This window comes from Phalacrocorax carbo, chromosome 3, assembly GCF_963921805.1.
Source record: "Phalacrocorax carbo chromosome 3, bPhaCar2.1, whole genome shotgun sequence".
NCBI lineage: Eukaryota > Metazoa > Chordata > Aves > Suliformes > Phalacrocoracidae > Phalacrocorax > Phalacrocorax carbo.
This window is the reverse complement of record NC_087515.1, coordinates 2,943,053-3,015,141: the sequence shown is the minus strand read 5'-3', so window position 1 is coordinate 3,015,141 and position 72,089 is coordinate 2,943,053. Positions and strand designations below refer to the sequence as shown.

The window sequence follows — 72,089 nt, the reverse complement described above, 5'->3', positions numbered from 1 at the left end:
AGTCTCAGGAGACCAACAATTTTCCAAACAGTCAGGGTTATATGTGAATTTTGGAGTACTTGGAACAGTCATCTTTGCAACAGTAAACCACTGTCAATCCCAACCATAACTCAGTCTTTATTCTGGCATTGTTCCCGTTTAATTCTGTGACATTTCTGAGTAAAGAATGATTAAAAACTGAGTATGGACATCAAAATTTGTTCCACAGTCTATAATGCTAAGACACTGCACACTGCCATGTCAACTCCAGAAATGCATGTTTTCCTGGCAAGGCTTCCTAGTTTGATGTATAGTTTAGTGACCTCTTCACACTTCCTTCCAAACACAGCTGTAATAAGGAATTACTTATGGCCATCTATTTAAATTGAGGAGTTCTTTTCATGCCTGTCCCTAGGATACAATTTAGCAGTTGTCATTTGAGATTCCTCAAGTTTCATGGGTGAAAGAACTTGTGGTGCAAGAAGCACCAGGCATTTCCCCAATAGATTTTAGTCTTAGCTGAGCATTGTTACATAAATTGGATACACAGAACTGACATGAAAATATGTCAGGCATGCAGAATTTTCCTGAAAAATACAAAGGATCAGCTACACTTTGTGAGAAGTTTTTTTATTAAGCATGCCACTTCTCTGGAAGATCGAAGTTTCCCCACAAGACTCCTTTCAACTTCCAAAGGTTTATAGAATAAGCATCACATTTTATCTTCATGTTGCCTGCTGGAAACATGAACGGTATATTTACCGAGGTTTTTCTTTCATCCTTTAAGTTTCATAAAACTGTACTGATGCCATTTCAGCTTGCCCATAAAGTAAGTCCAAATTAATTTTTTAATCAGTACGGAATTAAAGGATTTTTTTCTTTGTTCAACCACACTTAACTTCAACCCTTTTGATGAGTCAGAGAATTAGAGAGAAATTTCACATGAGAATAATCCCTCAACAGATCATGGTCTGACTAGAAAATTTCCTTGATCCTCCCTTCCTAAGAGCATTCCTACATGGTGAGGGTCAACTTCTATTTCCTACTGACAAAAACCTCTTCTGTTTGCTTAATATTGGGTAGTGTGGTTAACCTGATACTTGTGGATCATCCCAAGGCATCCAGTAACAACGTGTTAGGAATGTTACAGGCAGTACAGATAACAACATCTCTACGTTAAGGCTATCTGATTCTCTTTTAATTAGCTTTTAAGCTTTTCCGATGCTAATACTCTAAAATTTTCTGGGTTTGAGGCTCTCTCAGAGCTCATTTTTGGGAATTTTCAGAAAAATAGTAAGGAAGGTTGTTTCTAAGGTTGGAATGAGCCCATCTTACATCTGATATCCCCAACTCATATGTAAAAGTCATTTAGAGGAAGCTGTGTGTCCTCATTTTTGGAATAAAATTTCGAAATTCCATTAAAAGAGGAAGTAGCCTGACTTGGAAATATCAGGAATGAAGCTTGGGGGTTACTTTGAAAAGCAGATCAGGGGAGTCAGCAGTGTGGGAGAGTAGTGTTGGTTGGGAGATAGCAGACATTGGGAGACTAGACAAGAGAGGTGAAGGCAGGAGGGACATCTTGTGATTGGTGTCAAATATAGGGGACAGATAAGGGGAGAGGGTTAGATAGGAGAAAGACAGAGGAGTATAGTAGCAAAAGAAGAAGAAATGATGCCCAAGACAGAAGCTGGTTTGGTAGAGAATACTTATGATTTTAGCAGCCTCACCACAAAATGGAACTTTTAAATGTCTGAGTCTGTGGCTCCCAAGAGGTATGTGCAAAACCTGTAGGGAAGTGTAGGACCATCCTTGTCCAAAGACTGAGTCATTACTCACCCGCTGCTTTTCCCACTTTCTCTGCAATGGCTGGCAGAAGCCTGTACTGATGATCCAACCTGTTGGTAAACGTGATTTGACATGAAGGAATTTCTGAGTATTTTCAATGGGTCTTATATCACTTTGTGAACTTCTAAATAATGAGGTGCGGTACAAGAGCTGGAATAATTTCTTCTTTTTACCCTACCAGACTGACTGTCTCACAGGTTTGTCTTGCTGTTATAGAGCTCGGAAAGTCAATGAGAAATTAACTCCCCTTCAGAATCTGTTTTTTTACGAGCCCAGGATTGATTTAACATCCAGATCTATACCTGAATTTAGCACATTCTACCTTCCCTTGTTTCTGTGTGATGGGCTCAATGTTCTCATTCATTCACTCTGGGATTTTAAGTATTCATTCTTCTTTATCTTCACTGTTACTTTTCAGTATCTGCATTTTCCACATTCTTTTTTTTATTGCTACAAGTTGAATTGTGAGGCCAGGTAACAACTTGCTAGTCAAAGAACAAATTACAAACTTGTAGCAATGTCAAGCAGGAAAGGCCAAAGGGATCTTGGAAAGGTTAGATAAATGGTAACACTTAAGGAAAAAAAATCTGTTCAGGCTTTTCAGAACAATGTGTGAACTCTGGCATCTTAGTAATTTACTGTCACCATAACTGTTAAAGGCATGTTTTGTTCATTTTGGTCTTTGGAAAGCACCTCTGGATCTTGTTCATTGTAGACTTGCTTTTAGGAGGGGAAGAGTCATCCTCTGGAAGTGCCTGTGTCTCTGTGTTGACCACAGAAAGAGTCAGCCTGAGACCAGCTAAGACTTGTATAACCAGCTTCTGAGTTAAGTGAGAAAAATATACATTTTTATGGCTAGGGAAGCTTTTAATCCATCACAATTGGAATTTTCCAAAATCTCACTTTCCTACTTGACATTTTTTCTTCCTTAGCAAGCATAGTCCCCTTAGTTTTAAACTTCTCCTTATGGACCTTCTCCTTTTCCTCATGGAAGTAAGAAAAACTTTCTGTTGTTATTGTTTACCTGGGAAAGGATGTTCTTTGACATCTTTGTAAATTGTCATTAAGTGCAGAATGGACCTAAACAGGGAATGTCCGTAAGACGGCACCATTCGTGATCCTGCGCCATGCCCTGCTTACCACTTTTACAATGCACAGGCATACACCAAATCTGCTTTCTATCATGACGGCAGATGACTAAATGCAGTTGTGAAATAGGTTGTCTATAAAGCAATCCAGTAAAGATCAAAGAAGATCTTGGGCTGGCTTTGTGTTATGAAAGCTCTTAAACACATTCCCTTTTGGCTGTGTGTTCAACCTTACACAGACTTCTATGATGCAGAAGTCTGATGACTTTTTAATTATATCTGGGACTGAATTTCTAAGAAAATCATCGTTCTAACAAGGCCAAACCTCAGAAAAGAGCTTTCATTGTCTTTTTTCCAGCAATAATCTGAGATCATTTTCCTTTGCGGCACCACAGCCGTTCTTCCATAGATCTGACTTTTGGAGGCCATATGTCTAAGGCAGTTGGAAGCTACCGAATTTCCTGGCAGAACTAATCCCTGCAGATTTATATGATAAGGTCAGACTGTGTCCTACCGGGAGCAGAAGTCACTATTGGATGTGTAAAAGAAAGATGATAGACAGTCTCTTCACTGAGATAGTAGCAATGGTCAATGAACAACTTGTATACGTATGGCTACACCACTGACATCATTAGCTAGATGTTTTCAAGGTTGTTTGAACTACAACCCCTGTAAGCATAATTGTTAGTGTTTCTCTGTGATGTTTAAAGCTGTCCACCTGCTGATCGTCCCATAGCAGTCTTCTAAGCGACACACAACAACACAGAGACACATAACTCAAATTTACACTGCGTTCACGCTGGGCTGATGCGCACCTCTGAGGAGAAAGCAGCATGAAAACGCAAGCTTATGCTTCAGCATCAAAAAGCAGCTCTGTAAGAGCCACTTGGGCCATGTGGTGCAAATAACCTCATCCTCTGGTTACGTGCCACTCATCAGCTCCCTTCAGAAGGTGGTTTAAGAGACTTGGCTGAACGTATCCTACTCCATAGTCCATATAACCCTACATGGAACCCCAGGCTGGCTAAAGAGATTGCACCATTTCCAACTAGAGTGAATTCCACTATTTTATAGGCGGTGCCTAGCTTTACTTTACAATCCAAGAGGCTGAAATAGTAATTCTAAACAAAGGACAGGTGGTGAGGTTTTTATTAATTACTAAAAACCTGGTTTCCAACAAAGAACGAACCTCAATCTAATTTTGGCACAGAAAATGTACACGCAACTATTCATGCTCCAAATATTCCACTAATTTACATATACTGGAAATGAATCCGAGAAAATCATGACAACAAGAAAGCACTGAAGAATTTAATAAAGGACACAAATCAGAACTTAGTTAACTATCTGTGATGGTGCAAAAAATAATCAACTTTTAAATATCTAATAACCTTTCACTCGATTTGAAAATATAAACATTGTTTGTTATATTGAAAAAGGCTTCTCGTTACACATAAGAATGTGGCCTCAAGGAGACCTACACGGCTATTACTGAAAGCTACAGCTGTAGTTCTTAGTCAAAGAGGTTGACGCAGGGAATATACCTACTGCCTACTTTCTGTCTGAAAAGAAATGCATTACAGCTGATCAAGAACGTTTCTTCAAGATCAAGCCTGAAGAGGGCTATGGACTATCTACTAACATGTTCTTATCACAGTAATATTATGCAAGCCATATAGAAAACTGAAATTTAAAACTAAGTCTAAAAGCCTTTGAAAGGAGTTAGGCTAAACTGCCATCTCGTTTTTTCACCTAGTATCCAAAATTCAGTGACAGAAATACCACTTTCCCTCCCAAGAAAATGAAAAATAATCCCACACAGAAGTTTATTTCTAATGACTTACAGAATTACATCTCCACAGACTTATCCTCTAGGAACTAGTCCCTCTGAAGGCATGGCATATTAGTTAAAAAACAGAGACCCAATTACTATTTGCTTTTGAATGTGGGAGCCAACGGCATTTTAGTACGATTTTGGATGTCTGAAATAATTAAAGATATATAGCCAGCTTTATGTAAAAAGGTCTTCAGTTCTGCTGGCTTGCCAGGGTGGTAGTTGGGTACCTCCCTCTGCCATCCCTAAGTACATCAAACTGCCACAGTAATTCTGGGGCCCATAGGAAGGAAGAAGCTGAACAACATCTAATTTAAGAGAGCATTTGTATAACTTAACAAAAGTATTTATCAAAGTTACACTATTTACTTTGGGAGAAAAATATGGTTGACTTTTTCTTTCTCAATATTAAGAGAGCACTTAGTACGAAATTTAGTAGGAGAGCTAGTATGAATATATATTCTCTTCTTATTGTCTATATGGGTATTTCTTATGCAAGCCCATAGCTTTACTTACGCAGCAAGTTCCATTTCAGTCAGAGACTAGAATATCTATGTATACACAGAGCCATCAAGGCCTTCTCTTGAGAAGTGTGACAGGTGTTACTGTACATAATTAAAATGATTTAGATTTTCAGATCATCTTCGCCTCAGCATATAAAAACACCCTCAGGCATGACTAATCTATGAAATAAATAGTTCTGTGAGGGAAGTAAGAAATATTACAGACATGGTGGAAAGGAGTAGATCTTGTCAAATGCGAGGAAGATTTATAACAAAAAAAGGTGGTGTTTTTTTTCCTATTTTCCTTTCAGATTATAATATACAAATTTAGCAATGTTTTATGTTTCAGAATTTTTGCATTAGCTCAAGGACAGGAATTTAGTTTTCCTTGAGAGCAGAATCAAGATAATAACAAAGTGTTTTTCTGAGCTGTCACGTATATTAAGTGTCTGTCAGTTATTTTCCCTAGAACCTTTTCATCATAGATCCATCATAGATACAAAGCAGCTGTAAATAGAAATAGAGCATATAACTGTTGTAGTAATAGTTGTAAGTGAAAGAACTTCACTGTGGGTGGCTGAAGAGTTAGTAATGCAGAGAGGTCCTACAAGGGGCTCTTCTCCATACAGCTCTGCTCAGTAGTTGCATGAACCTGAAGCAATATACTAAAACTGCTGAGATTTTCAGATGACATAAAAATTTGAGGTGGTCTCCCTTAAGAACACATATGTAAATTCAATGAAATGTGAGAACATAGGAAGTACTGACTCTAATAAAGATTTGTAAAGGGTCATGATGCACTAATTAATTGAACAATGTATCCAACGCTATGTTAGGATTATGAAAAAGCACATAAACCTCACATACATAGGCAAATACCCAGTAGAACAGGGAACATATTTTATCACTCATTTGACTAGAAAGCTATATCCATTTCTGGTGTTCATATTTCAAAAATACATATTGATTTTGAACACAAGGGAAACAAAAGAAAAAAAAGAAGAAAACAAAAGAAAATTAAATGGGAAAAGGAATAAAGGCTATTGAAAAAGAATGAGAACATCTGAGGTGGAAGAAAAGCCCAGACTCCCAGATTCAGACACGCTCAAAAATTACGTCACCAAATAATCTCTGTACCGTGACTCTGAAGGAACTGGCATGGGAGGTTCCAAACCCAGTTGCAAGTAATTTGAGTGAATCTGTCCCACCTGGGACAGTCCCACAGGAAATTGGGAGAACTAATATAAATATATTTCATAAAGGAGAAGAGAGAGCAAATCAGATCTCAATAATGCACAAGGAATTCAGAGTAAAAACTGAAACAAAGATTAAGTGAAGATAGGGACAAAGACTGGATAAAAGCAAGATGGATTTACCAAAAGAAGCTCATGGTAGGTGCCTTTTATGCTAAGACAGAAAAATGTAAAGAAGAAAAGAATGTAAATGTAAAGAAGAAAAATGCAAAATATCTAATTCTGTAGTTGTCAGCAAAACCTTAAGCCCAGTGGAAAATGGAGAATTAATAGTTAAACTGCAGGAAATGAAGAGTGTTACAAGAGCTGGACTTTTGACTCTGCCATCCAGTCGGCAGATAAGTAGCTAGCAAGCTGCCTCGGACAAGGCATTGTCTGAAGGTAGTTATTGAGCTGTTTTCTAGATGGTTTTTGGATGAAGTTTGATGAATATGCAAGGGATTAGACCTATAGGTGGCCATCTAGAGGTGAATCCAGATTTTCTATATTTTTAGTGACTGTTAAACGTCAGCTTCATTAGGGCTTTGCAGACAGAAGAATGAGGAATAACAGTAAGCACAATTCAGCTGAAGTGCAGAATTGCTTGTTTGCTTTTTAGTTTTGAGAAAAACTTATTAATCAAAATGAAGGGCCATATTTGAACAAGGGATGGCTGATGACAAGATTAACATGTAGTATACGATTAACCAAAACAAACAGACGTAAAGCTACACATTTTTACCCAAGCTGGGTCTGAACTTCAGCGTCTTTAATGTAGCATAACACAGGTAGCTTCCAGGAGTACCAGAGTGAGGGACACATTTTTGAACAGCCACACACTTATGCTTACATTTGCATTAATAGAACACCGTGCCGATCCACGACTGGTGGTATGAACACGGGATCATCCCCACCTCTGCAAAAACATTCACCCAATTGCGAAAATACCACAACCATCAACTTTACTTCTTCTTTTTTCACTTAATATTGTGAACCACGCAAATTACCATGCAAATTTAAGATGCGTTATGTGGTGAGCTGACAGAAAAATGAGACAGTTTCTGGTCAGAAGAGCTTTTTCTTGAAAAAGCAGAACCAGCTTTGTTCTTGTGTGTTTTCCTAGAAGAGAATATTCTCAAAAGATAAAATAAATAGCTAAATAAATGCAAGACAACAATAAATATTAATGTCCCTCTGCATTTGATGGATATCAGTCCATTCCTGTGCCTCCTTTTCCAACACATCATTGTGAGCATTCATGGAAAGGAAAATGAAGCAATGTTAAGAAAATAATATCACTAGGGAGAAATGCAGTAAATTGCTGTAAGAAAAGTACACAAGCAAGAATACTAATATCAGTAAACCATGTATAGGCTGAATTATACCACTGTTGATGAGCTTATAGTTTTTATTGCCGGAGGACATGGATAGAAATAGGAAAAGTATCTTTTGTAGGAAGGGGAACAAATTGCAGTGTCCTTATAGTCTTTTGACTGATGTGAAGCCAATCAGTTCCTGAATAGAGTGAAACATAGAACTAATTACAACTAACTAACTAACTAAATTAAAAGCTAATAACTTGCAAGAACGGGCAAGCCTGCAACAAATCTGTGTGGAGTTACATTGTTTTGTTTCTGGTGTATGCTGTAATAGATATTTTCCCCATTGTTCTAGTTTCCCCAGCATTTCATCATATGACTATATCAGACCGAGTAGTCTATGGTTATCATCAGAGCAAATTTCTTCCTGTTCACTTTTCAAGACTACCAGAGACACCCACAGTGGAACAAGAAACGTAACAGCAAAACCAATTTCCTTCACCTTTGAACTATTTCAGAGAGGTTTTTGAAATTATTTAATTCCATGTGGATGACGGCTTTCAGAGCCATTTCAGAGCTAAATGGATGCTTATAAGCATGAGGAGTATAAGAGGCCCCACTTTCAACATGTATGCCCAAGTATTTGCTCAGGAAGTGATGGTGTCCTGACTGGGGACTGGGTTGTGGTCAACAGGGAAGAGTCTGGATTGAGGCCTGACACTAGTGGTGTTCCCCAGGGGACTGTGCTGGGACCAGTCCTGTTTAAAATATTCATCAATGACCTGGATGATGGGACAGAGCGTAACCTCAGCAAGTTCGCTGACGATACCAAGCTGGGAGGAGCGGCTGATACGCCAGAAGGCTGTGCTGGCATCCAGCGAGAGCTGGACAGGCTGGAGAGCTGGGCCCAGGGGAACCTCAGGGAATCCAACACGACCAAGTGCCAGGTCCTGCCCCTGGGGAGGAACAACCCCCCGCACCAGCACAGGCTGGGGGGGACCTGCTGGAGAGCGGCTCTGCTGAGAAGGCCCTGGGGGTGCTGGGGGGCAGCGAGGTGACCCTGAGCCAGCACCGGGCCCGTGGGGCCAAGGGGGCCAGCGGTGCCCTGGGGTGCATGGAAAGGAGCGTGGCCAGCAGGGCGAGGGAGGTTCTCCTCCCCCTCTGCTCTGCCCCAGTGAGGCCACATCTGGGGGGCTGCGGCCAGGTCTGGGCCCCCCAGGTCAAGAAGGGCAGGGAGCTGCTGGAGCAAGGCCAGGGCAGAGCTGCCAAGGGGATCAGGGGCTGGAGCATCTCCCTTGGGAGGAAAGGCTGAGAGACCTGGGTCTGTTCAGCCTGGAGAAGAGAAGGCTGAGGGGGATCTCATCAATGCCTATAAATATCTGAAGGGTGGGTGTCAGGGGGATGGGGCCGGGCTCTTTTCAGCGGTGCCCAACGCCAGGCCAAGGGGCCACGGGCACAAGCTGGAACACGGGAAGCTCCCCCTGAACATGAGGACAAACCCCTTCCCTGTGCGGGTGCCAGAGCAGGGGCACAGGCTGCCCAGAGAGGCTGTGGGGTCCCTTCCCTGGAGACATTCACCCCCCGCCTGGACGCCACCCTGTGCCCCTGCTCTGGGGGTGCCTGCTCCAGCAGGGGTGGGACGGGGTGAGCTCCAGGGGTGCCTCCCAACCCCCGCCAGTCTGGGATTCTGTGATTCTGTAAATGCTGCCATCTGACTCCTCTGACCATTCAGAGCTAAGCAAGATGTTTTGGATTTTAAATATTCATCAACAATGCAAGTAACGGCTATATAAGCACACCCAAGTAATTAATGGGCTAGGGGAAGCTGTGGTCTGTCTGTGGATGTTCTTATGAGGGGGAAAAGAGGCAAAACACTTATTAGAGTAAAAAAAAATATGGGAATTATTTGTTCAGCTTTAATCATTGTAATCATTATCAGGCCACAGTTGAATGACACTCTTTCTCCCAGTTACAGACCCACAGGCAGCTGTAGTAGTTTCATCAATTGCTTTCTTTCATCTCTTCACTTCATCCTGTGGGACCCATGACTCCATCTGTGGGAGTTTTGAACATATGGAGAGATATCAACCCCCCAGACTGTTTTCTGTGGCCCTTCACATTTTTTGCAATCAAATTCAAATCTTTTGAGTGTTTTTTTTTTTTCTTGTCCTGTTGGGGCTTTTATCCATTTGGCTTCTTGTTCCAGTTGTGCCTCCTGATCTCTTCAGACTCTGTGAACCCCATGTTTCAGGGACACACTGTACCTGGTAAGACCGTACTTCGCCGTTGGCCAGCCACCCTGATGTACCTATAGAAAAATGGAGGGCAAGGGGAAGGGTGCAGATGCCCAGGCCCTTGCCTGGAGGCAGCACCTTTGGGCATGGGGCTGCAGGTATGCCCAAGAGAGGGGCTCCCATCCGGTGTTTGCACCTGAAGACCCCTCAGGCTGGGCCCCCCCAGCAGTCAACACATGCAGGAGTGGGAATAATCCACATTTCATGGGGCAGTTGTATGGATAAGGCAAGGACCTGGCATGATTCTGGTGGAACACGTTCATGGGAGTCATTGCAATAAAAAATTCTTTTAAGACTGAGATCCCTCAAATATTTGCTATAACTTGTTAAGCCCTCAATAAGCATTTCGTATTTTATTTCACCTAAAGAAGTGAAAAGAAGCTAGGCCCAAGACTTCAAAGGGAGTTTGGCTCTACCTCCTCCTGAAATGAATGGCATCTGGTCCTCTGAACAACTTTTATAATCCAGCTGTACCACTGAGGTTATCATTTTAGTTGTATTCACTTGCTCCTCAGCTAAAACTACTATCAACTTCAGTATGTTTTACTTCTAAATAGGTATTGAATCCAAACCATCTAAAAGCTTTGAGATTTGGGCTGTCTTTGAACATACGTAAATACCACAGACAACATTCCGCTTGACATACAGAAAGCACAGTACTGCAAAGAAAACAAAAATTATAATATTGCAGCCTGGATAATAAAGATAGTCTTAGCTGTTTGAAAATCAGCACGGGAGTGATGTATTCTTTACCTGTTATAAGGGAAAATATCAATACCTTTGATTTAGAATGTGCAACTATGAAACAAAGTTGTAATAAAAGCAGGTCTTTGGGTAACAAATCTGTTCTGAATTTAGTAAAAGGGGTTTTTTGGAACCCAGAGCAACAACGTGGGATTTACTGAGCATTTTCAGTGCTCATTTGCATTGCACTTGGTAGGGGAATGTTCCTTTTTGGAGGCTGAAAATATTTGGCAGCCCAAACATGTTTAGCAGCTCACATGTGGGGAAAGAATACAAAAACTTTGTAACACGGTTAAAGACACATTTAACTGTTTGTAGAAGGATATTTGTTTTGTTGTATGTACTGTAAGGACAGGGAAAAAGCAGTTTCCAGATTAAAGTTTCCAACTGTGAGTTAGAAGCCCAGGGCTCCACTTACAGCCCTTTCCATAAGTTATTGTGTGACACCAGTTAAATCATGTAGGAACCAATTTAGCAAAACACTTAAACTGGGCTTTAGTTCTCCTCTCTTGAGGAGAGCTCAAAGTTCTCCTGCCAACACCATTGAAAAAGCCTGTATGTATGAGTACTTTGCTAAGTGAAGTCAAGGTTTGTAAATGGGCGGTAGCAAGATTTCCCTCTTTGACAAGATCATTGTAAAAGTACACCAGCTGGTACTGGTACAGCCCATCACCATTTGTCCTGACAGAATGTGTTCGTGTTTGTACCTGGATATATTTTATACCTGGAAATTATTAAAGGAAGGTTGGAAATGAACTTCTGAATCAAAGAACAAAAAGCTAAGTACCTGATTATGATGCCCATTTTTTTTCTGAGTACTTCTGCCCCAGAACTTAAACTAAAGCATACGTAAAGCTTTGCCAAAAATAAGCTTCTCCCTCATCACAGATGAATTCACTGTCCCTTGTGGACATTGTGGACTGGTATATTATTCCAGTATTCAAAATCTGCATTTAGCTGCAGTACTTACAGCATGTTGCCTGAGGAACCACCCAGGTCTCCCTCCCTATCACTACAAGCTCATTCAGAAAACTGCATGGTTGAGTCACGTGCTAATCTGAATTCATCTCTTTCAGTTTTGGAACCCCAATATGGTGAATTATAAAAATCAAACCTCACCACAGGAAGAAGAAACTGAAAAATTCTTTATGTCTGTGGGACAGCATTTCAGAACAAATGTTTATCAGCATCAGGTGAACATCCAGGACTTCAGGATAAGACCTGAAGGACTCCTCGCCGTATTAGTGCAGTTAGATCCATTTCAATTAGTGGGGATGCTTTTGTGGGAAAAGAGAAAAAAAGTCAATCAGGATTTCATCCAGCAAAACTCATGCAATTAATCTTCTGGCATCATGCCACAGTAGCTTCAATTTTATCAGAAAAGCAGTCAAAACACATTTCTGGCATGCATAGCATATTCCACTTCTTTAGTGGGACTTCTTCTAATGAAGGAGAGTTCAAGTCTTATCCCAGGCTAAGCTAAGTCCAAATGTCAGTGACAAACTCCTAGGCAAAACCAAGGATTATTTGGTGGAGATCCATCAAACCACAGCTCTTTTTAAGATAGTGCCGTACCAGAATCCTGCCATTCCCCGGTGATTTTCAGTAATGCATGTTACCTTGCACACTGCTCACATGATCCAAAATATAAGTTCCCTAGGGCTGGTGCAGAAGAGAAGAAAAAAAGCAGAAATCCAAAGTGTGGACTGGAAAAGGCAAAGGGAGGTGCGTAAAGAAATGTGAAGTTAAGGACCTGTGCCCATGCCTGTTGCATCAGTCTGAAGCAAAACACAATCAAAGGTAAAACGTTACAGAAAACCATTAGTATGAGAACTACTGTTACCTCACTAGCGTTCCTAAAAGTTAGTAAATCTGACTTTATTATCTGTCTAATTACCATTGCTCACTTTCACCTTGTACTAAAAAAGCAGGTAGACTGAGAAACGTGAACATAATTGCAATAGTTGCGTGTGTACGTTGGCCAGCTGGGGAAAGCAGAGGGTGTGTTCGCTCCTGTGAGCCTTTCTGCCACGAGCCTGGGAAAGAGGAGGATGTTCACCTCTTCCACGGTGGGGCAGGGAAAGTGAGCAGCGAGCATTTTCACACTTGTGGAAAAAACAGAACCAAACCTGTCTTCTCAAAGGTCATCATCCTGTATATAAATCACTCAGCTTGAAACAATATGCTATCAATCCTTCATTCCTGCAACGCCCACAGAGACGGAAAGAGTGTTGTTATGAGGTAGCTGGTTAAAAGCAATTGTGATCAAATTTGCCTCTTTACTTCGCGCTGTCCTTTTACTGACTTAAAAATTTCCACTGTAAAAAGCGTTCGTATATGAACGTATCAATAGTAAACTGCACTATCTCAAAGACAATCTTCTAGGTGTCTTAAACACTTTGCTGCCCTCTCTTCTCCTGCTTTACATCCAGAGCAGCTTCTTGGTGAGAGCTGTGCCAGTGCTGTTCAAAGGCTTGTGGAAAACACACATATATAGATATAAAGACTAAGTCTTAATATAGTGGGGGGAATGAGTAAACTCAGTAGAATTTGAGGTTTTCGTGAACTTCATTAGCTATTTTTTTAAATTCTTGAGGTTTCGCAAAACTGAAAACCAAATGTCTTAGGAAGACAAAAAAGCCGTCTCCCTCCTAGCTTGGCTCAGTCCCCTGGACCCTGTGAGAAAGGGGAAGGCTCCTTGGCTCCTGCTACCCTGCACGGCCAAGGCCAGCCAAGTTGGAAGAAGCTTCCATGGCAAGAGGAAAGGCAGCGATGCTTGCGTTGGCATTTTCTCCTCTAGTGACAGATTGAGACTTTCAAAGTCTTCCGAGTTCTGAAACATCAACACCTTTTTCTACTGGAATTTCAAATGGTGATGAGCAAAGTTGATTACTTCCTATGCTGTTTTTACTTTATCCTTTTATTCGCCCCCCCCACCCCAATCTGTGGTGTTTATCCACCTATTCATTTGACAGGGCTCTGTTTCTTGGATTCTGCAGGCAACTCAGCCAAATCCACACCTCTTTGCTTCAGCTGCAGGATCCTTCCACAGATATTCTGCAACTCCAGTTCGGGCCTCAGCAGCGGGGATCCCGGACTTCTCGTTTGACTTCTGAAATGTTTCCGCGTGTCAGGGCAGGTTCTGTGGACCCACCGCAGGGTTCCATTCTTCTGCTCCCCGCGGCGCTTGGTGCCTTCAGCCATGCTGGCTGCTCCTCAGCAGGGCTTCTGGAGCCCTTGCTTGTGGAGGTACTTTCTAGTCCTCCCAACGAGACCGGCAGCAGTGTGAGATTTCTTGTGTGCTGCTTTCATTAGGCCGAGGCAAGGCTCCCTCCATCAAGAGTGTGTCTAACCAAGCCCACTGTGCCTTCACTGAGACCAAAGGGGATGATTTAATACATTCATCAATGACCTGGATGATGGGACAGAGCGTAACCTCAGCAAGTTCGCTGACGATACCAAGCTGGGAGGAGCAGCTGATACGCCAGAAGGCTGTGCTGGCATCCAGCGAGAGCTGGGCAGGCTGGAGAGCTGGGCCCGGGGGAACCTCAGGGAATCCAACACGACCAAGTGCCAGGTCCTGCCCCTGGGGGGGAACAACCCCCCGCACCAGCACAGGCTGGGGGGGACCTGCTGGAGAGCGGCTCTGCTGAGAGGGTCCTGGCAGTGCTGGGGGGCAGCGAGGTGACCCTGAGCCAGCACCGGGCCCTTGGGGCCAAGGGGGCCAGCGGTGCCCTGGGGTGCATGGAAAGGAGCGTGGCCAGCAGGGCGAGGGAGGTTCTCCTCCCCCTCTGCTCTGCCCCAGTGAGGCCACACCTGGGGGGCTGCGGCCAGGTCTGGGCCCCCCAGGTCAAGAAGGGCAGGGAGCTGCTGGAGCAAGGCCAGCGCAGAGCTGCCAAGGGGATCAGGGGCTGGAGCATCTCCCTTGGGAGGAAAGGCTGAGAGACCTGGGTCTGTTCAGCCTGGAGAAGAGAAGGCTGAGGGGGAGCTCATCAATACCTATAAATATCTGAAGGGTGGGTGTCAGGGGGATGGGGCCGGGCTCTTTTCAGCGGTGCCCAACGCCAGGCCAAGGGGCCACGGGCACAAGCTGGAACACGGGAAGCTCCCCCTGAACATGAGGACAAACCCCTTTGCTGTGCGGGTGCCAGAGCAGGGGCACAGGCTGCCCAGAGAGGCTGTGGGGTCCCTTCCCTGGAGACATTCACCCCCCGCCTGGACGCGGCCCTGTGCCCCTGCTCTGGGGGTGCCTGCTCCAGCAGGGGTGGGACGGGGTGAGCTCCAGGGGTGCCTCCCAACCCCCGCCAGTCTGTGATTATGGCAGCATCCCACGAGGAAAGAGGGACCGGGGTGCGGGACCTCACTTAGGAAGCTGCTCCCGTAAGCGCTTTACAAACGGGGGGGGGGGAGATGACTGAGAGTGTCTCGTTTACAAGGAAAAAGTATAGAAATGAGAGGATTCGGTCCTCGGGAAGGCCGCGTTCTGCCGCAGCGGCGGCAGGAACACCGAGCTCTCAGCCGGCGCTGTTTCGCGAAGCCCCGGGCCGGAGGGGCCGGAGGGGCCGGAGGGGCCGGAGGGGCCGGAGGGGCCGGAGGGGCCGGAGCCGCACTGCCCGCCCGCGGGGACCGGTCCCGGCAGGCCCCGTTGGCGGGTCCGGGCCGCGCAGGGAGCCCCGCTGCTGGGGCCTGGCGCCGCCTCCCGGGGGCTCTGCCGCGCCGGGGCGGCCGCGCTCCTCCCGACGCGAAACCGCGGGCAAGTCAGGGGCGCGACGGTCGCTCCCGGCCGCCTCCCCCCGCCCCTCCTCCGCTCCTCTCCGCGCCGCTCCCTGCGGGGCGGCCCCGGCCGCCGGGCCCGCCTCCCGCCCCGCCCCGGGGAGGGCCCGCCGCCGGGATGGCCTCGCAGGTAGGCGAGCGCCGGCCGCCCGGTGGGGAGGGGGCGGCGGGGGGGGTTATGTCACCGCCGCGGAGGGGCGAGCCGGGGGCGCGCCCCGGCGCCGCTGATTGACAGCGGGGCCCGGCCCGCAGCCCATAAAGGCGGCGGCGCGGGGCGCGGGGCCGCGGAGGGACTTGCGACGGCGGCAGGGCAGCGCGCTCCGCTCCCCACCGGCATCGCCCCGGCAGAGCCTCAGCGCCCCGTCGGCTCCCCTCATGCCAGGTGAGGCGCAAGGCGGGAAGGCGCCGTGCCCCGCCGCGAAGCCCCCCTCCGGAGGCCGCCCGGCGGGGCCGGGGGGAAGCGGCGGGGACTGCTCCGTCTCGCCGCCCGGCCGGAGCTCGGCGTGCGCGGGCGGCCGGGTGGGAGCCCCGCGCTGCCGCCCCCCGCGGGGTGCTCGGGGGGTGCCCGAGGGGGAAGGGACGTGTCCCGGGGAATGCCCGCCGTGCCCGCAGCCCCGGCGGGGGCTGAGCCGGAGCCGCCCGCGCTGGGTCTGAGAGGTGACAGAGGCTCCCCGGCGTTTGCCGGTAGTTGGTGTCGGCGGTGAGACGTGGGAGTGACAGATAATAATGGAAAAAAAAAAAAATCCCATTGGCAGTAAGAGGTGGCATCCCTGCGCCTCTGCAGACACGTGCGGAGTTAGCACAGCGCTGAGGGGACGCGGCGGTGTACTGGGGCATGGATGGCTGCGCCGTCCGCTCCGTCCTTGCGGGCGCGCACGCATGTGGAGATGCAGTTATGGGCTTATAACCGCCTAGTGCTGCTGGCTTCACGTTAAAAGTCGCTTTACCCAGCTGTGGGGTTAGCTCTTGGGTACAGCGGGTCGTAAGAATGGGTAAATGCTACGTATGGGGATATATCCAAGAAAGAGAGAGGAGTTTGTGTGGTGGCGCTGAAAAAGGTACTGAAAAGTCCCCCTCGGACTCCGAACCAGCATCTACTGAGATCCCCTTATCCTACAAAGAACTTCAGCTGAATATCGCTCTCCAAAGTCAAGATGCAGTTACTGGTGTGCTGCATCTCATGTAGTGTCACGTGGGTCCCTATGCCAGCCGCTGGAAAATCACGGAGGAAATAATAGCATGTGTTTTCTGTACGTTTTTCCTCTTCGTTATTAGGGACATTTGCATAAAAAGGAGCTTTATTGTCAAGAATTCCTATTCCCTTCACTCGATCTCATGTTGTACTTCTGGCATCAGGAGTAACCCCAGAACAGGTATTACAAGAATCAGACAAGATAGAAGTTCTGATTTTATACATACAGGTGCTTATAATGAGAGTTCTGTTTATGGCGTTTCATGAGGTAAATTAAAATACTTGTAGTTGATAAATATTATTTCCCTAATACTTACTACTTTTGGATTTATTCTTAGGAGTTATGCTGCAGAGGAGTGGGCTGTTGTGGCTTGCTGTGTTGATAACCCTGTGGGTTTCCTCAGATGCTCAGGGTAAGTTCTGACACTTCTTCATTAGATATAGAGTAACACCCAAAGCTAAAAGTTGGGGTAAAACATTGGCTTACCTGAGCTACGGCAGGCAAAGTAATCACCTCTGGTTTTTTTTAGAAGTGCCTGGAATAGCAGTTCTGGGGTTTTTTTGGAAGATACATCTTACTCTTGTTAGATGAAGATGCCCCAATAAAGAGCAAAAAATTGTTTTCTTTAGAAATTGTTGATCAAAATGTGTATAATCTCAGAAATAATTGCTGTTATACTTCCCTCTGCAGTGGAAATGTATGGTGAAAGTAACATAAACAGAATCATTGAGTGGGGTGAATGTTTTAAAAAGACGGAGGTAGAGAGGTAGACCTCTACAGACCAAATATAAGTAGGCATGGTGCCAGGCCCTCTTTTACATCCGACTTCTTGGCCTGAACCTTTAAAAAGCTAACCTCTTGCTTCCTGTTGCCATGTGGCCACATGGCTTCTCATAATTTGGTTTTTATTAGCTGGAGGTCAAAGTATAGAAATTAGCTCAACTTCCTTATCCATTCATATCTATTAAAAATATTTAATGGTTACATTGTTACATGCAGCCATGCATAGGCATGTACAGGAACATACAGCATGTATATATATGTGTATTGTATATTGCTATAAAATAGCCATATGTTTAGTTATGTAATTAAACACGTTTATACCTACACACAGAGAAGGCCAGAGTTGTCACGTAAATGAAAATGGCAGGTGGAAAATACGATTCACTTGCATGCTAGCAGGGGCAGTTCTGTTTGTGGAAGTAGGAAAGTACTGGGTTTACTCTGCTGACCTTCACGTTGATCGTATCATTGCAGTTACTGAGCATAGTGTGCGGAGTTGTTGTTTCTTATAACACTTTTCGTAGACACATTGTCACACACTGTTAACTTTTTCAGATGGTGACAAGGAAGAGGAGACTACCTTTGATTTACTTCAAATCAGTAACATAAACCGAAAGACAGTTGGAGCAAAATTGTTTCGGGGTCCAGACCCCGCTATCCCAGCATATCGTTTCATTCGGTTTGACCACATACCTCCGTGTAAACCAGAGAAATTAAAAAAAATTGTCAAACTTATACGGCAAAATGAGGGCTTTATCCTTTCAGCCACCCTGAGACAGGACAGGCAATCTAGAGGCACTATCCTTGCTTTAGAGGGTCCTGGCATCAGTGAGAGGCAGTTCGAGATCATTTCCAATGGCCGGGCCAACACCCTGGACCTTATCTATTGGGTGGATGGCTTCCAGAACGTGATTTCCCTGGAGGATGTGGACCTTGCCGACTCACAGTGGAAGAACCTCACCGTGCAAATAACAGGGGAGAACTACAACCTCTATGTTGGCTGTGACCTTATTGACAGCTTCATCCTGGAGGAGCCCTTCTATGAGCAGCTGAAAGCAGAGAACAGCAGAATGTATGTGGCGAAAGGGTCCATTCGGGAGAATCATTTCAGGGTAGGTAACCTGGAGGAGCTTGGGTCACTGGTGAGGTAAGGACGTAGCTGCAGCTAGTTTGAGAAGATGCAATAGATGTAGGTTTGTTCTCCCCACGCCTCTTGGATTTGGTGGGGTCGTAGGTGTTCCCAAGCAGAATTTTAATTTTAGTTTTTATTCTGTGTGTTTTTATTCATTGCTGGATCCATATGGTGTGAATTTGGGGGTTCCTGAAAACAAAGGACTAGTAAAGCAAAGTCTAAGGCCAGGAAAAGGGAAGAAAAACGGTTTACAGGCTTTCCTGTGCAACCATCTGCCTTCTTTTCCAGGTTTAAGGCTTCTGAACATGTTGCATTTTTGTGGTGGTTTGTAGAATTCTTTGGAAATTTCTTGAAGACCTATTTTTCTGTTGAAATACATCTGTTCAAGTCATAGGAACCTGTCAATATGTGTTAAATTTTATTTGAAAAAGAAAGATGGAGGAAAGAAAGAATTTTTGATGGAGCTGAAGCATGTGGTGTTGGCCCATCCCCTACAAGAGTATCTTGGTTTGCCATTCTGAATAAACTTTTATTTAAAATTTTTTAAAAAAAGGAAATATTTGAAAAAAAAAAAAAGAACAAAATGTTATGAGTCCTGTAAATGAGATTTTTTTCTTTTTTTTTGTGGGAAACATTTATTGTTTCTCTTTTGTTTTAAAATGAAGCAATTAGAAACTTTCTGGTTGTCCTATAAAATGAAAATTTCTTCCTACCGCGTACAGTGATGTGGTCTGGCCCAAGTGCTTTAAGGGTGTCTTCTTTTCACTCACAGCTGAAATCAGGCTTGAACTCGTGGCTTCAAAAATTTGAAAAGCCCTTTCTTTCTCATCCTGTTGTGCCATCTAGTTGTCAGCCAGAGTGTGACATGCTGGAGTGCGGTTCCGTAGGGTGACCAGTTTTGGCAGGAAAGGCAGAAGCTCTTGCCTACTTCACCTCCATTCCTGCCTCCCTTCCTTGTGCTCTTAGACCTGGTTTTGGAGCTGTACTATTAAGTGGGTCACTGAAGTAATCTTTTTAAAGTCATTTTTTTCTTTTTTGAGCGTTTTTTTTGTTTTCTTTTTTTAAGCAAAACAGAAACTGGTCTGGTTTTATAGTGTTGTCTCAGTGTAGTGCCAGCACAACTGAGGAGACAGTGAAGTACAGCGCATGGGAATGACTGGCTAAGGATGGAAGTGCGATGGGGCAGGAACTTCAAAAGTTGGCTTTGACCTCATGATGAATGTCTCCCAGAACTACAGTCTAAAATGAGCTCTATGGAAATGGAGACCTGAGCTCATTGCTCATCAGTATCTGTTTTATTATGACCTATTTCAGAACATACCTGATTTTATTGTTTACAATATTGAAATTGTGTGTAGCAAAACTGTCAACAGCTTTTTTTTTTTTTCAGTGTGTGTCAGGTTGAATGCTTTGTAGATTATTTTTTACATACTTATGGCTAATCCAGCTGGTAGCGTGGGTTTGAGACAAACTAGTTATTGGTTAATCCTTAATTGATCTAACTGGTTTCTAATTTATTTTTTTTATTATTATTGCAGGGTCTTTTGCAAAATATTCAGTTAATCTTTGATACTTCAATAGAGGATGTTCTGCGTAAAAAAGGATGCCAGAGGAGCCAGTCAAGTAAGGCTTTTTTACCTCATTAATGCTATTCAGTTGACTCTGACAATGAGAAATGACAATGGCGACCTATTATCCTAAAAGTATGCAACAGATCCCTCTGAAATGGTAGAGGAATCTTATTTAAAAAAGAAAAGTAAAATTAAGTTTCTTTTTGGTGGTAATAGGAAAATATTTGTTAGCTATTATTTCTACTCTCTAGGCTGGTATTTTATTTCTTATTGCTTAGGTTTGTAACTCTGAGCCTCTGTTTTTAAGTTGGGAGAAAAGCTGTTCAAGCAAGAAATTATTAGAAATAGAAGGAAAAATGCATATGTATGAAAATATCGACATTATTCCATGAGATGTCCATGATTCTTTGAGCGCAAGACTGGGAACATTGCTTCTGAATTCGGCTCCTGACTCTCAATGGGCCCATGAGCAAGTCTGCAAGTCTTAAAAGTACTGAGTTCCTCGACAATAAGTTTGACTGAAAGAGGCTTTGGGTTTGAATCCCAAAGTGTTGTTAACCAAAAAAACCTAAGGAAAATAAGAAAAAACCCAAGAGACTTATGGAAGGCGCATATGTGACAAGCTGCCCTGTGTTCTTTCTAGTCCGGTTCATGCTGACCTCACCAGGAGGGGAGCCCTCTGTGTGTGGGAATATATTGGATTCATCATGAAAGAGTTATGAAAATTTGTCAAGTATGCACTAAGATCTTGTACTTCAGCTCATGGGAGGTGCTGGCTGTCTTACTTTCCAGTGTCTGTAACTGGCAGGAGCTCAGTCAAGAGTCAGAGACAGCTGATTCCACCAAGGAATGTAGGTACGCAAGGCAGTCAGGACTTTGGGGTTTTATTTGAAACTCCTGCCATCTAAAATGCCATTATTTCTGTCACTTCACCAAAACGTATGACATAGAGTAAATCAGTTAAGCAAACTTTTTTCCTTATTTATGCAAAACCCAATAATTAAGCAGTAGCAGGTCTTAACTTCTTCAAAGGAAGCCAGAATATTGAGATTTTGTAACAAAAACTCTCTGTAAGATATATAAATGTGTGTATATATATGTATATATAAAAATGTGTATGTATATATCTATATAGGGGTGTGTGTATATGTGTATGCACAAAACATTTAGCTGAGCTTGCTAGTCTGTTTTTAAGTCTCGATAAAGAATATTGGTTGGTTATTTCATACGTTCCAGAGGTGTGCCCTGCTGCAGGACCTCAGACACAAGTGTGATGATGTGTTAGAAATGAGTCATGCGGGCAAGAATGAAAGTGGCCTTAGATGGCATAGGCAAGAAGATACGTCTTCATTTGTTGGTTGTCATCTACCCCAGCCAAGCTGTATTCTGTACTCAGAAACTACTGAGAAACTGCTCAGAAGTACTTATTACTGGTTTTCTGGTTTTCAGCTTTGTTAGTGGGAGTAAACGCTTGAGGAGCGGAGCTGCTGTGGGAAAATAGAATGTTTATTTAGGTTTGATTGTAACCTGAATAAAAGAGAAGGATGGTTTCAGGAAGGATACAGTTCAGCTATCCTGCTTCATTTACCAGTGGAAACAAAATTCCCAGATGTCAAAGCAGAACCTTGAGGGCACATTCAGTGATCAGAGGCAGAACAGTCGCCTTCAAGAGGAAGAGGTCCCTAGGTATAGATAGACTGAACCAGCAAAACCAGCAAAAGAGGGTGTCTTCAAATGTTTTACGTTATTATTGGTTGATCACTACAAAGGGAAATGGTTTGGCCAAATGTTTAGAAATATCATCAAGTAAAAATGGGAGGTTACAGACTTCTGCTCTAAAGAGGAAGCCAATGGGAACATAAAGGGATAATTGAGTCCTGCATGCCGATACTTACCTTATACCCTTCAGCTCTTGCAGCTAATAATCAACAGATGATTTTTGTTAATGTATTTTTTATCACATCTGTCAACTACCAAATTTTCAGGTCCGATAAATTATATAGGTTTAGGGTTTTTTCGTTTTATCCTTCTTGGGAAGTAGTAGCAAATAGTTAAATTCACAGTATTTTTACTTTTACTTTGCAACACCAAGAGAACACTACAAGATGGAAACTCCTTGTGCAACAACAGAAGAGGGCTAATGGCACACTGTGGCTTGAGGCCATCAAAATGACTTGAGCGGCTTCTTAATGCATGGCTGATTTTCTGGCATTGCCTATCCAGCTTAATTACCACAGATGAAAAGCCAGGGGTGATATGTTACTGACCACAAGGTACATAAGTATGTTTCCATTTTGATGGCCCAACCCTTGAGCTGTGGTACAGACGCTAAGATGCCATATTTACATGTCAGTGTCCCACATGGCAGATGTTACCAGCAAAGTGCCCTCAGCTCTGAGGACACAAAAAGCCTGCTGCTTTTTCAGAGACAGGACTGTGTTTTCCTACTCTGTCTTTAATCCTAGTATGAGAACGTGAGGTATGGTGAAATGGTAGCTTGGGATTGCTGTTGGGTTGAGGGTAGGAAAGTATCCCTGTAGTGTGGTGGCTGCAAATACTTGAGGCAGGACTTACACACAGGGCTGGGTAGGAGAGATGACAAAAACATGCCTAAACAGGCACACCAATAAAAACCCCTTTTTCAGCTAGATCAACAGAATGACATTTGCATATGTGAAAGGATGCACATTCTGCTCTTCTGGTTTCTCGTTTTAAGGATAATCATGTGGTCCTTAGGAAATTAGCAGGAAGCCAGCAGCAGAGAACTGATTTCCCAGTGATCCCCAGGCATCTTCTTTCAGTCACTGCCAAGTATCGGTAGGAAGTGTGGATTTAGTTCTTCTAACATAGTTTTGGTTTATGTTTCCTGCTGAGATTGCAGCTTTATTAATGTCCTCAGAATGTTCCGGTCAAGGCACACTCCATGTTGGCTTGAAAAATATGAAATTAATGACCTGAGAAGTGCTATGGGGGAATCTGAGAAACCTAGTCTTTCAGTGCGGTAGGAAAATTGCATTCTTTCCAGGGAATCAAAAAGCAGCTGAAGTAAACAGTTATGACACAGAGTTCTGGTCCGCTGTGTGGTATATCAGTTTTCTCCTATCCTGTAAGTGAAGCTGGACAATTGCTTCCACTCTGGAATACTGCAGACAATTTATTGTAGACCTCGGCTAGCGGCAGATACTTCACAGCTAATTGAAAAGCACATCAAGCCAATCATTTTAAGTATGACTGAGAAGTAATTATTTACGGTCATCTTATGGGTTGGTCCTTTGTTCTTTTATTTTTAGCCCTCTAAATGAATTAAGAATACTCCTGCTCCCATATTCATTGCTTGTACATTTAAAAATTACACTTTATATTGGATAATCAAGCCCTCAAAAATTTTAAAGCGTTGCCACCTTCTGTGTCGTGTCACCACTGAATGGTATTGGGGTGTTTTGAAGCATATGTGTTATGGGTCTCATTCCTGTGCTGATTTCTTCTTTTTAAGTTGCTATATCCTTCGCTTCTCCTTTCTGTTTGGTAACCTTGAGTTATTACAACATTACTAAGTCCGATAAACAAGTCTTTATTGAGAGGCAGGGTACGATGGACTTCTGTATACCTGATACCAAAGTTGAGTGTATCATGGAGTCCTCAGAGAAAGTTTCCATGGAATCCATAAGACATTTACTATATCTGTTCTTTTTTAAATTAATTACTGCTGATGCTGTCTGTTATATTCCTCTTCAAGAATTTGCTATAGACAGGGAGGTCTTTTAAACTGATATTAGAACAAGTCCTATTCTCCATGTATAATGCATGCAAAGTTCAGTTTTAATTATGATATGCCTGATGGAGTGTTTAGAGTGACAAATCAAGTATTCAGCCTGATCTGAGATTGACCTCCATTTCACTTTAGAATTAAACTATCATTATAGCAGCTCCTCTGAGTTTAACGCCAGGCAGTGGAACATAGAGCAGTCCAGAGTTTGGTACAGATTGAATAATGGTCTGAATTTGAGCCAAGTAACCATGGAATTTATAGGCAGAACAAGGACAATGACTCGCTTCAGGGAAACCCTTTCTTCTGCCTTTTTCTCTGCATCAAGAAAATGTGATAGGTCATGAAAAAATCCGAAACTTGTCAGGGTTCTGAGTGGATAAAATGTGTTTGCTTTTTTGATACTCTGTCCTTTCACTATGTCTTCTTCATAAATTGATATGTTGCAGTGCCAACAATGTTTTAAAGTGAGGGCCATGTGAGACACAGCTTGGCCCTTAATTTTGAAAAGGGAAAGCCTATAATAGGAACCAGCTGACATCCAACCCTCTCTTTTATTCATGGGTATAATCTACCATGAAGCTCTGCCAACATAGATGTGTTTAAACCCTACCCATGGGTGCCAGTCTGTGATTTCAGCAGGAATCCATAATATGTGGAAGAACTTTGTATATACATCTCTTCTTTTTTCCTCTCTCGCTACCAGCTGAAGTGAACACCATCAACGAGAGCACTGAAATCCTTCACTTGAGCCCTGCCGTCACAACCGAGTACGTGGGCGAGAAGCCAGAGAAGAAGGCTGAGTTCTGTGACCGCTCCTGTGAAGAGCTGGGAACGATGTTCACGGAGCTCACCGGCCTGCGCATCGTGGTGAACAACTTAGCTGATAACCTTCAAAAAGTGGTAGGTACCTGTAAGTCTGAAGAACCAAAAGGTCTGTTGTGCAGTACTCTTTCCTTCTTTGTTTTATGCCACGGGCAGTTAATAGAGGTTTCTGTATGTATGCGTGCATACCTGTTGGTATATCTACATAATGTAGAGATGATCTACGTTTTCGGAGTGAGTAGGCAGGTAGCTCTTGAGTATAACACTTCAGTGAAGGCTTGGTTTTGACAGACTGGGTTTAAAAGAACACATACACATGCACTCGTACACAGAGGAAATCAATCCTCCTAAAGGTACTGCAGGTTTGGAAATCGAAAGCTAACAAACCCAGCCTTGCCTGTATTATGCTGGAGCTTGTTACCATGCTTTTACCATTTGTGAATCCGTCAGCAAGTGGCTACGCAGGGTACCTAAACTGTAAGTAAATGTATGGGGTTTTCATACTTGAAGTAAGATGGTGACATGTTACTGAAGTCTGTTGCTCTTCTTGTTCTGAGCAGGTTAATCCTTTCTGAAGGAAATTTATTACTATGCCGTGTCTCAGGACTAGAATCTTCCCATCTGAAGATGAGTTGTATTGGAGGAGAGCTAAATTGTGAAGAACAGATTTCCCTTAGTATTGTGTGACAGTGTTTGTACTATTAGCTGAGTGATTGCTATGCAGTATTGCAGTACCTGAGATCTTCTACTTTATGTACATAAATATGTAAAAAATACACTTTTTTTTTTTAATGGAAGAATGAAATCCAGTAGTGTCTCAATTTTGTCTTCTTTAAAATGGTTTGTTTACAAAGTACACAATTTTTTTTCATTTGCTTCTTCTTCTAGTCTGAAGAGAACCAAATCATGTGGGAACTGATTGGCCCTAACAAAACACTGAAGAACCAGTCAGTTTGCTGGCAGGATGGCCGTGTCTTTGCAGATAATGAAAGCTGGATTGTAGATAGCTGCACCAAATGCACCTGCCAGGTAAGGCTTTGGAAACGTTCTTCTCTGCAAAAATGGATGGTGGGTTTGCTCCGGGTCAGGTCACGCTTTACTCAGAGCTTGGCCTAGACGTACTGATATTTATAAAACGTAACCCCCATGTCCATGACATTTAGAATAAATCAAAGAACTTCCACAGATGAAACTTTCCCCGTATGCTCACCTTTATGTGCCTCTGTATGTGAGCATAAGTCAGTAAGTTGATTTCTTTGCTTGTAGGATTCTAAAATTGTGTGCCATCAAATCACCTGCCCGGCAGTCTCCTGTGCCGATCCATCTTTTGTTGAAGGCGAATGCTGTCCAGTCTGCTCTCACTGTGAGTATTTGGCCAAAGGGAAAGATACTCTTTGGCAATATTTAAAATCACTACTACTGTGCTGGAGAGGTCAAAACAAGAGGTTGACTCGGGTAAGATCATATAAAAAAATCTATATGTATACAAGGATCATGTGAAGTAACTTGGCTGCTTGAAGTTACCTTCTGGAGGAGTTCTCTCTTCAGTGACTATATTGGTTGCTTAGAAGTAAGCTGATAATTTGCCTAGCTAAGTTGGACACTAAAGGTTAGAGGCATACCCCTCCCTCACCGAGTTTTCCCAGGCTGGACACTCTGATTTTTGTTGGTTTGCAATAGCACTGTGCGCTATTATTTCTTTTCCATATTGCCTGGTTAAAACAGACTAACATAGGTTAGCATGTCTTCTTGCCTCCTTGTGGAGCATGTTGAAGCTCCAGATGAAAAGTTTCACGTGGTTTGATGCAATATTTATTAAAAGTGCAAGTTACTTTTTCTTCTCTGTTATTGTCATTCTATTACTCTGTTTTATTTCTTCTCTGTCATATATCCTCTTTTGGTATAATGCTTTATTTATGTGGAATAGATTATCAAGGCATTTAAGACATCATTGCAGGCTATGAACTAGACTTTGGAGTGACAATAGTGTTAGTAATGTCACTAATTAAGTGACTTCAGTGTGGATTCAGTACATTTCACTCCGTACTAGACAGGTCTATTACAGAAGAAAACAGTTACTTAGATGTTCTAAATAAAAATGCATTGGAATATGCTCAGAGTTTTTTGCCTATTCAAGGGCATATTTTTAAAATGTGCTCTTGAACGTGTTCACTGTTATGTTGCATTCAGAGGTGGGGCCACATCTCATTGTACTGACCTATATTCTGAAGTCAAAGGCAGTTGGAACTCAAGTTTTTGGCTCAGCCTATTCTAGAGATAAGCCCTTCTTCTTCCTCCAGTGGTCAGCGCCTAGTGCCAAAGCCCTGCATGCAAGTTCATGAAGATCCAGGATTCTTATCTGTGCTAACCTCTTGTTGCATTAAACCATCATTCCCTAACTTCAGTGGCAGCTTGGGAAAGCAAAATTAGACAAAGAAAGGATAAAGCATACGTTCTACAGACAAAGAGAAGTTAAAATCATCTGAGTAGGATAGGAGAGCAACTTTCAATGCTAAATACCTTTTTGCACCGTTTGCTCTGCAGCTGATGACAGTGAGGAAGGATGGTCACCGTGGTCAGACTGGACAAAGTGCTCAGTTACCTGTGGCTCTGGGACTCAGATGCGAGGAAGGTCGTGTGATGTCACCAGGAGCGCTTGTACAGGCCCACACATCCAGACAAGGATGTGCAGCTTTAAGAAATGTGACCATCGCAGTAAGTAATAAAATTTCTTACTTTTTTTAAAGCTTCTTCGGACTTCTCTAAGCAAAACCAAGCTTAGCTTGGATTCGCTATGAACACTCACTAAATCAGACCAGTATGTATTTGAACACTCATATATGCATAATTAAAGTAGCTATCATTAGATTCTTTGCTGTCTCCCCCTTTCAAATATTTTTCCTTTTCCTGACAATTTAATAGGTATGTGGATTCCAGGCTCAGCCTTGTTAAACAAAAGGCTAGTGAGGGATCTTTTCATAAACATTACGAACGGGGGTCTCTTGTTTAATGTCAGTTTGGAGACAACACTCAGTTCATAATCATGATACATGGGGCCATGTTTTGACCTGGAATTAATTTGTGATTATTTGCCCATTCCATTAGTATTAGTATTTTTTAGGAATACAGTGATCATAGAAGACTTTTGCAAAATATCAAACTGCTTTTATATTTAAGGCACATAGAAGTATCATAGTCTGTCTCCAGACCTGTAGTTAATACTATTGCAGGTAGCTGCTATATCTAGGCTGCTCTAGTACCTAAGGCTCTTGCTGAAGCTGCTACGTGTCCAAATGTGCATTTTAAACAAGTATTTAATTGGAACACGTTTGTTTTTAAGTAAATTATCTAGCACGCATGTTAGTCGTGTGTTGGTCACTGAGATTCTTAAGCAAGCTGCACTTGAATGTATGAGCTGGAATTCTGGGCTTTGTAAGTGACAGCGGTAGGAAAGAGATGGGACATTCGTCAGGTGTGGCGAGAGGCTTATTAGAAGGTTGACTTCACCAGTGAGTTTGTATTACTGCTGCGGGTGGGCTTCTCCTTCAGTTTTGCTCTTTTCTCTGGCAGTACGTCAAGATGGTGGCTGGAGTCACTGGTCTCCCTGGTCTTCCTGTTCGGTTACCTGCGGAGTGGGAAATATCACCCGCATCCGCCTCTGCAATTCCCCTATCCCCCAGATGGGTGGGAAAAACTGTGTGGGGAATGGGCGTGAAACAGAGAAGTGTGAGAAGGTTCCATGTCCAGGTATGTCTGTCGTCTTGAATCCAAGGTGGCACAATGATATTCCAGCTGAATTTCTTCTCTTTTCTGTGATGGAAAATATCATTTGTAGCTTTGGGGTGAAATAACACACAAGGGTGCTTTTAAAATTAAGACAAGAATGCAGTTGGAGGTTTTGTAAACCTCCCACGTTATGATTTGGCTTTAAATATTAAAAGTTTGAGATATTTTCATTTTATAACTTAGTGATTTATCTCTGTATATCAAAAATATAAGCTTTCTATCTAAAAGGAAGCTGATACCGTACGTGTTAGTAGACATACAGTCCCTGAACAGTCAGGTTCTTTGAAAGTATGCATGCATATTTTATACATATTCAACACATTTAATTGTTTCTTCCTCATCTACACTTTTTAACCTTTTAGAGACCGTTCATTCACTCACTTTCACTTCCCTTTCATATAATTTTTCTTCCCTTTTTTCCTTTGTACATCTTTCTTCATTCCCTCCTCTGTTCCACCTTTCCTTTCTACTTACAGAATAAAAGCTTAAAACTGATGTCAAGCTTCTAACCCAATAGTACTTAAATAGCTATACACACTTCATCTATTTTTTGATCTACCTGTGCATGCAAAGTTATTGAAAATGTTACTTATTTAAGGACATACAGCATTGCCCTTACAGTTTTTTTTGCAGTACCAAGGGCGGACACAGAGTTTGCTTCAAAGATGTTTGTATTTCAAGAAAATTCAGGGCTGATGGGAACAGTATCAGTAGAGTTGTACCAATGTGAAACGTGCAGGAGAATCATTGAAATGCGTTACTTACACTGGGTCAAGCAACACTATTGAAGAGTGCCATGATTTTAGCTGTGGCTGCGTGGCACCTGGTTGCTGACTAGGGCTAAGCCATGACAAAGAGACACTGATGAATGGATTACAAAGCAAGAGTAATAGCTGCAAGCTTACTAAGCATACTGTTGCCATAAAACCAGCCATAAAGCTCAGGTTTAGCTCAGCAGAAGTTTGTATCCTGTGGTCACACCCTGCTTTCCCTACAAAATGAAAGCTTAGTGGGGAGCTTTGAAGGCACTGTACTTAAATGGAAATGCACCATGCCAGTGGGCACGGCATGTTGTTTCAATTATTGGCCAAAAAATGCCTATAAAGCAGTTGGGTATTTTTTATTTGTTTGTTTGTTTCTGAAATATTGCTCTCTCAGGGTAAGGCTTTGCCAGCATCTTTCTTCCTATGTGTGTAGTAAGAAACCGTCTCCAGTCAGGGATCTGGAGAAAGGGTTGTTGTCATTGGCGTCAAATGTTGTCCCCAGTGTACTGCCTGTGATGCCCTTCTCCCCTCTTCTGCATATCCTAGTGAATGGCCAGTGGGGTCCTTGGTCTCCGTGGTCTGCCTGCACTGTTACCTGTGGAGGAGGAATTCGTGAGAGGTCTCGCCTCTGTAACAGTCCAGAGCCACAGTATGGAGGAAAGCCATGTGTGGGAGATACCAAGCAGCATGATATGTGCAATAAGAAGGATTGCCCAATTGGTTGGTATTTAGTCATTCTTTAATCAGCCTGAATAATTATTATTGCTGTCATTTCTTTAATGGATAATTACAAATCGACACTACAGAAATCTATTAATTACACCTTGGTTTCAGGGAAGCACATTTGACTGTTTTGGGTGCTGCTTAGGTCAGTGGGATTTTATATATATATTCTTAATACTGACTTTTCCTGAACAAGGATGTGTTTCTTAAACAGGGCTTCAGTATGCTGTTATGTATTCAACTGAATGTAGCAATCTGTAATATTTTCATATTAAATTAATAGTATGTTAAATACATGTAATAACGCTAATTCTAGGGGGTTTTATTAGAGTCTGTTGCATCAGATGTGATTGAAGCTGATGAACACAGAATACCTGTTTCTGAAATGAAGTGTTGCATGCCTTTTAGGCTCCCAACTTAATTTACACTCTTATGTGTCTTTGCCAGATGGGTGCTTGTCAAATCCTTGCTTTCCTGGAGCAGAATGCAACAGTTACCCAGATGGGTCTTGGTCATGTGGGCCATGCCCAGCAGGTTACCTTGGCAATGGTACTGTCTGTGAGGATCTCGATGAGGTATTGACTTTGTTTCCATAAACATCAGGAAATCAGTGTAAAATTTTCATTATTTGGGAATTACACAGCCATCTAATTGGTGTCTTTCCTTCTTTCTTTTCCTGTAGTGTATTGCTGTGTCAGATGTTTGCTTTAAGGTGAATCAGGTCCATCGCTGTGTGAACACAAATCCGGGTTTCCACTGCTTGCCATGTCCTCCACGCTATAAAGGAAGTCAGCCCTATGGGGTAGGGCTGGAAGTTGCCAAGACAGAGAAGCAAGTAAGTGATGTCGAAGAGAATTGGATTGCTTTGGAACTGAGTCATTCTCATCTGAAAATTCCTGTGAATGAAAGCAAACAAAGATAACCTGAAATAGATAACCGCTGTTCCAGGGTATACTTGGTTCGCGTAACAAAACACTGAATCTTGGGTTGTTTTTTTTAAGGGTTTTATTCTCTCTAGGCATCTGCACAGTTGCACCAAATGAATGTAAAATGGCAGAATCAAGCATTCCCAAATCTGGACAGGCCGGATGAATGGGCCGAGGTCAATTGTGTGAGGTTTAACAAGGCCCAGTGCCGGGTCCTGCCCTTGGGTCACACCAACCCCAGGCAGCGCCCCAGGCCTGGGGCAGAGGGGCTGGGAAGTGCCCGGCGGAGAAGGCCCTGGGGGTGCTGGCTGACAGCCGGCTGGGCATGAGCCAGCAGTGCCCGGGTGGCCAAGGAGGCCACCAGCCCCCGGGCTTGTGTCAGCACTGGGGTGGCCAGCAGGGGCCGGGCAGGGATGGGGCCCCTGTGCTCGGCCCTGGGGAGGCCCCACCTCGAATGCTGGGCTCAGGTTTGGGCCCCTCGGGACAAGAAGGGCCTTGAGGGGCTGGAGCGTGTCCAGAGAAGGGCAGCGGGGCTGGGGCAGGGTCTGGAGCACAAGTGTGCTGGGGGGCGGCTGAGGGAGCTGGGGGGGTTTAGCCTGGAGAAGGGGAGGCTGAGGGGAGCCCTTCTCGCTCTCTGCAGCTGCCTGAGAGGGGCTGGAGTGAGGGGGGGTTTGGTCTCTTCTCCCAAGGAACAAGTGACAGGATGAGAGGAACCGGCCCCAGGCTGCGTCAGGGGAGGTTTAGGTTGGATATGAGGGAAAATGTCTTCAGTGCAAGAGTGGTCAGGCATTGGCACAGGCTGCCCAGAGAGGTGGGGGAGTCACCATCCCTGGAGGTGTCCAAAAACTGTGTAGATGCAACACTTCAGGGCATGGTTTAGGAGACGTGGTGTTGGATTGACGGTTGGACTTGATGATCCTGGAGGTCTTTTTCAACCTTAATGATTCTATAATTTGCACTCATTTCTCTCTGGTGTATATACCTACTCTGGGGATTGGAAACCAAAGAATCAGGAACATTCTATCCATAAATATAATGCTGTTAATTTGGGTGTCTTCAGACATATGTCTGAAGTTCTCACTCCCTAAATTCCATTGGGCCAACACCTATCAGTGGTGAAGGACAGGAAGAAGTGGAAGTGATATTGAAGACCATGGTTTGATAGACAAGACAAAATTGTTAAAATGGATGTCATGGGATGCCTTCTCTTCGTTGCTGTTGAATCGATCTGTAGTTAGTTCAACGTGTGAAGGCTAAATGTAAAACATCTGTGTAAGATTCTCAGATACTGTCAGTGAAAATAAGCAAAGCGATAACAAAGAGGTAACAAAAACGTACTTGAGTGGAACATGAGAATTCATTAGGGTCTCTGATTTAAGAAAATAAGATAGTCCTTGCATACTGGCAGGCAGAATGCTAAAGGAAAGAGGTGAGTACAGTCTGCTTTCTGTTGCAGTTAATTTCTGGGGATGAATGACATCTGGAAGAAAGCAGATAAGAGTTCCGAAAATGTTAATCACTTTAATTGCTTTTTGAATAATGTCCAGTTTTTTCCGTGGTTTGTTTTAATTATTTCCATTGTACACATTGTCTGGAGTTGTGGACTGTCTGAGCAGTATGACTTACTGACCACAGTTCAAAGTTCCTATCTTTAGGCATCTAAATAACTGGCCTGATTTTGACAAAGCTGAGGTACACACAGCTGGCTGCGAACACCATCAGGTTTCAGTGAGTATGTTCTATCTGTTACAGGTCTGTGAACCTGAGAATCCATGCAAGGACAAGACACACAGCTGCCATAAGTCTGCAGAGTGCATCTATCTGGGCCATTTCAGTGATCCTATGTACAAATGTGAGTGTAGGACAGGTTATGCTGGTGATGGACGCATCTGTGGTGAGGATTCGGATTTGGATGGCTGGCCTAATAATAACTTGGTCTGTGCTGCTAATGCAACATACCATTGTGTGAAGGTAAGTAAAAAAGGTTGATAAAAATGCCACACCACAACCAAACTTTCTTTTTTTTTCCTAAATAGTTGTGAATAACACTTTTCAGCATCAGGCTGGTGGTCGCTGTGACTTTTACAGCATGCTCATTTTCTAGGAGGTGCTGTGAAATGTGTATTCACTTAACACTAGATCCAGCAAGGGATTCTCAAACTGAAATCCAGAGTTGGGGTGTTTGTGAATAGAGTTAGCACACTGAGCAGGGGCTGCCTAGAGCACGGGTGTGGAGCACGCAGCTAGTGAGAACTGAAGAGGAATGTCAGGGCGCAGGTGAGTATGAAATCCTGCCCGAAAGGCTTCTAACAAGACACTGACAGCCACATAAGGTCTACAGTTCTAAATGCTTTCTTGAACTACCCTTTCTTTTTAAAGGGTTAAGCAGGTCACACTCTCTGTGAAAACTGGATTCAGAGCCTGACATAATTTTTGGCAATAGGAACGCAAGAGAGGAATGAGTGAGTAATTACACAGAATTGTTCTGCTTACTGCAAAAGCTCAGTGGGAGAGGGTGGGAGATTCAGCCTATCTTACCCTTCAGAGACGTGGGGTCCCAGCTCTCACCCTCCCGAGAGCAATGATCTGCCTGCCACTGTTGGTTTTACACCTGGCAAGGGGAACTGTTCTCCACCCTTGCTGCTGCAGCTGTGCCCTTGCAGTGAAAAATGAAACATTACTACACCAAGGAGAAAATAAGCATCAGGGAGCCTAAAAATAGTGCGATGTATGTTTAGGAGTTGGTGTCCACCGTGATATATTCCCTGGGATTTGGGCCTGTGCTCATCTGAAGCACGTTACAAGTCCTCTTGTAACCTACAAGAACCTCTATAATCTGAGGTTCCTTCTTGTGGAAATTGCTCAGTAACCGTGAGCGTGCTTGGATGTCTCATCCTGAAGGAGTTACACTGCTGTGCAGAACCAGGCTGAAAGTTGTTCCAGGTCCACCAGGTTAACAACGGCCCAAATAGCTGGGGGGCGAAGGCACCCCCTGGACAGGTAATTCCCTGGATCAGTTCTGAGTGGTGGCCCCACTGATGGTTGAAGGACAGGCACAATACAGAGACGCACACACTGCAGCAGCAAATTAAGCAACTGGGGTGAAGTGAGCTTTACATGAGTAGAAGGCATAGACAAGTGCTCAGATTTAAACACACACCAGTGGGACCACTGGCCACACTGGGTTACCTACTTGCTTTCCCTAGGGCATGTGCTCACGTATTTTGCTGAATCAGTCGTGGCTGCAAGGTCGATGCTTTCTCCTCTGAGGTTTTGGGATTTTTTTCCCCCAGACCTGAAACACTGTAGTTTCTCCTTCTCCATGTTAGTGATCTACCTCTAAACTGTCATGAAGTTCTAGCACAATAATTTCAGATTAAATAATGCGGAAAGAAATGCAAAAATGGCTGAGTTCTACACCACTACAGTGGTTAGAAAACCAAATGTGGATCAAGAGACTAGGAAAGTTTGAAATCAGGCTGTTGGGGAGAATCAGAAGTCACTCAGGTGTAATCCAGTTGAAGTTGCAACTCTGGCCTTTATCAGCAGAAGAGTTTCAGATGTGGAGAGAAATTTGAGCCTCAAATGTTGAACTCCCACACTGTAGCTGATGTCTGTTTATTGCGGATCCAGCCAATTCAACAATTGCGGTTCATATATTCTTTTTCAGTTCCTGTCATCAGAATTTGCACATGTTGACTCAAGATGTAATGCAAATGTTCAGTTTTTAATGAAAACTAACCATGCTGAACCCATTCAGAAAAAAACTGTTTTCAAAGGTTGATTCATGGTTTCTATAATACATGTGTTGATCTAATAGACACAAGTGTTTCATTTAAGGGGAGAAAAAACCCCACAAAACTCCTCAAAAATACCATGTATTTTCAGATCCTTATAGTCATTATGAGATACCCTACTTGAGTAACTTGATTTAAAAAAAGCAGACCAAAGCTTCTTTCCTTGACCTGATAATGGTTGAAAGTTAACTTACTGTCTAAGCAAAGCTATATAAATTAAGCAAGTAGTAATAATAAAAAAAATAGCATCTTAGCAATAGCTTTTAGTGTAAATTTCTTTTTCATTCACATTAAAGTAACCTTTTTTCCCTATAAGAATTATCATACCAGTAGGTGAACTAAAGAAGCCTAGCTTCCAGTGGGTTGTGCCTCAAGGTTCAGTTCCTAGGTGGAGGGTGTGATATCTAATAAGTCCTCTTTCTAATATTTAATATGAGAATTTTCGAGTGCACTGGTAGGATCTCTCTCCTCTACACCACTACCTCTTTGTAAAAAGTTTATAGGAACTTGCTACCCATGAGATCTCCACCCTACTGCAAGATTTGTATGCAATTGGACTCAAATCTATAGAGAATACAGACAGACGGACAAACATACAAAGTCATTGAACAAGCTTCGGCTGATTTCTTTCATTGTTTCAAAAAATTTTATTTGTATAAATACAACTAAACTGATAAGCAGTGTTGAGTTGGACAGTCAAGGCTGTTCACAGGTGTTTGGTAAAAAAGTGCCACAAAAAATTTGGAGTTTCATTGGGGTTTTGATATTTATCACAAATTTGCCGATTTTCTTTTTCTTAAAATATCTATACTGTTAGAACCACTGAGATTGAAAACAGGGCTAGGAATGTTACTGTAGTATTAATTTTCTTGGGGTACAAAAAGGTATTTCTGCACTCTGGCAGCTGTAATTTTAGCCTAAGGTAGATACGGAATGTGAGAATAATTGAGCGGGGTTTTATAGATGTATTTATTCTTAGCCAGTGGTAGAATTGCAATCCATTTTTAGCTGATTTTAGTATTTTAAAAAGGAATACATGCTAAAAGTTTGGCAGACTATTCCCCTTTTTTTCAGTGTAATCTGAGACTTGCTCATTTAAACTAATAATTCTTAACAAAGCTGTGATACAAAATAGATGCATTTGCCTTCTATTTTCAAAGCCATGGGGGCACAGGAGAGCAAAGGTACTGTTTTGCAGAACAGCATAAAGGCATGTTTTTCAACACTGCTTCGTACAGTGTTCCCCTTCGTTGCAATGTACTACTTCATTCCAGTAATTTTCCATATGAACCACCATTTCTGAATACCGTCTCCTGGCTCGTATCTTTATTTTTCTGGCAACCAAACCCGGTCGGTTTATGTGTAATCTTCAAACATACTTCATGAGTTGTCTGTAAAAAGTCGATGTAAGAGTGCATGTGTGTGCGTGTGGTGTGTTTGTTCTCTGCTGGATAGTTTCATCCAAAACTTACTGGAAATGTCCCTTTAACAGAAGGAGAGCTGGGAAATGGAACGATTCGCAGATGCACTTAACTCACTTTACAATCTGAAAGCAGCAAATGAACTACTATCTTTGGCAGCAAACAAACAGGCACTTTTAAAAGTATTTGTGATCGATTGTTCTTGTTTTATAGCCTCTGGTGTACTGTATCTCCTATTCTGCCCAGGGAAGTCGTTCTGACATAATGTGAACATAAAGTATTGACTATTTCTTTTGGCCAGGATAACTGCCCTCTTCTGCCTAACTCTGGCCAAGAAGACTTTGATAAAGATGGTAAAGGAGATGCCTGCGATGAGGATGATGACAACGACGGTGTCGAAGATGACAAAGTAAGATGCATTTCTGTATCTTCGGTACATTTGACCTAAACATCTGGTTTTAAGGAAAACCATTACAATAGATGAGAGCTTTATTGTTCAGAGCTTCAGCTGAGTTTTTCTGCACTGCCTTCCCTGAATGATGGTCGGTGCAGAGCAAAGCTGTGTTCGGTCAGAGAGTAGCACGGTGCAGACAAAAGCAGCCTGCGGAGCCTGGGGCTGAGTGATGTTCTTCCTATCAGTTCTGGGTTCAGTTGCGTGCATGAAAACAGTTTAATGGAAGGTGGTATTGGGTTTTCTTATTTTGCAATGGAAGAATGATGGGTCCATTGTATTTGAAAAGCTGGTAGATATTATATCTGAGGTATGTTGGAAACAAGTTATGATGAATAATAATAACTATAAACACAGCCAGCATCAAGGGAAAATGATGGGAGGAAAGTTATAGCCTGGTTCGTGCTTTCATCCTTTAGATCACAAGACTGAAATTCATTTACCTCCAGAGCCTGAAAGGCAGGCAGTGAGTCTAAACCTGTTCTCCCTGTACATTCAGCAAAAGGACAGAGGCACCTCCGGAGTGGGATTCACCCTGCCTTTTCTGAACAGGTTGAGGACGAGTGAATTGGTTTTAGGAATTTACTGTTCATCTTTGTTCCCTTCAGAGGGAGCCTAGATGCTCTAGAACTTCAGATGGTTAAAGTTGGGTCAGAACGGTGTTCATAGAGCCTCTGCTTAGACTATTTAAAAAACCAAAGAATCATTTGATAAAATAGTACGATTTAGTACATATAGCTGAAAAATTGTAGCCAGAAGTTCAGTTTTATGAGCAGCATGAAATTTTGACTTGCCTCTATATCTTGTCCTTGAGTGTATAAAACGTATCTCTGAGGAATTTAAAATGTTGGGCTACAGAAATTATTATTTCCTTATGAATGGTTTTTGCTTTAGCAGAGAAAAAGTAATTTAAAGATTTTTTTTCCCAAATGATCTCCCCTCAGATTCCATGATGCTTTTGTCGCCATCACTCCCACTGCTTTGGTTTGGTTTGTTCTTTGCTTTCAACACTCAGTGCTTCCTCGTGCCTGTGCAAGAGTCCATGTGTAATTTGGGGATGTGTGAAACATAAGAATTCTTGTTCTGGCAGACCTTCAAATTAGGGACTAAACTGAAATGAAATTTTCAAAATTCCATTGAAAGGAATGGTCTCAGGGAAAAAGTATTTCAAGTCAATAAGAGTATTTCATTTTAACTTTGCTTTTTGAAACTTTTAACATTTTATTATCATATGCAACATAACACAACCCACAAGAAAGTCAATCCTTGTTTAAATTGAAAAATCAAAATATGTGGTTTAGAAGTGAGAACATCGATTCTAGTTTGTTACAAAAAAGTCAGAGTAACAATCCTATTTTTTTCAAAAAAATAGAGTATGCAGCTGAAGTTGGCCTGATTTTACAACACCTTCTGATTATATTTTTTTAAAAGCACATGTGCCAGTGATACACTTCCATTGAACTATCTGAGTACAGATCCAATTTTAAAAGTCTGTTGCTCTGCTAGTGAGATATGGAACACGTTTTGCATGCCATGTACAAAAACAGACAGTGAGCCAGGCCGTGCAGATACCATCCTGTTACCACCAAGATCTTCAGTGTAGGTACAACTTGTCCACTGAAAAAATAATGCATTAATATTTTGATTTTTTTGCCCCTGTCCAAGATGAATGGGAAGAGTTACCACTTCATAGTATGCTCTCATGAGTTGTGATTTATATTCTGAAATCTTCTATTTCTTCTCACTAGGACAATTGCCCTCTTCTGTTCAACCCTCGTCAGTTTGATTATGACAAGGATGAAGTTGGTGACCGCTGTGATAATTGCCCTTATGTGCACAACCCTGCCCAGATTGACACAGATAATAACGGGGAGGGTGACTCCTGTGCTGTGGATATTGATGGAGACGGTACGCTTTCGGTTTTGAGATTTAAGTGCTGTTCCACAAGTACACTTTGTTCTATGTCCAGTAAGACAGGCTACCTCCTTTTACGCATGGAATAAAATTGGGTCTAGCTGCTCAAAAATGCAGAAGAAAGAGAAGGCTGCGGTTCATCTGTCCTGTGTAGTTTAGTTGTCCGCAAAGTCCCTAAAGGACTACAATGGATATTATTGAAGAATGAATCACAGCAAGTCTTTTATCAGTGTAATCCTAACAAAAATTCTTTCCTTCATCTGTGTTCCAGAGTAATCACGGTCTAATATAACACTTCTGTTGACTTTTTTTATTCCTTTTTAAGGAGGGAAAAGAACATCAGAACATCCGTGCGGTTAAGACAATATCTGTAGGAAATTAATCTGCTTTTCTATGAACATACTGCAAAGCCCACAGTAATCCAAATACACATTTTTTAATGTGTCTTAAAATATTATTAAAGGTCTTTATTTCATCTACAGTACATGCCTATATGACCCAGAGTTGGTCAGAATTCCAGAGGGGGAAAAGGCACTTAAATGCCATTCAAAAATCATATCCCTGCAGCATTTCAAATTTATGAGAACCCAGAAGTACTAGAAGTTGAAGGATTCTAGTTTTGGATTTCCTTCAGTAACGTCTTAAACTTCTGGATGCTTGTCTGACTTGAACTTCTCAACGTTTTAAAGTCCTCTCATCCTGATCATGAAGTTCTTAGTAGTGCTCATGGGAGTTTTGCATTTGAAGAAAAATGTAATCATACGTTATTGGCTGAAAGATTATGCAAATACCCAGGGACCAGATAATGTGGGAGAGGGTCCTTGTACCTTTTCCAGACGGCTATGCCAACGTATCTTATTTTTGTTTCTTTTCACCGTAGTATAATTTTGAAGGAGATTGTCAGTTGTATAATAAAGTTTCCTGAGGGGGAACAGTTTCTTCTGAAAATTTGTCATGTTGTCCAATAAAGGATGCACATGTTCTGGTGAAATGAAATTATTTAGTGCTGAGGCAGCTGAACGTTAATGCAGTTGTTCCTATAAAAAACTCTTCAGAAATTCCACCATGTTATAGCTGTGCATTCTATCCCATTCCTTAAAGTGTCTGGGAAGAAAATCCAAGTCAAATTATTTAAAAAGAAAAAATACCCCACCCTTTTATCTGTTATTCTGTGAAAAAGGGCTAAATTCTTAAGACCCTTAAGACCCCCACCCTTACGCTGGGGAAATCCCTTAGTAAAATACATATGGAAGTCTATCATAGCAAGAAAAGTGGAATTGATACCATAATTTTTTCCAATTGATACCAATTGATACCATAATTTTTTCTAATATTAGTCTTCACTGTTTCACGTGGTAGCAATCAGGAAGCCTGTGAGCCCCCTAAGAGCCTTGCTTCTTTACTGGTGACTTCTGTGGTCAGAGGCTGTTGGTGCTGGATGCTGTATCATTCTGTTTTCTTCAATCTTTTGTTGGTTTTTTTTCCCCTCATAGACATTTTTAATGAACGAGATAACTGTCCTTACGTCTATAACACAGACCAGAGTGATACAGATGGTGATGGAGTTGGTGATCAGTGTGACAACTGTCCATTGATGCATAATCCAGACCAGGTAAATGTTAGAGGCTGTTAACTCAATGGTAATGTCAGAACGAGGGCAGAGAAAAGAACACAGGAATTGCTGTCAGTCCCCGTGTGCTGTAGAGCTAAAGAGGTGGAGCTGTATTGCTCATTTTCACACCTCAGGTTCTCAGATCTCTTTGTATCAGATGAAAGGGAAGTAGGGTGATGGTATCTTTAATCCATCTTCAGGGCTTTGGTGAACTGCTTTCTTCCCCCGTGGCAAGTGAGAACAGCCACAGGGCTGCGTTTGGGATGCCTCAGTTTGTTGGTCCATGCACAGATAGGTGACATCAAGCATACAGAAGCAATCAGAAAATGTGCTTCCCAGACTGCAACTCCCCTATGATCTCTAGAATGAGAGCAATGAAGATCATGGCTAAAAACCTGCCCTGGAAATGTCTTGGGGACCAGATCTTATGCACTGATGGCAGAATAAGTAGTTATACTAGTTTGAAGTTATGTTTCTGCTTTAAGCACAGTTGTCATCATGATATTACTTGTTTCCAGAGTAGTCTTTGAAGAGAAATGTTGAGAAATTAAATACCAAGCTATCCATACTTTTGTGTTTAGTAACAATATTAAATTTATAGAATCATAGAATCGTTAAGGTTGGAAAAGACCCTTCAGATCATCGAGTCCAACCGCTAACCCATCACTGCCAAGCCCGCCACTAAACCATATCCTCAAGCACCACGTCTGCCCTTCTTTTGAATACCTCCAGGGATGGAGACTCCACCACCTCTCTGGGCAGCCTGTGCCAGGGCCTGACAGCCCTTTTGGTGAAGAAGTTTTTCCTAATATCCAACCTAAACTTCATCTGTCTCCTCATCCTGGTTGGGTGGTCTATAACAGACTCCCACCAGGATGTCCCCCTTATTGGCCTTCCCCCTGACCCTTACCCATAAGCCCTCAACTTTATCATTACCGTCATTGAGTTCCAGACAGTCAAAACACTCTCTAACATACAAGGCTACCCCTCCACCTCTCCTTCCTTGCCTGTCCCTTCTAAAGAGCTTGTAGCCATCCATTGCAGTGCTCCAGTTGTGTGAGTCATCCCATAATGTTTCCGTGATGGCGACCACGTCATAGCTTCCCTGGCACGCAATGGCTTCCAGCTCCTCCTGTTTACTTCTTCCTTTTTTTTTTTTTTTGGTAGACTGATGCAGATAATGACCTTGTTGGTGACCAGTGTGACAACAATGAGGACATAGATGAAGATGGCCACCAGAACAACCAAGATAACTGCCCTTACATCCCCAATGCTAACCAGGCTGACCATGATAAAGATGGTAAAGGAGATGCCTGTGATCCTGATGATGACAACGACGGTGTCCCAGATGACAGGGACAATTGTCGTCTCAGATACAACCCTGACCAGGAGGACTCTGACGGTAAGAATGTCATATGAATTTCGTTTAGTTCTTAGGATCCAATTCTGATCTTGGAATGTTAGTATCTGATGACGATAAACACTTCTGATCAAACTGAGCTGCTTTTGACACTTGAGACACCATGGACTTCAGTGGAACTGCACTGGCCAGTTTGGTCCCGAGTTAGAGCATTAGGAAATCTCTTCGACAGGATCTCAGACATGCACATACTTATTTCTAGAAGAACAACTGTAAGAAATTTAAAAAAAAATCCCACACCAGATTACTTTTTTTTTAATATATATTTTTCTGATTTTCACTTTGAATTTTTGAATTGGGAATTCGAAGTGAAAAAAAACTTTGGGAAGATATTCCAGAAAACTTGAGTTTTAGATGTCTTAAAAATAAAAAATTAGTTGCTTTGTTTTCAAAACAAGTTGCCTTCTGAAAACTGAAATGGAAAAAAACCATGGTTTAGTGCTGTTTTATTTTGAAAAACAGACTATTTCTCCAAGTTTTTTAAGCTTAAAATTATTGTTATTTTAAAATTATTTTTGAAAAAAAAATAAGTCTTCTGAGCAGCTTCTCTCTAATTTGCTTTATAGGTAGCTTTAACTATGTCTTGATTATGTTCATATCACAGTTTAAGAAATGGATTGCTCTTTTCTACAGTTCAGTGATAAAACGTTGCTGGTCACTCTCAAACAGTCCTCTATGTTTGGCCGTATTTCAATAATGACATAGTGATAGTTTCACAATGATAAGTTTAATTTAGTAAAAATACATATGATCTTTCAAAAACCACTGTAATATGTCTACGAGTAATGGCCCTTGCAATAAATACAGGCGAGCAATTTCTGTTGTGAGTTACACAGCTTGCTGGAGTCGTTCCATGGCTATGCTGGTGAAATTGAAGGCAGAATTTAGTACCTCCACAATATGGTTTTATGAACATTTAGAAAAATAAAATCCTGAGCCCTGACTGATTTCCTGGTAAGACCGCTGCTTGCAGAAGGAAGTTTCTGGCTGGTAGTCACTCGTAGTTCTTAAATTACTTAACCTTTCAGTCCAGTGATAGAATGGGAATATCCCTGTACTTGCCAATGTCTGGAATAGCCCTTTAATTTCAGAAATATTCCAGAATAAAGGTGCCCCCAAATTGGGGTAGTTTTTTATAGTCAGCTGTCACCTGGATCTCGTGAGAGAGGCTACATTTATGTATGGAGTATATATTCACGGTATGGAATGTATATTCCTAAAAAGAGTCAATTTAAATGGTTTAGCCAGCTCATCTCTGCAATGACAGTGGCAGGTCCAACAGAAATCTTGGAAAAGCAATAAATAAAGCCGAAAGATGCTCCTACGGTCGTGAAGATGGGATCTATAGCATAAAAATATGAGTCCCTGGAGAGAGCTGTTGGACATGGCTGGGTAAACAAATGCTTTCTAACTTTCCTTGACAGGGACCCAGCGTTGTCAGCAGCAGCTCACTCCCAAAACGTCAGCAGGACTTTCAGTGAATAATTAGATTCTCCTGTTACTCAAGAATTACCTCTTTGATACTGGCAAAGGGAATAAAATTGGAAATTCATTCTCTTTTTTTCAAATAAGTACTAAGACAGACAGGTGCAGGAACGCACAGCTGGTCAGGATTTGGAGTTCTCCTTGGCTGATTGCCACGGTGGAAAATGGGACCATTTTACCACATATCTGAACTGCAGAAAGTCTTAGAGATATTAGATGATTCATCTTTCTCTACATTATTATTGGCTCTTGCCTAAAATTCGTTCTGCTTTCTCTCTGAAAGCTTCATACTTGGATAATGCTGTGCTGGTTAGGCACAGTAACGTAGGTTTCCATTTGTCTGTGAGGCATCTAGTAGCAGGTCAATAATGAATGAGCTGGATCACTGCTATTTCCCATTGTGATAATTCCCATGTTCTTAGACCAGTCACAAACACTTAAATTAAAAGAAAGCAACCGCTCAGCTATATGAGGATAGAAACAAATTAGCTGCCAGTTCTGGTTTTACGTTACTAGTCAGTGTAATATCCAGTGGTTTTTGTCGTAAAAGTCAGAGCCATTTGCTAATTTGTTTCTGTACTTGTCTAGCCAAGTTTTTCGACTTTATTTTCAAGTGTTTGTCCTACTGTGTGCCACTGAACAACAGTGGCATTGGCAACGAGATATTTTTTTATTTACATGCCTCCTTTCACCACCTGCTATTCAAGGCACGTCACATCTACTGGTTTCCACCAATATCATGGGTAAATGAAGAAAGGAAATATATTTTTTAAAAAATATTGAGCATAGTAAAAGTGTTGAGCAGCAGCAGCACAACTGTAGCTGAGCTCTATGGATGTATTTTTAGGCTCTCTAAAACACTTCTTGCAATTCATATAACAAAATCTAATATTTCCATTCCTCCAGGGCTAGTCCTGTTGGATACAGTACTTCTCTTTTTTTTTTTCTTACATTTTTCTGAAGCACTACATTTTTATAAGACAAATTGTTCTACCCACAAGTGAAAGAGTGACTGTGCACGTATGCATGTTTTACCGCAATACTGTCCTCACTTTCTTTTACATAGATGTGACATTTCTGCAATCTGAAGCACTTTAGGTGGATTGTTGCCGAAGGAATCTTGAGGCAGAGATTAAAAAGTGTGAAAAAAAGTTTAATATCTTCAATTATATGTAAAGATTTAGTAATGTGCAGGAAGATTAAGATTTTAACACTATTGCTTAAATAGATTTGAACTGCACGTATTAAAATGTGGCGTTGTATCCACATCTGGGACAAATCAAACTGAAAATATAACACAAACACTAGTGAATTACGTTGACATAGCGAATTTCCAACTTTTCCCACCCCAATTCTAAAGCAGCATATAGACTGGGCCCAGACTGATCACTGTCATAAACCACTGGCAGGGCAGTTTTCTTAACAACGATTCTGGCCTGGGTCTAAGTTGATGAGTTCTTCCAGTCATTACCAGCAACATTTCAAATGGACTTTCAGAGAATGAAGCTTTCTTTGGAGTCATTTGGAGCAGTCTTTGAGAAACAAGAGAATAGCATACTTACATCTACCATCAATTTCTTGAGAATAGCTTACTCGTATATATCACAAATTTCTTCCGTCAGTGGGAGAGCTGTTAGGAAGGCTGGACAAATTGCTAACAATTGCATTTGCTTATTCACGTTGCTTATAGGTGACGGCAGAGGTGATATTTGCAAAGATGACTTCGACAATGACAATGTCCCAGATATTTATGATGTATGCCCTGAAAACAATGCCATCAGTGAAACTGATTTCAGAAAGTTCCAGATGGTCCCCCTGGACCCCAAGGGAACAGCTCAGATTGATCCCAACTGGGTTATTCGCCACCAAGGCAAGGAACTGGTGCAGACTGCCAACTCTGATCCTGGAATAGCTGTAGGTGAGTATCAGATGTCGGCCGTTGTCTTTGGAAAAATAACCAGTGATCTGGTGATGGGGGGGGGTGGGGGAGGAGTAGGTAAACACACCCTTTTGGTGCTGCAAGCTTTGGACAGACACACAGGGACTGTGTATATGCCCAAATTAAAAACAGCTCAATGCTGTTTGCCTTTGTTGACCATTCATCTCATCGCTGACTGTAACACACACAAAATACCCCGTTGAAGAACTTGACATAAGTATAGTGCCTGCTCTCCTCAACACCCCTTATAAACAACTTATTTCTCTCCAGAAGCCTCCATGCAATAGGTGGGCAAGTGTAATTACCTCCTCTCCTACAGGTAAGGAAACAGAAAGAGATAGTTCACAACTCCTGGCAAAACTCAGGGTAGAGCTGGGACTTTTGGGCATGCGCAGCTGGACCTGGCATTGGAACTCAAAGGTTTGTCTCTTTTGTCCTCTTCTAGGCTATGACGAGTTCAGCTCCGTTGACTTCAGTGGGACGTTCTATGTTAACACAGACCGAGATGATGACTATGCCGGATTTGTGTTTGGCTACCAGTCCAGCAGTCGGTTTTATGTTCTGATGTGGAAGCAGGTCACTCAGACCTACTGGGAAGACAAACCCACCAGGGCTTATGGCTATTCTGGTGTGTCGCTCAAAGTTGTGAATTCAACAACTGGTACCGGTGAACACTTGAGAAATGCTCTCTGGCACACAGGAAACACCCCTGGACAGGTGAGAGACTTAAAACTTCAGGCCAACGATGTATGACTAATATTTTAAAAAGAAGGGAGGTGTCTTAAAAAGAATTTCCTTTCACACCTCCATTTTTGCAGATGTTTATCAGCTTTTCTTCAATTCCCACGTTACTGGTGTCAATAATAAGATTTGCATTGTGTTTCAAAGAAAACATTACACGTATAAAAAATTATGAATGGAAAAAATTACATGTATAAAAGGGAAGATGTGGTGTGGTCCAAAGAGAAAGGAGTGAGAGGTCTCAGTTATCCACAAACCCTTTGTGACCTCTGTATTGGCACTTGCTTCTTCAGCGTTCCAGCTTGTTCAAATTATACGTGGTTTAGAGTTCAGTAACCAGTGACAGCCAAAGAGAAAAGAAATGAAAACAAAGAGAAAAAAACTGGTGCTGTTCCAAATAGGGCCCAGCCATGGAAGAAACTTGTGCCTTTGGAAATGAAGTCAGTGGGGCTTCACACGTGGATAGGAATTTTGCACTTCAGAGCTCCTTACGGGAACAAGACCTTGACTGAGTGCGAGAGGCTTCAAAGAGCAGACCACAGGCAGTAACATCAGCGCTTGTCAGGTCACACCTGGAGCGCTGTGTCCAGTTCTGGTCCCCTCTATACAAAAAGGATGTGGACAGGCTGGAAGGGGTCCAGAGAAGGGCCACCAGGATGATCCAAGGGCTGGGCAGCTGCCATATGAGGGTAGGCTGGGAGAGCTGGGTTTGTTCAGCCTTGAGAAAAGGAGGCTCAGAGGGGATCTCATCCCCATGTACCAGTACTTAAGGGGCAGCTACAGAGCAGATGGAGACTCCCTTTTCACAAGGAGTCCCATGGAGAGGACAAGGGGGATGGACACAAGCTGCTCTTGGGGAGATTCCGATTGGACACGAGGGGGACATTTTTCACAGTGAGGACAGTCACCACTGGAATAATCTCCCCAGGGAAGGGGTTGGCTCGGCCACGTTGGGCACCTTCAAGAGTCGGCTGGACAGGGTGCTGGGCCGTCTTGTGTAGGCTGGGCTCTTCCCAGAAAGGTTGGACTAGATGGTCCCTGAGGTCCCTTCCAGCCTGGGATTCTGGGATTCTGTGTGATTCTGTGATCTGTGCAAGCTGCAGGCCCGCTCCTTCGGTGGAGCCACTCATACAGATAGGAAAAGTAGCACTGACTGGCAGCATGGGTGTGTATGGGCGAAGAGGGGCAGGACTTCCGAAGGGGAGTTGGGTTCAGTGCTGTAACAGTCTTCAGTGCCTCCAGCTATGAACCTACAGATGAGTAACTCGTTAATAATTCAAGGCAGGAATTTTCATTACTCTCACCCTGTAAAAGAGGCCTGCTGATCATACCATCAAATGTTAAACACTGTTCTCAGTTTCATGTCCTGCAGCAAATAAGCTTCGGCTGCCTGTACCGCTACTCTAGGGGATGTACAGTTGCTGGAGCACGGTGTGTTTCTAATACGGCATTTGTATTCCGACTGTAGGTGCGCACTTTGTGGCACGATCCCAAGAACATTGGCTGGAAAGATTATACTGCTTACAGGTGGCATTTGATTCATAGGCCTAAAACGGGATTGATAAAGTAAGAAATATTTCTGCACCTCTATGTTTTCTGGTAGCAAAACTTTTGTCTCTGTTGATACAAGAGCTATGTTATTAGTTTCTTTGTTAGTTCTGCTAATAATGATACTTGTGTGACAGTTTGTTTCAATATTTTGGGGGGCATTTTGTTGTCTTTAGAATAAGTTATTTTCCTTTCCAGGTGTATTTAATTTAGTATGTATGGTTCAATATCTACATCAGCTAAATATTCTTAAATTAAAGAAAAAATTCTTTCTCAATAGCTCTTCTGTAAAGGGACCAAAAATTCCTGAGGAAAACTCAAAGCAAGATTAGAACACGGGATTCCTCCCCAGTCTCTGGAATCTGAATGAATGAAATTAATTAGAAACACCAGAATTGCCACAGGGAAGTAGGCCTGTCTGCTTCAGCATCCTGTCTCCCATCGTGGCGTATACAAATACTGCAGGAGTAGCCATGAGCACATCTGTAATGCACACGAGCTATGGCATATGACTTTCCTTAGAGCCCAGCTGTTTATCTGACCTTCCAAGGAAGGAGCATTAACCGTCCTTGTCAATTTTATCTTCTACTGGCTACTGTAACTGTAGGGGACATTTTTCATGGGGCACACTCTGGCCTTACCTCTTAAAGTCTCGTTTGTGCTTATGAGCCAGGGAGTTTCATTTGGCTGTGGAAGGCAAAAGGTAGAAAAATTTGGATAGTCTAAGTTATCTGTTTCTTCGAAAGAAAAGAGTTTCTTTGTGCATCAAAGTATTGCAGTGCAAAGCATTGACTGAAACAGGTCAAGAGGAAACTTGAGTTTTTCATTCATGTTGCTGTTACCTGTATCTTCCTTTGAGAATCTACTTAGTGTCAGACAAAGCATATTTCAACTTGTATCCCATTACATTAATCTAACATGACAAATTCTATGGTCCAGGGCATTAAATTCTTTCATTCTTTAAGGTGTTTTTATGAAACTAACTAACTAAATTTTTTCACTAATACACTCATTAAACCATTAATTTCTACAGAAACAGCAATTCAGTATTAACATGATTAGAGCTGTGCGAGTTGTGGTTTTTTGGTGGGATGAATAATTTATTAAACTCTTCCCATGAGTTTTGGGTTTTTGACATTTTGATAATTCAGTTAAATAGGGTTACATGAACATGAAAATCTGTCATTCTTTTTGCTGGCTCTTCTTTTTACCATCCATTAAATACCGTTGTCAGGGAGCAGTTTGATACTTGTCTTTGGGCACCTTTCAGAAAATGAAACGCCTCAAGGTAGAGCAAGTTCTGGACATGCCTTTCTGCCTAAGTAGGAAACCGCCCCTAACCCTTGAGTTACAGGAAGATGCTCAAGTGTGTTCATCCTCACGTGAAGCCACCCTGCTTTGTATAACTAATGTATTGTCAACTGAAGCATAATCTCTTCCTGCAGAGACTGCTCTAACAGACTGTAGAATCACTTCTCATTTGGCCCAAAGGTTATTTTAAGAGACTGAGAGCCTAAGAACCTTGACTATCTCAAGGTCTCCCACGAGAAATGGAGAATCCAAGTTCAAGGCACTGCAGTCTATCTGACAGAGAAGGAAAATTAAAACACATCTGTGGAAGTCTTTCGGCTCCAGGATGGATGCCTGAAACACTAAAAAGAACCCAAACCAAACAAAAACAAAACAAAAAAACCCCAACCCCCCAAAACCCGCAGGACCTCCTTCTTTTCCAATTTATTATCAGTCTAGCTGTTTGCATCCAAATCGTTCCAGCTTTCATTTAGCTGTTAAAATGTCTGCCATTGAGATTCATCATGTCTGCAATTAATATTTTGTTTGACTCTAAAGGGGTGCTTCTTCCAATTTCTGATGTTGGCACTCGCACCCAAAGATAAATAAATCAGCCGTTCGCACAGCTGTGAGGGCGACTTTGCGAAGTGATGTGGCAACGTCTTGTGCTAACCCCTGAGTTCACAGGATGGGGCTTATCAATGAATGCTAGTACACGACATAGTTCATTCCAGGAGACATGACTGTTCTAAATAAAGAATTGGGAAATCTTTTGCAGATGGTGTGCTTAAAATTACTGATGGAACAGCTCCACTGCTTCTGATTAATGTGTTATGGCCGCCAGCCAGGTGGGCGTGAGATAGAGATGAGAAGCGATCCTTACAGTGAAGTTGGGTTGTCTGGTGCCTTGTTAAAATTAATCGTTTCTGTTCTTGGGAATTGTTACCAGCCCTTAGCCCTGGACACTGCATTATCGTCCTTGTCTAATTCCAATTATGTTCTGCTTCACAGAGTTTTAGTGTATGAAGGGAAACAAGTCATGGTGGATTCTGGACCGATCTATGACACGACGTTTGCTGGTGGACGATTAGGTCTTTTTGTCTTCTCGCAAGAGATGGTCTATTTCTCTGACCTCAAATATGAATGCAGAGGTTAGTTACAGAAAATGTCTGGAAAACGCTGAGGTCTGTGATAACCTGTGGAGCAAGCACGAAATATGGAAATGAAAAATATCCTCTAGTTACTGAAAGCAGTCCGTAGCATCATAGCATGGAGTAAACCTTGTTGTGTTGAAATACCACGAATGCCTTTTGCCCCTATAGCAGTCTCAATCTGAATAACAAAACACAGATGTTTAATACTACCCACCTGGAAAAAATGAGATAGAAATCTCTGGGCGAGATACGCGCTTAGAATTCTCTCTGTGTATCCCCTTTTCTTTGTGGGCTATGTCTGTGTGTCCTGCAGGCAAAGAGCTACTTCTGGATCACCCCTCTTTCAAGAGGCATGAAGGAGAGAGCAGATACTTTTAACAAGCGTGTCTGTCTATAGTGCCTTGTCCAGAATGTTCTGACATACAGAAAAAGCTTTCCCAGGTTTTCTTATATATGATTTTTGTATTTGCATTTAGATGCACAGGTGCACAATCACATACGTGTGTCTCTAGGTATCAGCAGATACCTATTTTTGTATAAACGTCCTCACACTTGTAGGAAAATGCAGAACAGCAAACACTGGGCTGCGTCCTGATGCTGTATCACGAGGAAGCTCTGTTCTTGCATGATTGACTTCCTAACCGAATAAAGCAACCATAATTAATATATTTTTTCCCAATTTCTTTCAGATGCTTGAGCAATGGTTGCTGCATTACCAGCAAAGTACTGTAAATGCTATGCAACCTAGACACCTCAGTACATCCTGGTACTCCCGGTTTCTATTTCTGTGTACCTCCTGTCCTCTGTCCTCCTGCTCCGCTCGCCAGGTGCTCCCCTGCTGCCCGGAGTGCCTCAGCCATCCCTCCAGCCAAGTGCCTTCTCACAGCCAGGACTAACGAAACCGAAACGTGAGCATCCGACCCACCACTGAAGCAAAAGCAGATTGATACGTTAGAACACTTTTGTAGAGTGAAAACTTAGCAAAACATGTTTATTTGTTTATTTGTCTTTTTTAAGGAATGACGTTTACATATAAAAATGTAATTACTTAATGTATTTATATATATATATGGAGAAAAAGAGGGGGGGTGATGATTATTAGTCATTATCTTTAAGTGAGGAAAAATGTGTTTGAGTAACTTCTTAGGTGCGTGGTTGACACTTCCTTGCTCTGATCAGGACTGGACTTCAGTAACGCAAAGCCTCTGGGTCTAATTTTAGCGAAGTAATGGAGGGCCGTACCAACAGTATTTACAGGAACAATGAAAATGCCTTTGGATAATAAAGTAAAGGTCAATTGTGAACATTTCTTGATCCAAAAAGATGTTCTTTAGCTGGCAAGGATGGCCTTAATAGCACCCATTAAAATTACAGGTGGTAGAAACGTCAAATTTGCAACGTAGAGCGTTGTCTAGTGGAGGCTTAATTCAGGCCAAACAGAATTGAACTAGAAACTCCCCTGTGAAAGGGAAGAACGATTCATTTGAACATCGACAGCTATCGCTATTGTCTGACTTTCAAAAAAATATTCCCCGTTGTTCCATTTCCGTCATATTTTGCATTCCCTTGAAATAAAGAATATACCGTGACCATGTGGAGCAAAATGGACCCGAACCACTTTCCTGCCTCTGCTGCAAGAAGCACTTTGACATCCTGAATCCTGACGTGGGCTTTTGAACAGGTGGCGACGCCACTCTTACTTAATTTGGTAACGTATGAATTTAAGGTTCCATTTATAAATATTTTGTTAGTATTTATTATGATTATCACACCGAGCTACCTTCTCTGATAATTTATTTTAAAGCATGTCATATAATGCATCAGTAATACACTCACAAATAACGATATTTTAAAGCTCTTTTTAAAAGCATATCACAGTATGTAGATATTGTCAAAGCATGGTATACACTTAAGTATAGGTTCATGGGTTATATTCATGTATGCTTTAAAGTTAAATGAATAATAATAAGGAATTTATAAATGGAACCTTAATATATATCCAGTTACCCTAATTTTAATATCTTGTATTGTTACCTATGTCTGCTGTATATAGAACTTCTTAAATAATGCTGAAGGGATACCAGTGTTTATTCTAAACAGATACAACAGTTATTCAGATATACAATAGTATAAACATGTTTAACTTTTTTTTTTTTAGTTTGTTTAAGTTGTATGAGCTTTGTTCACAAACAACACACGCTGGTGTAATTCTATTCATAGGTGGGTTAACTAACGGAGTAATACAGTACCTCTGCCTTCCTACTGGGCACAGTGAGCTAGATGTTGCATCAAGTTTTTCTCCCGTGAAATAGATTTTATTGCCATTTTCATTAGAAAGGAATCTACAGTTGCTGGCTTTATTGCACATTTTATAGTGTTTATATTATCAAATCTTTTTGTTTGTTTGTTTCTGGGGGTTTTTTTTCAAATTTTTTTTTTCCAAGTCTTCTTCATGAGGTTTCTAAATGTTTCAGTTTCTTTCTTTTGGTGGCTCAAATTGTATCCCCAAGTCCCAAGCAGAAGGGAGGGTGACTTCATTAAATGTAATGATTGTAATGGCTGTGTAGGGTTTTTTGTTTTGTCAGAGAGAGACATCAGTGTGGGGATGAAGATGTTAATATTTGGACTGTATCATAATTTTCCTATTCTATGTAAATTATTTATGATGGTTTTTTAAATTTCCTTTTCTTTTTTTTTTCCTTGCAAGTGTGTGTGAGAGAGTGAGATCAATGAAATTTCATTTTGTTTTGCCAAAGATTGTAAATAGTTATTTATTTGTTTACCTGGACGGAACTTTATCATTTAACGTCCCGACTCATTTAGTCAGATCCTCATTTATATATATATATATATATTTTAAGAAATTAATGATAGGAAATAAACTGTAAAAAGGTTTTTATAAACAAAATTCTCCTTACCTTTTTTATAGTTAAAATGTTTCTTGAAAGAAAATATTCCATTCCCTAAAGCCCCCAGTTAAATAAGCCTCTTGCCTTGCTATAAACCAGTTCATTTCAAGCAAACCAGCAAACCTGTTGCTTGGTTACAGATCGCTGACTGTCTTCTAAGGTTGTGAACAGCAGGTTTCCTAGTCTCTCTGACAAGAGGACATTCCCCATGAAGTCCGCCTGGCGAACTGTCCCAAGTTTTATTTATGACATTGCAACTGAGAAATTTTGGTGGCTTTTTTTTTTTTGTGTGCTGGGCTCATAGACACCCTCTGTATTGTGTCTTGGCCGAAGCGTTTGAACAAACCTGCGATCCTGTTCTGTAAGTGCTTCTGCTGCGAGTCCCATCTGCGTCCCTGGGGTGCGCCGGTGCGAGCGAGGATTGCCTTCCCGCTGGAGAACATCAGGAGCCAGGGAACCGTCACTCACCAGACAGAATAAAATAGAGAAAAAAATCCTTAGCCTGAGAGGTCTTTGCCATGAGTATGAACTGCTCCCAGGGAGGGGAATTTCAATTGGGTTAGGAAAAGTAAGAATGCCCGGCCTACGAAAATGCCAGTTTTGAGGTGTCAACTCAAGTCATAGTCTCTTAGGAATATCCCAACTATTCACTTTCCTTTGCCTTACGAATATCCCAGCTCTTCCCTTTCCATGGCTTTTGGTTCCAGTGCGAGTACTCAGAACATGCCACAAGAAAGCTATATTCTCTTCAGCACAATCTTTTGAAGACTCCTTTAAACTAATACAAACATTGAGTCTCGTAGAAAGGTGGGTTTCTCCTATTTATGCTGCCGGGATGGCAATGCTCGACACTGTTCAGGTAATAGAGCGATCAAGATCTTGTTACCCGTGTTCTCAAGAGTCCCATTTAAATCTCTGGTGTGGATCTGCAAGAGGGTTTTGAGCATGAACACTTAGTGATGATTTGAAGAAAAAAAAAAAAAATCCCTTCATGGCAACCAACCAAAACCCCGCAAAATGGACCCAGGGAAATAAAATGACCGGAAACCTGTGAAACCGTAACTGCAGCACTTCACCACTAGCACAGGGTGCCTGAGAAAAACAGAGAGGGAAGGACTGAAAAAGCAACTATTATGCTGTGAATGAGCAGGTTCACATAAAGCAATGACATCCTCTGACCCCTCTCTGTCCTAACTCCAGGCTTTTGAAGATATTCAGGAATATTTAGGCAATTTAGGGAAAATACATATTTAAAGATTTTGCAGCCTCTGCACTTCTGGTTCCCAGAGAGATACGGGTATGGAAGAAAAGGGCCTGAAGTCCTTGCAGAAAGGCTGTTCTTCTCACAAGGGAAAGCAGAATAGAGCAGGCGCTGATTCCCCCACTGACCCCTGTGTGGTATCAGGCAGGATTTGTTTCATTTCCCTGAGCATCAGGCTCCCATCTACTAGAAGTCAAAGATAAAATTCCTCCCCTTTAAAATCCTTTTGATAAGTTTTACGTGTCTTACTGGTTTTGCGCCAGCCAAAAAAAGGGGAGATACTGAAATCCTGAAACCTCCCTGAAATTAAGTTCTGATGAGGCTTCCTGACCACTTTTAAAGAGATGTGTTTTTCAGATAAACTTCGGATAAGCCTCTGAATTCTGAAAAGTCAGGCTGAAATCACAGCATTTATAGATTCGTCCGTTGTAAGAGTAACACGTTAACCATTGTTTCTTCCAGAAAGGAAGGAAAAAAAAATCTACCCAGGGGTTGTACCTGTGGTTTTGCACATCAGGCAGCCCAACGTTAGCATCACGAATGCTGACGTCTGTGTCTCTCCTTGCTAGCTACACCATGGGGGCAGAAGCTGAACAGGCTGTCGTAGTCAGCGGGGCAAATCCCCACCTCGGTCAGCTCAGTGGGAGTTTTGCTGTGGACTTGAGTGATATCTGGATGACATTCAGGGCTCGGCTTGTGCTGCAAACCTCCATGGAGGAAGAGCTCTAAGGCTCTCATGGGAACATCTGCTCTCTAAAGCCATATGAAAAATAAATAACGATGTAATAACTTGGCAAGGCCTTGTTCCCAGTGTGGAGAAGACCACCCTTGTAGATCAGGAGGGGGGACTCTGAAGCCAAAGAAACCTGGGACTGATTAGACCAATGGTCCTTCTAATCCATTATCCTGCTTCTTGAAAGCTGCCTGCACCAAATGCACCAGAAGGCGTGAAATCTTTATCTTTAAAAACCATATATCCACATGCCTAGAAGGGGAACACCATTCCTAGCCCCAGGCAGTTAATGGGTGGTTTCTGCCTTCATGCCTGCACGGCTTACGTTGCACCGATATAACTGCAAATTTTCTTGTCATTCATACAAATATCTCAGGTTTTTAATCGCACTTCTTGACCTATTGAGGGTTCTGGAGGTTGATTATACATGATACACCGTATAAATTTCCTTTTACCAATTTCAGGTCTGTTACTGCTTAAGTTCATGGACAGGCTTTATTTCTCACGGACTTTGGGAAGGAGTGAACAGTATATATTTCATTGTGAAACTGCACGTTAAGAACAAATTTTCTGCTCTGCTTTTACTGCTTGTGTGCATGTATCTGTTACGGGTTCATGCAGAACATCAAAGGTAGAAGAATTTCCTCTGCCTACTGAAAAGACCAGCTGGCGTGTTGCAGTTCTGATCGGGTGCAGGATGCTACCCATGGTTATGGCCTTCTCCAAGTCTCTCTGTCTAGCTCTTGAGTAGACATGTCATATACACGCACGTGCGCGCGCGCCCACGCACACAGACAGAGAAATACACGTATTTTGCAAAGGATATAACTCACTCGCTGCTTGTCTTGTTCATAACGCTTCCCCTCGCCATCTGCTGCTGGCCACAGTTGGAATCGGGCGAATGCGTTGGAGAGATCTTTTACAACCTTGTATCCTGCCAATGCTCATCGATCATTACCCATCCACCTTGATATTTGTAGGGCTAGACGTGAGCCTGTTTGGTGGTGTTCTTTTGGAAGCAAGGGGCTTTCTTTTCAGGCGTCTGCCGACGTTTCTGGACTCTTCAGCTCTGCTCAGTGCACCAGTCTCTGGACGCTGGAGGCGTGCGTTGCAAATCACACTTCAAATCTTAGCGACAGCTGTAACTTGGGACTTAGAGATTGTTTTAGTCATTGAGATTACATAGCCATTCAGTAACTTTTAGGAGATGCTGTCTTGACACTCCCCTTGTGAGTGGATCTCCTCTCTGGATCATGCTGACACAAAAGGGAAGGGAGAGGGTGGGAAGCTGCAGGCACCGTCAGCTGCTGCAATGGATAATTTTTGACCAATACGTGAAGAAAATGAAACACAGAATTTTCAGTTTCGTGCGAGGAAGGTTTCTTTCAGAGAGTCTCCTGATGGATCAGTCAATCCAGTTTTCTTCCTGGAGTTGCTGCTGCTGCATTCTTGGAAGTGGCAACAACATCCAACAGAAATTTTAGGGAAGGACCTGCCTATGATAAAGAGACAATGATTCGAGATACGGAAAACCAATATCTCAGCTTGCTTTAACAGATACTCAGGAGCAGCGGCCACCAATTGTTAAGCCATTCCTTGCTGGTGAGACTCGAGTACTTTAGAGTTGGAGCGTGGAGCCCAAACAGATGAGCCTGTCCTGATTTCTGACGGTTCGGCTGCAGCGTCCCTGCTCCAGGATTTTGCAGTCGGAAGTAAAGGCCCACCCAGCTGGTCATGGATGTGATCCAGTGTGTTGAGCTGTACACAGTAGCTCTGCCTTGATGCTGAACAAGTGGGGACAATGTCTGGAGCTGAAACCGGTGACATGTGGAAGACGAGCAGCTTTCTCAAGTGAGATTCAGTTACAAAGATATTGGCAATCGCTGACAACAACACTACTCCATTTAAAGAGAGAAGTTCCAATGTTTGTGAAGGAAATCAGGAGCAGGGAGAAAACCAGAACATGGTTAAATGTTCAAGATAAGATTTGCACAAGAGACCACATTCTTTATTTTTTTTCTTCTTGGAATTTCTTCTTTTTAATTAGGTGCAGGGAAAAAAAAAAGACAAAAATAAAGAGTTATTCTGTATTCAGTTTTTCATTCATATGTCGATAAAAAGCTCCCACTTGTCTGAGAAGGAAGCATGCTCTATTGTACACAGAGGGAACTGAGAGGACTATTATTTGTACAGCACCAAATCCTTCCATAGGATTTAATTTCTTGCTTTCAGCTGAAAAGTTTATAGTTTTCTTGGTTTATTCAACAACACTGAAATGGTCAAATATAATAAATTACTCTCCTGGATCATCTTACATGATGTCTCTATCAAAGACTGGTGTCCAGAGCTTGAAATAGACAGATCAGCATTATCCATTCAACGGAAGGAAATTAAGCCATAGGAAGATTGCCTAACCCTGAGTAAGAACTGTATCTTCCATCACTGGACAATCAAAAACCCTATTGTTCTTCATGTCTAGCACCGCTCTTCCCTGGGGTGCGAGAAGATAACGTTGGCTCCCTCTTAAACATGGGCGAGAGGGAAGCTGTGGCTGAACAGAAATGAATCAGAGGGCTTCCAAGCACTAGGTCACCGCCTTTATCTCAAGACCATCCCTTTCAAAACAAGCAGGCACAAGTCATTATGACAGCGATATGAAAACCTCAGCTTGTTATTTCCTGTTCGGACTTTCCTCTAAGGATTAATTAACCTCCCTTTAAGAGACATTAAGGCAGACAATCACAAAATTTATCTTATTTTAATGCTTCCATCTTTCCTATTCACATTGGAAAATTCTGATTATTGATCCAACCATGGGGCACTACGTCGGAGAGGTAGATCAGGAGAATTCTCTTCTGCTAACTTGTTAAATTTGGCACGTTGAGACCTATACGCTGGAAGGCTCAGACTTTCAAACACATCTCCAGTTTTGAGTACAGAAGAAAGTTTCATAGCTAATGGATACTTTAACAAATGGCCCAGGTATTTAATATTTTATCTGAGTTTATTAGTAAGAGAAATAATATTTTCAAAAGGGGGGGGGAAATATTTACATTTGAAAATGAGTGGATAATACCCACTTTTCTGCAGTGATTGATGGGTCTTCTGTGTAAAAGCTTTCCAGATCTCAGGGTTTTTTTTTCCTTCTGTTTCCATCTTTGGTAACTTTTTTGTGAATAAAAATGAGAAGCTGATTTTTGTTATTAGCAATTATTCTTAACTGCATGGAAGACCCGATGCCTGGTTAAATTTTTACTGAAATCACATGTCTTGGGAAGGAAACTTCTAGCCAGAACCACTTCTCTCTTCTGCAGAGAGGAAGAGCCGTTGTCCTCCAGTGGGCACTGACTGCCTTCCCACGAGAGGAATAGTCCAGCTGAGGTACCCACAGCAGGAGCTGGCACCTGCGGCCTGGCTCCACTTGACCCCTTGCGACAGCCAAAGAAATAGCCACGGTAAGAAATCGTGCTCGCAGCTATGGCTGGGCGCGGTCGCCTGCAGCGGAGGGGGGAGGAACGTGCGAAGCCCACGGAGGGTTGCTCCAAACGCCGACGTCGGCAGAGCCGGTTCGTGGCTGCTGTGTTGCCTGTACTTACTAAAAATGCTTTCCTCTATCCTCACGCCAATGCCTCAGTCTACAGTCTAGTTCCAGATTTAACACCTGATGGCTCTGCTTAAGTTTTTTTTTTTTTTGTCTTAATGATGCATATAGACTAAAACTAAACAGTTTTACTTGCTTATTTCTGGAATATTCATGCCAGTGTTGTGTTTTTTTTCTCCAATGAACTGGAGTTTCATAATGCTCCTGTACGTCCCAGAGGATGAAATAACGTTTTGAAAGAAAGGTTAAAAAAACCTCCAGTTCAAAGCATTGTGAAGGATCATTGCCTGTGCCTCTTCATTCCTGCCCAGATGAGTTCATAATGTGGGGGCTGCTATTTGTCAAAAACTGGGCATTGTTCAGCTCCGTAACTACGTATATACTTTCTTCCCTGGGTTGTTCCTCCCACAGAGCATGAAGTATTGTGGTTTAGCAAGGCAGTTCGTAAATCACATCCTACTCCGTATCAGCTATTGCTTCATATCAGCTATTGAGGTCCTGCCCAATTCCCAAATCAGAGTAGAGCCACTGTCCTTTTTGCAGTACTTTCAGAGATAAAAGATTACAAGGAAAACTACTGCATTCATTTCTGTAGCTTCCAAAGAAATTAGTGCTCCACTTGCACATATGGCCTTATTATAGACAGGAAGTTGACTTTTCTGCCCAGTTTTGATTAAATATTAATATGAATTTTAAAATGTTGACACTTCCAGACAGATATGGAAAAGATTTTGTTAATGTACACTTTTGTGCCCATTCCTGCAATATTCTAGGAAGGTTTTAGCCCTGCAAAGTGGCTTGGAAAACCTTTGGGCTGTGATGCCTAAACAATTCAAGATGCAGAAGTGGTGTTTCTCAAAGAAGAAAGATTAATTTTTACAAGAAACAGTAAAAATTTCACTGCTAAGTAATTAATAAGTAAAGTAAGAAATGGCAAGTATCTGAGACATCTTTACCTCTTCTGTTGCTCAGTCTTTACCCTGCATAGATGTGTCCATGAGGGATAGACCGATGTTGTCAATGTGCCTTATTAGGACTGCCAGTTTTTCATACACATGTTTGTAATTTTGGGGGACATACATCAACTTTTAGCAAAAAGCCTGACGCTTCTTATGTTGCAAGTGTTTTGCATTAGAAATGTAAAATAAAACTGAAGCCATGGAAAGAGTTATTAATTCAAAAGGAAACGATTTCAGAGCATTTTAATTTTCTGCTCTATGGATTTTTTTGTGTCTCATCATCTGGGGCTTCGACACGTGTTTATGCTCTGCACTGTGATGTCCCCATCACATGGGAAGTTGTTCCATTTCTCCTGGGGATAACCTATATGAAAGAGAGAAAATCCTGCCTTTTTTACCGTTCTCGGAAGTGCACAGCGACGCCAAGGCGTTGGGGGGCAGAGTCTCCAGCGTCACACACCAGCAGGTGCTGAGAAGGAAACTAGAGAAAAAGGCTGATAAGAGGAATGTGCACAGCTATTTGCCAGGCCCCACAACATCAAATAACAGCCCCTGATGGGGGCTTTTAAGGGCTTCTAAATTTTCTTCGGTTAAATATGACTTTCCTGAAGTGTTTTACGCCAAAGGGGCGTTTTTAAAACCTGTCTAATAAGAAAACGTAAATGCCAAATGTATTTGTCACCGGATCTATCTAAGGTTTGTTTTGTTTTCTTTCTGTTCCATTGATGATACTTCACTTCGATATCGGTAAAACTTCAGGGCCTACATTGCAAAAAATAAAATCCTCCCTACTTTTATACTGGATGAAAGACATCTTGTATACTCTAAAGAGAATTGTTTAATTGTCAAAGAGAGCTTTTTTTACTTTTTCAGAACGAGGTGGGGAACCTCGCAAGTGCCCGAGGTGCTGCCATGGGAGGAAGGGAAAAATTCAACCCTTGTGATGAGACAGAGATATTGCAAGGTGAGGAGGGGGAAGGGCATCTGAATTTGTGTGGTTTAACTGTGAGGCACAAAACCTTGGGGAACCCTATTTAAAAAGTCTATTAATAAAGCCTTTCTGTTGATTACTGGGTCAGGGCTGTTACAGTTGCTCACCCTGGGTCAGCAACAAAGCATTTGTGCCTATATCTGTTTTTAAGTACACTTGCATATAGCCAAACCCTTATATAGACATATACAAAGTACGTGCTCATATGCACAGGGGTTTGCGTGTAAGTCACGATGAAAAAGTAACCTCTTGCCCAATTCCTGTTAAGAAAAGCATAGCCGCTAATTCAAAATAGTCCTAGGCAAAAATATCGGTACTAAACCTATTGGCTCCGTGGCAGATGGAGACACATTGTGATGATTCGTGCTGCAAATGGGTCTCTGTTTTTTTAAAGCACCTATGTCAGAATCCCTTCACTGAAGCTGTTGGAAAGCCAGCAGAAATCTCTGAGAGCCAGCAGAAATCTCTCAGATGGAGACACGTAACATACCAGATGTGGCTGAGAGGAATGAGTGCAGGGAGAGCAACGGCAATAAAATTGCACACAATTTTATGGGGACTGACAAACCCCACAAAAGAAGTGGACGGGGGAGAAAAACACTCTGCTCAAAGTCATAATCGGTGCTTGCAGAAATGCAGGCTCTAGCCTGCAGAGGCCATCGGCCAGCACCTGAACCACCCAAGATGCCTGGCAGGATCCCCTGGGGAGCGGCTGTGCTGTGTGCACCAAAGGCCAGCTGCTGGTCTTCCCTTGTTGCTGTGTATTGTTTATTAAATAAATTATGATACATTTTTATGAAATAAATTATTATGTATTTTATTAAATAAACCAAGAGCCAAATTCTTGCTTCACTTGTGCTAGGGCAGACTGAAGTATTAGACATATACATAAAATACAGAAGTTACGTTCCTCAGGGTGAGCTTACGGGGGGTGGTATTTTCCACTTACATAGTTTTTATTTGGGGGATTTTTCTTTTTTCTGTTTTCTCCATCCTCTCAGAACAGGATGAACCCCACTGGTCCATGCTCACAGCTAAGAAATACCAAGTCTTCTTAAAGATGGAAACAGGAATGATTTGAGATTGTTAATGGTCAGCTGAGGGCAACTGTTAAATCCTATTTCCCAAGGGGACACTGGTCGTAAAGGATTGGCCGTTTGGTCTGAGTATCGCAGTGTCCCGTTTGCAGCTATGGCTGTAAGAAATGCTCCATTTCCAGATGTGTGGGACAGATGATAGTCTGGTAAATAAATGAAAAAAAAACAGACCCAACAAACCCAACCCCTAAACCAGAAATGGGATTTAACCATCTGAGATGTAAATATCTATACCTGGTCTAACTCTTTATACTTCCTTTTCAGTTAGTGAAGAAAACCAGGCTTTCCTGGAACAATGATTTTATTTTAATAGAAGTTTATATAATAGGACAAATAAATCTGAAAAGCTCAAATCCAAGCCAGAAGAGGTATGGACTTACAAAGCTATCCTTTCGGTTGCAGAAGGACGGTATCTCCTGTTGTGCTCCACTCACGAGTGTGAATATCTATAGAGATATTCAATATTTTTCTGGTATGGTCTTGTAGTGAGAACATTTATCTTATGGACTCTTCGTGGAGTACAGAAAAAATCATTCCATAAAGGTTTTTCAAGGTGGACTTAATTTTATCCAGGCAAATAGGGGAAGTGTTTGTTTCTGCCTATGCTGGTTCAGAAGGATTCATTACCTGTGTTCACTCAAGTGACTTCATCCAAGTTGACCTTTGCTTTACTCACACATCTGCAATGAGTCCTTTGAATAGAATGACTTATTTCCGAGCTTAAGCAAAAAGACTCTGACCTGACAGAAGGACCCAAATGGCTGTGATTCTGGATCCCAGCAGCTGCATTCGCTTGACATTACTAATTCTAGAGATATTAAAAATGCTGGAATAGATAGAAATTGTCTCCTAAAAATTTAGGAACACTGCTGTGATATATAGACCTTTGGTGGGATATAAGAAACCTCATCACTAAACTGAAAATCAGTTCGGAGCAACAGCTCCAGCTGGCCCTTCTCGGAGCAGGGAGGTTGGGCTAGACAATTTCCAGAGGTCCCTTCCCACCTCAACCGCTCTGTGACTCTATAAAAGATGATGGAAAATTAAAAGAGTTCTTACATAGCCTGCTACAAGCTCCAGATTCAGGTGCTTCATCATTAATGGCAGAGCTTCAACAGCAAATTAGACCGAGCAAGAAAATCTGTGAGTAGGTTGGGATTTCAGTGGTGAACTTAAATCTGACTTTAAGAAAAAATAACAGTGATATGCATGAGGCTGTACAGTTAACTTATATTTCACTTACATTTAGTCCCACATGCAGGACATCAAATTACACAGATCCTGAGGGAAGATAGAGTCCTGACTATCAGACAGATGCAGAAGTCAGTGTAGTCCTATTTAGATGAGCAGATGTCTAGAGCTGGCACTGGGTTTAACCATTACCAGAACTGCCTGATTGGTCCCAAGACACCTGCTCTCCATCAGAAAATCAGGCGATTTCAGAGCACCGTGATGACGATGCTTCTCAAGGGCTTCCATCTCTTTATTCCTGTGACTGAAAAACATTTTGCTTGACTGTAGTCTAAATAAGAAAAATATAAAGTATAAAAAAAAAAGGGAAAAAGGAGAACAGTCAAAAGAAGTAAATGATTGAGGATACAGAGCATGATTTGTACCTACTAGAGCAATTTTACAGTGAAAAATTAACTGGGAACTGAAGTAGGCTTTTTACTAGTCCTGGTTTCTCAGAGAAACGAAGCCGGCATGATCACGATGTCCATCTGTCTGTCATCTGCCAGTAAATCACAAACAGAACTTTTAAGCTCATTGGCTGGTTATAATTGACTTGACAGAGCTGAATTTGACAGACATTTCAAAGGTTATGAAGTACACATGAGTTTTGCACAGATAGGATTGATTAGTATGTCTCTTCCGTGCAGATTCTTTTTTTACTAGTAAGTCACAGAAAGACTGAAGTATTTTCTCATAATTAGCAGATCTCTAATCCCTTTCTCTTTGATCTCAATAAGGGTAAAGCTTATGAAGCAACATTCATGTAATCCAGTGAAAGGTCAGCTAAAAGACATAAATATCCTACCACTTGGGGACCTGCTATTCTTTATATTACAACAAAGACTTGTTTGAAATAGTTAAACAGCCTGGTAGTTCCCTGGCAGACCTTTATACGGTCTTTCATCCCATTTTTGCTCCTTATAGCCTCTTAGACAGCCGTGGTATTTTACCTTCCTTCCTTTTTGACATCCTGAGGAAAACATACCCCCAGTCAACTAGCCAAAAATGTACAGAATTGCATGATTATTAACGGATTTTTGCGTATTTCCCAGAACCTTCAGCTATCTCGATTGACTAAACTTTGGTTTATTGGTTGACAAAGGATTTTAATTCAGAAATAAGGAAACTATCCCATTTAACTCTGTGTCTGTATCGATTCCAGTATTCAAATACATTTAACTGTAGATAATTTCATTGGATAAAAGGCTTTATTATCCCAGACTAGCATTTACTCTGAATGACCCGACTGAATTTCTCGCTTCTCATTGATACACGAATTGCTAAAGCACACGATGACTCTTCCCTTGGTTCATGTCATTCTATGAAAGAAAATAAGCACAAAGCGGCTGAGCATATTTCCTAGTTTCTCGCATTATATACTTCTGTTAGTGTTCCTCTGGCTGATCTTTTACTGTCATTACAGTTGTGACTGAAATAACACTCTGGATTTGAAGACCGCTATTCAAGGACTGCTCAGATGTACCGCTCATGTTTTGTGACTCCTCCTAACATTGTCTGGAATTTTTCCTACTGTAAGGAAAGGTGATTCCGATACATGGTTTGTGAAAACCAGCCACTGACAGGATAATGAAGTAAGTTTATTTTGCAGAGTAGTTTTAACACTGAAGAAGACAGAAGCACAGCGGAGGGTTTTGAAGATGAAATGTCAGACGTTGAGGAACACAGAGAAAGCACGGAAGTCAAGCAGGGAAAAGACCGTGCTGGTGCGCTGTGGCAAGCGATATGGGTCGTACCACGTGGAGAATAAGTGGCTATGAGCCAGGTGGATGGTGAGGGGAATTAGGCAGAGCAGGCACATAAAAGTGAGGAGAAAAATCTTGAATTGTATATTGCGAGAAAGAGAAGATCAAAGAAAGATCGTTTAAATTGAAATTTAGAATAGTAGAATAAAAACTAAAGATGAAACAATGGACAGCAAGCTTTTTTAACAAATATTGTTTGTGTAAAGACCGCTCCAAGGCATGGACCTCAGCCCTTTTTATATTACATCAAATCAGTGCCATAGAGTAGGAAAGAACCATGGTCCAGGTCCATGCTTCCTCCTCAAGGCAGCGTAACCTCTACCTAACCCACTCCTGACAGACGATTTTCTTGGTCTGTTCTTCAGGATAGGGATTTCACAACTGCCCTAGATATTCCCCTTAACTACAGTTACAGAGAGAACTATTTCTCTAATTCATAAAGTATTTCTAGCTGTTCTCTGAGCCTATTACTTCTTGTCCTATCCACAGTGAACATACAAAAAAACCACTCCACTGCCAAACTCTGTGGCAATTTCTTACATATTTGAAGACCTATTTTTCTGAATCCCTTCCTGCCAGGCAAGCCAATATCAATCTTTTCTCATAAGTAACACATTGTAGGGCCTGAAATACTCTTCTTGTTTTCCACTGGACTGTTTTCAAGTGTTCTGTAATTTTTACATGCATTGGACCCAAATCTGATTATAAACCGAGCAGAAGGATTGCATCTTGTGTCTTGCAAAACCATGGTCCAGTTTATAAACATCTAGTATGAAGGGGTTTTGGGGGAATTTTTTATTTTTTTTCCCCCAGAAGTTTAGTTCATGATCACCTCTGATGTACAGATGCTTTTCTGTACAGTGCTTCCCAAATTTTGTGCCACTTGCTTTCTGTTTGGACTGTGAGTTGCTTTTCCACTTGTCTCTATCGGGTTGTCCCATCGCAGCTGTACTGGCGGAATGGTCAGCCCAGTTGAGAGCGGGATTGACTGATTCTTTCAAAACCTGGATGTCCTTTGCCACTGCGATCCTACTCAGTGCTGCGAAATCCATTCTGGACCAGCATGGATGTAGGTTAATGATGCAGATGTATACAGTGTTGATGCCCTTTCTATTACTGAACTTAACAAAGCCATTGGGCTCTGCAAGCAATGGTGGAAGCTATTCCAGTCTCCACTGGGATAATTAGGTAAGGACATGGCTACAGATGCTGACTAGGTCTCTTTTGTTTCTTGAGGTCCATGCTTCTGTTTGCAGAGTCCCTTTGGTACAAGATTGAAGAGATCAATTCGATTTCTTTAACAAAATTTGGTTAGAGAGATCTGTTTCATCTAGATGACATGTTCAGTTACTGCTGCCCTAAATACACACCCTTTGAGAGTGATAGTCCTTTCAGGATAAAAATGATAAGGGTGAGCAGAGTTTGCTGGACCAGAAAGAATGGGGATGAATCCTGAGGTGGGGATGAACTCGGGAGGAACTTCTGCTCCCAGTGGTGGGGTTTCAGATGGCGTTAGTTGTACTGACTAGGGAAGGGTGTCGGAGAATAAAAAAGAAAGGAAAACAGCATCTTCAGGTACTTCTTGCAGTTTCTGAGATCCTTCCTTCTAAATAAGTACTTTAAGGAAGAAGTAATTCTGTCTTAAAGTTGGGCAGTGTTTCAATCCAGCAATCCCTGTGTGGAACAGCTTATCACAAAGAAGGAAGCTCGTTTGCTTTATGACTCTGGACTAAATCTGATTAACGAACTTTCAGGGAACAGCTACCTGATTAGAACTGTTGAGCTAACTACTGCATATATCAACAAATTATTATACTGGGAGAACATGAACGCTGAGAAGAAACTGTGCTATTATACCTGAACTACCCTTTACAGTTTTGGCTTCACAGCAGGTGGACATGCAAGAAGCAGGAATGTCCCCAGAAGACACTTCTGGCCAAATATTTCAGATTTCAACCCCATGCTGTGTACTCATACCAATACACATAAAGGCAAATACTCAAAGTGGAAATAGATGTTTCAGCAGTCACACTTCGTAACAGTAGTGAGAATCAGAACCTCATGTTTGCAACTCTTCATCACTTCTGTGTGGGAATATCTGAAAGCCTTAATTGTCCATGGGCCTAATCAAGAGGTGATGATCACTCCAACAAAGTGCTGAGAGCTCTCAGCTGCCACTGCAGAGTCGGGGGATGAGGATACGCGGTACTTCGCAGCAGCAGCAGCATCCTGCCTCTCCAAACCCATACTGTTTTCTGAAGGTCCTAGCTGAGAACAGTTGTTGTCACCAAACAAACACTAGCAGCTCAGCTGGAGTCTCAGCTCCCCTCAGGCTGACAACCTCAATTCCCTAGCTCGGCTTTGAAGAAATCCATTGCCGATGCTGGAGGACAAACAAGGCGACTCACAGAAGACCATTACTTCCCACATCCTCCTGTGCCTTTCATGTCTCCATGAATTGCATCTCCTACCTCCAGCGTGGAAGGAAAGCTAGTTCTGGTGATGTCAACAGGACTCCTCCAAGTGGGCTACATGTCATCAAAGAGCTGCTCTTTGGAGGAAACCTAGAACAGCGCCTAGAGAGAGCGCAGGCTGCCAACCCTCGGAGAAATGTTTCTGGTATCGAACAGGGCCAAAGGGCACTGGTGGCCTGTCCTTCTTTTCATCAAATCCATCAGGCACCAAGGAGCAATTCCAGCAAACCCATCCAAAGCAAACACTGTGATTTTGAGAAGGATAAATGACACGAGAAGCCAAAGGAGTCCTTGAAAAAATGGTGCGGTAATATTTCATTAGACCACCTACCGCCATAGTGAAAAAGCTCCGTTATGTGCAAGCGTAAGGTGATGAGGTCTTGAGAAGTGTGGGAGCCCTGCAGGAAGGATGGGCCATATTCTCCCTTTAAAAGCAGGCTGAAAAAAAGCTTCAGAAATCCTGGCCCTGAAGCTTGTAAAACAAATAATGAGGCAAATGTATGGATAAAAATGCTTCAGGGTGATTGTTCTTTCTGCGTGTAGGTTGATATTGGTTATTTTGTTGTTGTTTTTTTTTTTTCTTTAATACACAACAAATCTTTGCTAAGGCCAGGACTCTGATAATAATATCCTAAATCCCATAAACAGTGCCAGCGTGAGCAGTATATTATTTTCATTTTTACTGGTAACTAAGCTGTTTTGCAACTTGATGAAAGGGATGTGTTTTTTAAAGCTACTTTCCTTTTGAGCTAGATTTATTCAGAAGAGTGAGACTGTTTGAAAGCTAAGCCTCATCCCGCAAAATTCACGGTTGCCTTGAAGTCCTAATGCTTGCGGTCCAAATCTTTGACTTCTCTCTTTCTGACAGTGTGGTGATTTTAAGGGGTATTGTAAAGTTAAGCAAACAAGATTCACATGTCTCTTAACAGAGGCATCAGTAAAAAGGAAGAGGTTATTGAAAGGGACTGCCTGGTTCCCCCTTTAATCGTCAGCAAACCTAGACATTATTCTCAATTGCCCGGGGATAGGCTGTGTTGAAATGAAGCTTCAGCTTTGCTGGCATCCCACTAGAAATGACCTTTGGCTTCTTCAGACGAGTTATGCTAATGATGTGGGCCAGTCTGGTGGAGGCTTCATCCTTTTCTTTCAAGAAGTTCCATCATGGAGAAACATCAGTGTTTTAAAAAGTCGTTTAAAAAGCCATTAAAAGTTCTTTTCCCATTTTCATGTCACTCATCTGTGCTCTTACTGGTGCACACCCAGAAATAAGACCTCACCCGGCAGCTCTGTTTGGATGGAGGGAGGGACCTCTCTGCACCCCTACTCACCCTTCGAAAGGCCTGTGCATGAAGCAAGGACTCCACAGCAGACAGGTGCAGCTGCAGATCAGTGGTCTCACTGCGCTCTCAAAAGTGCAAAAAGCCTTTGTAATACCCTATTCCCAGTGCAAAATATGGTTGATTTCAAAGGTGCGTATATTTACATTGTTAAATTAATACATATTAAATAAATGATCTCATAACACGTGGCCTAGGACAATTTTGCCCTGCCCGGTTTCTGTGAGTCAGTCCCTACCTATCAATACGGTTTAACAAGATGTTTCAACATCATTTATAGTTTCCGTTTGATATGGCAAGAAAAGCTCTTAATATGAGCATTGACAGATAGACAGCATGGCCTGATTACGGAACCGAAGAACGGTGCAGGTAGGGGTGGGATTGGGGTTGTAGGCACTGGAGCATCAGACAGTGGAGAAACCTGTAAGGGAAAAGTGTCCTCGAATAGCTGCTATGTGTGAGTTTTTGACAGTACTTAGAAATAAGTGGGTCATAGTAAGTAGGAAATGCTTTAAATCTTTTACTAGATGCCCAAAACCACAGATGCAGACAAAGGGCACTAATTTATTTTTTTTTTTTTCAAATAGAACTAGTTTAAATGGAAAGTGGAATCACCTACATATGCTTGCAAAAGTCGGAGGTGCGCACCACACATGGCTTTCTTCTTCATGTCAATAGATGAATGTTCAGGTGTTTCACACATTCATGAACTTTACATGACAGGTACACATAGATGTGCCCATATTATTACATAAATTTCATAAACAATTATTTAAATGTAGACAATATGGCTTGAAGTTAAAGACATTGTAAAAGAAACAAAGGGACAGAAGGATTTCCCATTAGAATGACGCATGATACCTATTTGGTCATTATCGTATAGGCATATTAATCATAACTGGGTGAATGGAAAAGAATTCAACGGTCATTTCTAGTCCATGTTTCGGTACAAAAATAAGTGTTGTCACACCCGAGGCAGGACTAACTGTGTTTGTATCAGTTCTGGTAGACATTTACCTAATGTGGCCTTAAAAATATTCAGTGATGCTTATTCCCTAATCTCCCCATTCAGAACACTGAATCCAATACTTTGCTATACAAATAACAGCTTTTTTCTGTTTCTGCTTTTCCAGTCCACGGGGGGAAAAGTCTAAATTTTTTAATAAACAAGCCATTCAGGACCGTTATGTCTTCCCCTGTTTTCTGCCAATACATTTGTTTAATCTTTCCTTTTAACTCCCGTTTTCCAGGCAGCTGATCAGTTTTCAACTGTTCCAGTTAGTTCGTATCTTTCTTGAAATACAGAGCCCTGACAATTACATAGCATTCTGTTAAGCAACGTCTCCACAGTGCAGCGGAAAGCAGAACAACTTCATTTATTTTGCAGGCTGGGCCCTTATTTGAAGATGCAGTCGTGGTTTGACTGAGGGGTTTTTGCAGCTGTATAACAGTGCTGACAGATGCAGCTGGTTACCAACTGTTAGTCCCACATCACATCCTTTAGTTTTCTTCTCTCCGTCTTGTATTTGTCAGCTTGGTTATTTCTTTCAGAGATTACCTACCGCTTGTTCTGATGAATTTCATCCAGCTTTTTTTTTTTTCAGAATAGACTGTATCTGAGATATATAAGTAGTGAAATTAGTATGGTTTGCTCAGCATCCTCCTTGGGTTAATCGGGTTTCTAAAAAGGCGTGTAAAAACACACCAGCTACAGCTGTGGTACAAGCAAAAGAGGTTTTTTATGACTTTTGAAGTCACAAATGCAGTTTCAGCTGTACTCTTTACTATGCAGACAGGAAAATGTTTCTCTTTTCCAGAGTTCCTTGGTCTGATTTACCACACTTTTTACCCTCAGTCTCATCGAATCATCGAACCTTTAAGGTTGGAAAAGACTTAAGATCATCGAGTCCAACCGCTAACCCATCACTGCCGAGTCCACCACTAACCCGTGCTGGTTCCACAGTGTTCAACCTGAGGTATTCTCTTCGGCTCCAGAGCAGAGGGCAGCTCTCGGAGAGCTTCATCATGAAACGGGACTTGCCTCCAAGAACAGTGAGATTTGGATAGCTATCTAGATTGAGGGTTTTTGCAAAAAGATGCCCTGAGGATTTCACAGCTGGAGCAAGCACTGCATAAGTGCTTTAATAAACTTTCTGGAAAGGGGAGGAATGGCTACTGTCTGTAACTTAACCAGTCTGCAGTACTGGGTAGAGAAGAATGGTACATCTGGGTTGCTGTGGGGCCCTGGGCCAGGATGTCCTTCTTTAAAATTCTCTGCTACCAGTTATCAGGACATGCTTTTTTACATTATCTTCTTGTCTTGAGGGGATTAAAATTATGTGGAGAATCTGTAGTATGCGCTTGGACACATTAACTTCCCAAGCTGGTTCATAAGCATACAAGCACATCATACTGCGAGCTGATTGCACAACACTGTGCATTAATTCATGGCAAGGCTATAGTCTCAAGCATAATCTTTGGGAATCTACCCAAAAGGTATAACCCTTGTAAGACCCCAGAACTCTTTTCTCACGACTAGCGAGGGTTAGATAAACCACAGTGGGTTCTGTTATGTATCTATCTTATATTTGCTTTATTTACTGATTTTTTAATTCACGCCCTTTCAGAATGAAATAGTACTGCTTAAGTAGAAGAAAAAGAAAAGCAAGCCAAGGTTAAAGGAAGAAACAGGAATATTTATAGTTCAGACAATTCTGTAATTGTTTTGTCTGGGTCAGAATGATCTACCAGAGCTTCCTTGGCAGTGAAAACGCGAACGAAAAATTTTGGTCAAATCCAATTACATTTATGCAATAGTGATTGAAGAACTACATCCTTCTGTAGACACGTTCTTCTCTTTTTGTGCATTATTGCTTTGCTTGTTGATTGCAGTGCAGTATTCCTTGGAGGTTCCAGCGGCCATTAGGGCCCATTCTGAAAGTAGAGGGGAAGAGACAGTGTTCTCTTAAAAGTCCTGCAAAGGAAACAGGAAGGCTCAGGAAAGGGGAGAAAGGCATGGCAATGATCATTTACTGATCTGTTGTTTTAAAATTATTATTTTTTCATTATTCCAGTTTTTATCCACCGATGACTTTTAATTGTTTTGGCTAGAGTTTATTTACTGTGTCTTTGACAGTATATCAAATGTGAGCTACAGCAGTGGTGGGTAAGAATGATAAAAAGACGTTAGATGAAGCAAAGACCGTGAAAGTAGGAGGGAGGTGAAGGTGAACTGAAGGAACTGCCTCTCTGGTCAGATAGGTGATCTTGCTAAGGAACAAAAGGAACAAGTTAACTAGGTAGAGAGCGTAGTTTTATAACCATATCAATTCCTGAAAATCCCTTGAAAAACTGTTCACTGGTGGAAACAATTCTCAGTCCAGTTATAACACAGATTTTTCTCTCTACTACCCAACTGCCTGACAGAGGGAAGGGTACAGTAAAGCCTAGTTCCTCTCCCAACCTTCCCAGTACAGCTTCAGCGAGGGAAGGAGAGAGGGACAATTGCTGCAGAAGATCACTTTATTTCCTTGTGCCTGTAGCGCTGCCGGCACTGCCTCTGCTGAATTTCTCAAGGTGTACGTCAAAATGCTATGAAATTAACTCAGACTGAACTGTGTTGGTGTTTTAGGTGAGATCAGGACTGTGCTTTTGATGGGAGTCTCCTGATCACCCGCTCTCTCTGTTGTGCTTTTTGCTGCGGAGCCATCCTGGAGTGTGTGAACCTGACGCTTTTTGGACCCTAAAGCAGCAGATGTCCTTCAGACGCACATCCCATGCCGTGCAACTGCCATGAGATTTCAATCCAGAAAACAGGTGAAAACCAGCATGTCCTGTCTGCCCTCCTTGAAACCAGTGGAGTCATGTGTCCCTCCCTGA

General features: G+C 42.1%; 1 protein-coding gene across 2 annotated transcripts; it reads left to right on the top strand.

The window, feature by feature from the left end:
- Window positions 1–15,713: 15,713 nt before the first annotated feature.
- Window positions 15,714–52,530, top strand: THBS2 (thrombospondin 2). Of its 2 annotated transcripts, none has more exons than XM_064445628.1 (22): window positions 15,714–15,741; window positions 17,142–17,216; window positions 18,143–18,699; window positions 20,258–20,342; window positions 24,763–24,959; window positions 25,770–25,910; window positions 26,148–26,244; window positions 27,426–27,596; window positions 28,452–28,628; window positions 29,978–30,151; window positions 30,602–30,729; window positions 30,837–30,989; window positions 32,833–33,051; window positions 36,600–36,707; window positions 38,498–38,657; window positions 40,157–40,275; window positions 41,443–41,677; window positions 44,871–45,098; window positions 45,565–45,836; window positions 47,329–47,426; window positions 49,710–49,849; window positions 50,542–52,530. In XM_064445628.1, the coding sequence occupies exons 2-22, from the start codon at window positions 17,147–17,149 to the stop codon at window positions 50,547–50,549; spliced, it is 3,537 nt and encodes a 1,178-aa protein (XP_064301698.1). In that variant the 5' UTR covers window positions 15,714–15,741; window positions 17,142–17,146; the 3' UTR covers window positions 50,550–52,530. The 2 variants fall into 2 exon arrangements, with proteins under 2 accessions (XP_064301698.1, XP_064301697.1); XM_064445627.1 differs by lacking the exon at window positions 15,714–15,741 and adding an exon at window positions 15,776–15,993.
- Window positions 52,531–72,089: the final 19,559 nt, after the last annotated feature.

Excerpts from the sequence above, each read along its gene's own strand:
- THBS2 (XM_064445627.1), top strand. Across the intron at positions 38,658-40,156 it reads TGTGGATATTGATGGAGACG|ACATTTTTAATGAACGAGAT; the intron begins GTACGCTTTCGG and ends TTCCCCTCATAG. Across the intron at positions 41,678-44,870 it reads TGACCAGGAGGACTCTGACG|GTGACGGCAGAGGTGATATT; the intron begins GTAAGAATGTCA and ends CGTTGCTTATAG.